Source organism: Nelumbo lutea, chromosome 1 (assembly GCF_056320005.1).
Source record: "Nelumbo lutea isolate HS-2025 chromosome 1, American lotus-T2T, whole genome shotgun sequence".
NCBI classification, from domain to species: domain Eukaryota; kingdom Viridiplantae; phylum Streptophyta; class Magnoliopsida; order Proteales; family Nelumbonaceae; genus Nelumbo; species Nelumbo lutea.
Window position 1 is genome coordinate 183,699,619 of NC_142684.1, and position 71,010 is coordinate 183,770,628.

Below are 71,010 nucleotides of genomic sequence, written 5' to 3' on the forward strand. Positions count from 1 at the left end.
TTTTATATAATGTATAAAATACATACTTTATAAAATATATAATGCTGAGTCGGGCCGGGCTTTTTTGACAAATCCCAAGCCTGACCCGAAACACAGTCGGGCTTACTGTGTTAGGCACGAGGTCAGGCCTGTGGGCCTAATTACATGACCAAGCTCGACCGGGGTGCGGGCCAGGCCGAGCTAGGCCATCGGGCTACCCGGCCCATGAACAGGTAGTCGTGACTGTGATCCCAAGGAAATTGGCCCAAGGGGATACTATAAATGAGATCATTAGGAAGTTTATAACGATCAACCAAAGATAGGAGCCTATCCGCTGTCATTGTAGACGGACCGAAGCTGTCTAGCAGGCGACCTCGGTGTGAGGAGGAGGCCGATTTGCTAGAAGCTTCTTGCTCTCATCGAGGTGAGTCTACCTCAGACGGATTGGGGTCCTCTCCTATGCCAAAGTGCCCACCTCGCCAGGATGAAGCCCCGCAATCCGTGTCGAGGTACCCACCTTGGCCCCAGCGGACTCACCGCTCCCATCTAGAAGGCTATCTAAACTAAGGCCAGACATAATGAATAAAAAGGGAACAAGCGAACTCAAAGTAAAAAGGGGCAGAACAAAGCGAACTCACCGAAAGACGAAAGAGGAAGCAAACTACCCCGGATACAAGATGCGAGCTGGAGAATGGATGCGCGACCTCAACTCTCGAATGCACTTTTAAGGACAAAGGAAATGGGACCTAGGTCCCCCCTATTTATAGCCACCATATCCGGGAACTAACGGTTCATATCGATGCGATCCTATGGCTCTCATGAAAACCGGCCGCACTCCCTTCGAGGAAAGATTTCGGTTGAGCGCGGTTTTTGGCGTCCACGGAGTTTATAAACCGTGTCGAGTCCATGCATCCCCAACACACGATCTGTTTTTTTTTTCACTGAGCCACATGGGTTACATTGGTCCGACCAAAAAACTGGGAGGTGAACCAAGAAGAAATCAGGCCAACTTGCTTGCACTAACCGTGAACTCCCCGCACTGGGGTTGCGACCCCTGGCATGGGGAGTGGGGGGCAATTGACGAGGGGTAAGTTGGCCCGACCTAGCAATCGAGGTACACGTGGACACGATAAGCCATTAGGATGACAACCTAGTAAGGGAGCCTCGCCAGCAGCTCGGGAGCTCGGGGTCTTGAGCAACTTGCCATAAAGGCACCTCGATACCTAATCTAGTTTGAAGCCAAAGAACCGAGGTGCAAATTCGGGGCCAAAGAACCGAAGCGCCACGTAATCGATTCCAGGAGCTTCTCCAATGGACTTTGAATTCCTCGAGATCACGACGTTTATTAACAAGACTCATCCTCACTCCACTCGAATAAGAGGGAATTGTTAAACCTTATCAACTGGCGCATTGCTCTCCTTTGGAAACGGAACGAATCTTATCTATGCAGCCCGGAGATCCCGGAGCCTTTTCGTAAGATTCACGACTACTCAACTATATAAGGGCATCAATCCTCAAAGAGAATGTATGCATGATTATTTGCTCACTAGCACTTTAGCATTCAAGTATTCAGCTTGCATCCATAATATAGTATTGACTTAAGGATCGGAGCAACCTTACCAGGTTAGCCACCCTGGGTTCTCTGATCTATTATCTTGCAGCTTGGTCCAACTCGCCACGCAACTGGTGTTCAAATCATCTTCTAGCTAGGGGTATACAGATCGCACAATATTAGAAACCATAAGGAATATCACCTCAATGGATGCGATAAGGAACACTCTTACCACACTTCACATTGATGGGTCGTATGGCTTACTCTCAAATCTTGCAGGACAAGCTTTCATCATCAAATGCAGTGGCGGAGGAATAGTTCTTGCTGAAGGAGAACCATGTTGGGCCATCAACAGTTATGACGTGGAACTCTGGTCCTTAATCCAAGGGCTCAAAGCAGTCAGCCACTCAAGATATCCATTATCATGATATATAGTGATTCATCGTAGTTGATAGACTTTTTGCAGGATAAAAGTCAACCAAAGAAGTGGATAGACCAGTTAAACTGTACACACTGTACAGTTTGGTTTAACTTAATGAAGTGCTAGCTACTTTCTTTTGCCAAAGAAACTGGCTCCCCATCTTTTTGCTTGAAGGACTCCTAGTCTTAGAGTTCTCCTAAATGCATCTTCCACCGAAGACATCTAACTTTTTGGCCCACTACCTTAAGTAGAACATCATTGATTGAAGGAAGCATCACAATTAATTTTAATGCTGCCATTCTATGGAGGAGTCCATCTATTCTGACTGAGCCACGAGTCGCGCTGGTTATGTGAACCTCTCTTAGATCTTGAGTCTCTCTCCACGACGTTAAACTCTCGAAAAGCACATCTCCTGGCATTCGAGATTTACGATTGAAGATTAAATCATTTCACCCCAACCAGAGTTCCCAATAGATGGCTGCTTTAAGAGTATTCTGCTCTCTTCTTACTTGAATATGTTCAAGCCCCCCCTGAAACCAAGAATTAATCCAACGAGAAATAGAATCAGCATTTAAAAGATCAGTTCAAATACCCAACGGGTTGGCAAACCAAACTGCTTGAGCAAACTGACATTGCACCAAAACATGGAGAATGGATTCTGAGTTGTCATTGCATCTCAAGCATGTTGGGTCTACATTCACACCCTTCTTAATCAAGTTATCATTAACCGCAAAACCGTTCGAGCAGACTCTCCATAAGAAATTCTTAATTTTTAGGGTAGAATCTAAATTCCAAATACCTTTTCCATAAATTTCTATTAACAGATTGATCTTGCATGATTTGTTGATCTTCCTGAGTCAAAACCCTAGCTCTATGATAACCTGATTTTACTGCATACTTGCCTTCCTTGTGAAAAGCCTAGGTTATTTTGTCTTCAACTTCGAACAAGAAAGAGGGATGGATAAGATTGCATTAACTTCTGCTTCAGAGAATAGGGATCTAATTAGTTTGATGTTCCAATTTTTGGGGGATTGAACCAATAGCTCACTTAATGAAAATTGTAGAAGGCTCCTCTATTCCCAAGACACATTGGATCTATTAAATGCCTCCAAAGGAGAGGAATGGGGGAAATAAATAGCCTTCATCAAATGGGCCCATAAAAGTCTCAATTTTGTGATTAATCTCTAGGCACTCTTTGCTAACAGAGCTGTGTTGAAGCTATGAAACTGTCTGAACCCAAGCCCTCCATTCCCTTTCACAACACACATTCTATTCCACCTAACCCATCTAATTCTCTTTTTCTCCCCAGATAAAAGTTGTAGCTTTCGCATCCATCTTTTGACACCGGCTCTTTGGGAGCTGAAAATGTGACATCACATAGGATGGAACTGCTATGACTATAGCCTTCACAAGAACCTCCCTTCCTGATTGATTTAGGCATGTACTCTGCCATCCTTGCAATTTGTTAATGATATTGTCCTTTAAGAAACCAAATGTAGTACATTTACTTTTTGATATTATAGTAGGAGCACCCAGATATTTACCTTCCTCCATCACTTTAGGAATGTGAAGAATTATACAAGATTTTTCAGGAATCGCAGGGTATTCTTGCTGAATGTGATAATTAGATTTCCTTTTATTAATCACCTCCCCTAACATATTACAGAATGTGTCCAAAATTTTCTTCACTCTAATACAGCTGGCCACATCAAAATTATGCTTCGTTGTCTCCTTGTAACAGTGGTTTGATGAAAGAAACTTGTATTTCTCAGCGCTCATGTACATGACTTTAATTTTTGTTTTACCCGATTCATTCTTAGATGAACACCAACATCAGTTCCCTCCCAGCTTTTAAATACCACCTATTTACAATGAGGATGCGGTAGACACATTGGTTGAAACCTAAAAGGATGCTTCCCTCTCCCACATACTGGCTTATAGTCTAAAGTTACAGGACAATGGCCTGACCCTATAAACACCTCATGAATAGCAACTACCTCATTATACCTTGCCCTCCACTCTAATGATCATTTCCTTAATGTTTTCATCATTTTCTATTATTCGACCAAGTGAACTTTGGTCCCTGCCACCCTAGATCAATCAACCAACATTCTTTAATCATTTCATTGAATTCCTCCATCTGCCTCTCAAGCCTAAGCCTACCACCCATCTTCTCCCCCAAATTCCTAATCTCATTAAAATCTACTAAAAGGAGCCAGTGGTTTGTCATTGTATTTGAAATTTGTTCCAAACAATCATACACCTCACACCGCCGCTCTGTTACTGGGTCTCCATATAAAGTAGTGAAATTCCAACCAACCTCCTCGCCTTCCCAATCCAAAACAATATGGATAATCTTGTCATTTTTATGAATTAATGGCACCTATACGCCCATCTTCCATGCCAAGACTAACCCTCCTTTCAAGCCTTTTTGGTTCTACTATGATAAAACCTGAAAGTCCCGTTCTTTGTAGTAATCTGGTGGCCTTCCTTGACTAGATTTTTGTTTCCATTATAAACACCACCATGGGCTGATATAATCTAAGGAAATACCCCAACGCACGAACTGTCCGAGGCAGCTTGAACCCCTAATAGTTCCAACTCATTACCCAAGGTTCAAAATATCGATACGTTCGATATGTCGGTAAGGGCATATCGGGTGAACCGATACCCTTTTTTTTACTTTTTTTTAAACTAGTTCAAGGGGGCGGTTTAGGTCTCCTCCACCCCCTGAACCGGTCAAACCCCCGATACACCCACTATAGGGGCATATCGGAGGGGTCCCAGAACGATATGTATCAGTCGATACATGTCGATACTTTGAACCTTATCATTACCTTCATTTATCCTAGCAACCTAAGCCCCCCTGCCCAAGTTGCCTTACCTCCATTGTTCCGTGAATCACTGCTAATCCCCTTTTTATGCTCCAAGCTGCCCCCTCCTTGTTCCCTTCCCACTGTAAGGTAAATGGTGTTGTTTGTCGCCCTTGTTGAGGTTGAAACTTCCTATGTTTCCTATTACTTAGACCAGCTTCGAATTCCAACCTCTCCACCTAAATCTTCTTATTTTGTCCATGATCCTCTTCATGCTAAACTCTCTTTCTATTAATTTCAAGTTTTGGTGTCCACTGTACACATGGGTTCACCCTTGTTGTGGTCCTATTACATGGGAGTATATATGTATAGTGAGCCCTGCACCATTCTTATTAACCATCATGTTGTGAAAAAAACTTTCCATCTCATCCATCTTCAAAACATTCTTCTCGTAAACACCACTTGAGTCTTGCTTTCTTCCACTATCTTATCAATACTTTTTCCTATTATATCCCCGGTAATAATTGGGATTGGGTTCTCCTTACTTTGCACATTCTCTCTGTCATTTACAATCGTTTCTAACGGGATATCCGATTTGTCAAAACTTGTTACACCGAATCCTCAGTTGGGCCCCACCACCGTCTTTCTCCTACCTTCGACCTCCTCCACCGGGAGTCACCACTTGCTTCCTGACTCCCTCCGGTTCTCCAAGTAGGTGCATCTAGGTAAATGTCTATTAGGTAATTCTTACTCAGTTAAATTCACTTGTTTATATTTTTTAATTCTCATGTAAGTAATATAATATAATATAATGATCTTTTTATTCATAAAAAATTAATGTTAAAAATAGTAAAATTGTCTCATTATGTTTTATAAATTTTTCTCTCAAATGAGAAAGTTGTTTATCCAACTAAGAGATGAGTAAGTTTTATACGGGTAAATGAAGTTCTCTTTACTATGGAGTCCAGTATTCAATGCAAAAAGAACAATGTAAAGTTGATCAATGAGAAAGAGATACCCATTGACTAATTTTCCCCTCTTATTTACTGGTAAACAAATGAGGCTTAATAGTAAGTGATTATTCTAATAGGTGTTCATGAGTGATGGGTGAAGGTAAATACAAGTTAGAAGGTAAATGCCTATATGTATTTTCAAAATGACATGCAACCAATACAAGTTAGAAGGTAAATAAGTAATTATTGTATAAGTACTTAAAAATAAGTCTAAATTTTGGGCTTCTCCAATAAGGGTTTATTCTCAGGGATAAGCATTTATTTGCGCTTATTTTCCAAACACAAGTAAGTACATATTGGTGTTGTCTGACCCAAAATAAACGCTTATTTTTTTAAGCACTCTCAAGCATGTATGGATGGATGTTTTTTCGAAAAATGTATGCAACACCTTAAGAATTGGAGGTGTGGCCTGAGACTATATCCTTTTCTTATTTTTTATGTTTTCTCAATTTTATATCGTTGTTAGCAATGGTTTATTGTAGTATTTAAAAATGCTTATGTGGCAACAACAGTCCCAAACAAAAAAAAAATGCCATTTTTTGAGAAAACAGTGTATCAATGCAACACTATTTTCTCAAAAAAAAAAAAAAAAAAAACATCACTGACCCCAAACTACCTTGGGTCAAAAATGTCAAAATGAATCTTCATGCATTGAAGAAAATGTTTTCTCCTTTTTGGTTATGTGTCACATAGCTAATATCATATAATGATATTAAAAGGAAGCATACATACCCCAAAGTGCTTAATCGTTTTTCAACTTGTTTCTATTTCATGAGAAAACATCGATGGTACCAAACAAACTCTTCATCCAAGCATTTTGATTTGATGGTTCAATTTGTTTGCAATGCTAGCTTCCTTTCCAATAGGTTGTGCTTCACATTTGAATTTGTCATGTTTGTTTTTGAGAAGTGAAATGAAAGTTAACAAGGATGCCCACTTTATACGAGAGTGAATAAATTTAGTTGGGAGTGTGAAAAATAAATAAAGATTATGTGATCCCCATTTTATACTAGATAGAATAGATGTAGGAGGAAGGTGGTGATGCAAATTGTCAATAAACGTAAATGACACAAAATACAAACTTTAAACCAAATAAGATGCAAAACATGGTTAAACAAACAAATAAATGCAAAACTGAACTGGTGTAAATCAAGGATACAAAGCTACAGTTAGAACTTATGGTACAAATTTTGGGTCTGTATAGTTTCAATGACGTTTATCTGCAACAATTTTTCTCTTGAAAATCAGGACAAAAGGTTTAGTGTTGTTTTGATGGCAGTTAGGTGCCATATAAGCTAAACAGTAAAAAAAAGCCTTATCCTTGGGAGAAATGTCAAAACGATGTTCCCCCAAATGATGGGACTCACACAATCTGAGAAAGGTATTTTTTGACAAACAACATTTCAAACTGTATTGAGGAAATACCTATGTGGTACTGATCTAGTGCCAATTTTTTGGTAAATGAAAATGGAACTAAACACCATTTCTATATCTGGTGGTTAAATTTATGTTTTAACATTTGTACCAATTGTTGCATGGGGATATGTGCTTGGGGTGTTGGGGGAAACATTCTCTCCAATAGAGCATGTTTCTACTTTGGTTGTCCTACCTAGCATCTAATGTCACTTACATGTCTAAAAATGTTATACATTATATAAATACACTTTAAGTTTGTTTTTGATACCATTGTTGTTTCAACCTAAAATGTCAAATTTGATCAACACAATACCAAATGTTTTAGGAAAAAAAGCAACAATCTATGAAACAAAAATTAAATATTTTGCCTATGGATTATCCTATGCAAAGAGAAAATGATCCTTTTTTAGGGGGGGGGGGGGAGGGGTAAAATAAGAATGGACCGAACATAATTTGGTGTGCAAGTCAGGGCTTTCAGATGATTTAACTGCTGACCTAGAAACCAGTGGCCAAAGTGATCTTGGTTCTGAGTCGGTTTTTAAAACATTGCATTTATTGGAGTGGTTCTTTCAAATGATTTCATTTCTTATCCTATCGATTTAAAATTTTTTGTTCATCAATCTCAATATATGCCTTTTTATAACACTCATATCACCTCCTCTTAAACATGCTTATTCAATTCACCCATAATCAATAAAAACAAATAAAGACTAAGTGTTCAACCTTGGTAAAGACCCATTGTAATTGCAAAACCTAAGGCTCAATTTGGAAGGAGTACAAATACATGTGTTTGCACTCTACATATTTGTATTTGTACGCTTACCAAAGAGAACATAAAGTATCCTCCATTGATATTCTAATGTTTATTTGTTACATCCTCATGCATATATTTAATTATTGTATATTCATTTGGAATTCATTTCTTTTCCAAGACCCACCATATTATATTTCTATTAATGGACTTTTGGAATCCATCGTCAACTCTATATTCATTATGGATGGCCTTCCAAGCATCGGTTTGTGAGGGTTGAAGAGTAGCGGCTTACCAAAAAGCTTATGGACAACAGGTGAATTATCAAAAATCTAAAGTTTTTTAGTAAAAATATGCATCCTAGGTTGAAGAAACTGATTGCTAATTGCATGCATATTAAAAAAGTAGAAAACCCCCCTTTAATCTATTTGGGTGCTCATCCTCTCTTAGGGAGAAAAAAATCCCATGCTTTTGACTATCTCATTGAAAGAATATTCAATAAGGCAAGAAGTTGGAGGGGCTCCCTTTTATCTCAAGCAAATAAAGAAGCGTCGCGTAAATCTATGCTTACAACAATCCTTGCTTATTGCATGTCTTGCTTCCTTCTCCCTAAGTCAGTGTGTAATTCAATGGTGAAGAGTCAAAAAGTCTTTTGGTGGGGAGATAGTGAAGGAAAAAAAAATAAAATAAGGTGGGTTAGATGGGACCAAATTAGCCAAAACAAATCAAATGGGGGTCTAGGTTTCAGAGATCCAAGCCTCTTCAATCTAGCCTTCTTGGCAAAGTTGGCTTGGATGCTCTGCTCAGATTCCTCAAGCTTGTGGGGCAGAATCCTGAAGGCTAAATATTTTCAAAAGTTTCATTTCCTTCATGCCTGTATGACCAATAGACCATCCTGGGGGTGGAGAAGTATTATGGCAGGTAGGGAAATTTTAAAAGAAGGGATTTGCTAGAAAATTGGAAGGGGCAATGAAATTAGTATATGAGATGATCATTGGATCACTGGTTTAGAATGTCTTAAAGTAATGGGGCCTAGACCAAATGGTCCTTCAGTCCAAAAGGTAGTTGACCTAATAAATCAACACAATGGAATCTAGAATGAAGATAAAATAAATTCCATTTTCATTCAGCCTATTGCTAAAAAAATCAAGGACTTGGACCTTCCTACTAATCCATAGCCAGATAAACTTGTGTGGACTGGAAGTAAAATTGGTTGTTTCATTGTTAGATCAGCCTATTTTATAGCAAAAAGATTCAAGAATTCTGCCCCCTTAAATTCCAGCTTCCCTAATGAAGAAAAATCCTTTTGGAACTTATTATGGAAGACCCCATTTGAACCCAAAGTCAAGATGTTCTTGTGGAGGGCTTGTGTAGGAGGTTTATCTATAAAAAGTTCCTTGTTAAACAGAGGTATAGGAGACTCAAACATCTATGAGAGATGTGGCAAGGAACCTAAAGCAACTCTTCATGCTCTCTTGTTGTGTGATAAATCATGGTGCATATGGTTAGGCTTAGGAGTGGGCCTCAATCCATATCATGGAAGAGCCTTCAATACATTCAAAAATTGGCTTATACGTATTGTTTTTTTTTTTACTAGGAAAAAGGAACTTGGACCTTTTTGGAAAATATAGTACAAACAATGTGGGAATTTTGGAAAGATGTGAACCTCTTCCTCTTTGAAAATAAAAAATTTAAGTCCCTACATTGTGCTATCTAACATTCACAGGTCAATAGCGGAGAGATCTCTTCTCTAGCAGCAGAGATTGGAAGACTCTTCCAATCCTAAAAAGAATGATGGTGATGCCCATTGGAAGCCTCCTAAGAAAGGTTTCCTCAAGACGAACTATGATGCTGGATTTGTCTAACCAAATAAAGCGTCTTTTGGATTCATACTGACAGATCACCGTGGATGCTGCTGGGGTGCAGGTTTTGACACTATGAAAGCTTCATCACCTTTTCATCACCTTTGGAAGATGAAGCAAAAGCTATAAGGGAATCAATGTTTTTTGTAGATTTCCTATAACTAACAAATATAATCTTTGAATTAGATTGTGCTACTTTTGGTTAATGTTTTTTGTAACAATAATTCCGAGATTCATTCTGAAGTTCTCTTTTGTTGTCATGATATCCAAGAGGTGGCTACAAAAAGGAATTACAAATTCTAGCGGTATTCGAGGTTGTTGAATAGTGCTGCCCATGTGGCAGCAAGTCAGGGCTTTTATTGCTCCTTTAAATCTAGTTTATCTATTCCTTTTAGTCTCTCTGAAATCTTACTCAGAGACTTTTAGCTCTTGTTTGTAGTTTCCCTTTGTTTTCTGTTGTGTTGTTATTTCTACTTTTGTGTTATTTTTGTTTGTCTTTAATAAAAAATTTCTCTCTACCAAAAAAAAAACATAGCGGCTTCTAGCATTCTTAGGAGGGCCCCACATGAATAACTTATAAGTTATGTTTGGTATATGTAATTTGCCAATTTTTCTATATTGATTAATTGAAACCAAACCAAAATTTTGGTTCGATTTTATCAATTCAATTCCATTTTTGATAAGCACTCCTACTTCAAAGTACCTAATTCCTTTGCACAACCATCCCAAATGGATCCAAAATTTGAGATCGAAGTCTAGAGTCTTTTCCCCAATGGGGTTGATAGTGTGCATAATTTCCATATTATTTGTATTTTTTCTTATTTAATTAGTAAGTTAATTAATGGATTTTATTGTATTTTATTTAGAAAATCACAATTTGGGAAGAAAACTGAAAGGAGCTTGCAGCATAGCCCCAGCACGATGGGAGAAGACCAGCACGATTTCAGCATGTAAGAAGTGGGCCCCATCAATCCTAATAGGATTCGGCTGAGTTGGAGGCGTGAGTCACCAAGAGTTTTAATATAGTCTATTTCTTGCCGTACTTCTAAAAAGAAAGAAAGTCAAAGTCCATCTTAGTTAAGAATTTCTATTTAGAGATAATGATAAGATTAGATCTAAATTAAGCATTATCCCATTAGGAAAATTAGACTTTCTATTTTTGAGAAAGAACTCTTAAGAAGTGTTGGAAATAGCCCCTCCCCTTAAGGCTATATAAGGGGGGGGGGGTAGATTAGCAGTCGAAATCACTCAATCAAGGAGAGAAGAAGTGAAGGAAGGAAGCAGAATTCGTCCTCTCCATCTGGAAGCTATGATATCTCCGTGAAGTTCAATTAGCTTTTTATTTCCTGGTTGAAGGTTAAGGAAGCTTTGGTTCTACAAAATTGTGAGATCTAATTGATTTTATTTCAGTTCATTGTTTATGGGTATTTATATATTTTTTGTGATTTATTGTTTTAGATTATTTTATTGATTGAGCAACAGGATCCATTGTTCAATCGAGAAAATAATCTATTGCCGATTAGATCATCAAATTCGTATATGTTTGTTAGATTTGATCTTTGTGGAAAATAACATAAACCGATTATGGACAAGTTTTCGGTTCACGAACCGAGCTTGTGTGTTTGTTGACCAGAATTGAGTCACTCCAATTTTTAATGTTGTTAATAGATTAAACCCTAAGAGCTTGTTTAGGGCCGTCTATTAATAAGAGAAGCAATCAAAGAGCTTATTTCGATTGCCGAAAATACAAGTAGAGATTGGCTATTAGAGCTTGTTAGTAGCTATAACCAATTTACTCATAAGCACTTGAATTCATCCTTGCAACGATGATCAATTGTAAGAATCAAGGTTGAATTTATCCCTTCAACCGGATGTTGCCTTCTATCGAATTTACCTTTATTTTATTTTCCTTATCTTTATAACAACCCTCTACTTCGTTCTCTTGGATATAAATCAACCAAATCCCTGAAGAGACGACCTTGCTCATCACTATATACAAAAATATTTAATTCAAGCATAATTTTTATTTTTGGTTGGATTCGACACCCACCAGGGGTAAACAATGGGGCTAAGTTGGTTGGTGTGGTGAGCATATCGAGACTTGATTGATTTATATCTATGGCTTCATCAAAATGTCAAATTCATTTAATTCAAGGTGGGGTCACATTAATAAATCAACGGCTTTGATTTTCTTGTTTTAGTGCAACACTATTGCTTAACCATGAATTAGACTCTATTCCTCATAGATTGCTTCTCACATCATCCTCACACCATGTTCTGGTCTCACATCAAGTATTTATTATTCATAGGTCCCAATACAAGGTGGGATGTGGTTGTGAGGAGCGTTCTATAAAGAGCAAGAGCATATCCCAATTCGTTGACCATACCCCAGGAAAAACTTTGGCTATTTTGAAAAAATAGACTGGGCTGTTTTGGTAGCTGCTTAAAATGACAACTAATCATGAGTGTGGATAAAACAATATTTACACTCAACATTCTTTTAAGGGTAAAATACAAAAACCTCCCCTGTAGTTTCACTTTAGCAAAAACCTCCCCTAAATTTTTAAATAAATTAACAAAAACCTCCCTTCCATAAATCACCAAGATGGAAAATGTTGAACCAAATAATCAAATTTTTTCAAATGCATATTTTACCCTTTTGCAAAATAGTTTGCATCTATTTTTATTAAAATACCCTTGTCGACTCCTTTACCGTTTTTTCCTATTTCCTATCCCACTTTATCCAGTCTGAAGATGAGAAACACAGGAGGAACGCCACATGCACCTCTTTATCCTCCTTTCCATTTCCATTTTTTCTTTGTTGAAACTCCATTGACTAAAGAAAGCAAACTGCCATGCTAATAATTACAGTTCTAATGTGCTTGTGGAGCATGGAATGCTTCTTGTTGAACATCTTTCCACCCTAGCCGCCATGTGTGTGAAGCTTTTTTGTTGATTTCGTATGAGTATGAGGCTCCTTTTTTATCCTTAATTCAGCTAGCTGTTGAATTCTTGTGAGACTGTAACTTTATGACCATAACTCCTAATAGAAGTTGTTGCTCTAAGCATCATTTTTAATAATATATGCATGATGTGGATCAAAGCAAAAGAGTGAATAGTCTTCCTTAGTCGAACAGATATTTCCTTTCTTTAGGGTGAAAGAATCGCATAGATTGGAAGTGTGATTATCAACGTTGATTAAAAAAAATGTGGGGTTAGAAGCATTATTTTCATTAAATGGAATTGAAGTGTGTTAGTAGGCAAAAGACACTTTGGGGGAAGGGGATTTAGAAACTTTTGAGTTATGCCCCTATAGAAAGAACTGGCCTCTCTAAATAAGATGTGTATACAAGAGCATACTGAGGCCATCAAATTTACAAAGTGGTGATGATTGATGCCTGAGGCCAATTATGTTGATTGTACCTTTTGATTAATTGACTCTTATAGTTTCTCTTACTGTGTTTTCGTTTTAATTATTTACAAGCAAAGCAAATACGAGTTGTTTAAAGGACCAAGCTCTCTAGTTTGAATGACCAAATAAAGCAACTCATAACACAAATCCGGAGATAATTCAAGTTTGAATGACTAAATAATTCATGTGTTTATGTTTACAATTGTGATAGGTGCAGGGAGTATTTCAATCCTAAACCACCTTCTTGAAGCACATTGTTGGAACTTGTGAAGTTTAAGTATAACCAAGAATAGCTAGCTTTCCTTCTTCAAGTAGAATAGAGATAAACTACCACCTTGGAAATCCAAATTACATTCGACTGGCAAATGATACAAACATATCCCAACAAAAACATATGAATAGTATATAAAAGAAATTAAGAATTCCAGCTACAATTTATCACTGACTACTTGGGGGATCCGGTCTTATAGTAAGTATTTCCAATGGTTTACTATAAATATAATTGAATGAGAGATTGAATTTTGTGCCTAAATCATGGTCATCCATCTGTCAGTGGGATTTTTGTGATGATCCCATCATGGTTTTTAAAATAGACTCGGAGACCAAACTGGTTAGGGGTCCGGTTATCGAGTTGAACGGTCTGACCGTTTGAACCAAACGCTTGGCTTGTTTTGACAAAAAAATAAAAAGAAAATTTAAAAAATAAAGAAAAGGTCAAAACCATTCGAACAGTTAACCGCCCGGTTCAGCAGTTCGCTGGCCAAAATCAACAATTTTTTGGGGAAAACGGAACTGGTCACCTGACCGATTCTTGATTTTTTCGGTCCTGTTTGGTTTTGAAAACCATGGACCCCATCACTATGTTGAATCACACTTTCCCGAAGGAGAAATCGACAAAGAAAAAAATGGGAATGTAAAGGAGGATAAAGAGGCTTGTGCTGCGTTCCTCCAAAACCCTTGTTGTTGCATTCCTCCTCTTAAGAAAGGATAAAGTGGGATAGGAAAAGAGGGTAAAGTGGTCGATAGGGGTATTTTAGTAAAAATAAATGTAATTAATTTGCAAAAGGGTAAAATAGCCATTTGAAAAAAAATGAATTATTCTTGGGATTAGTAGGCTGTACTCCCCCTCATAAATCAGAAATTATAGCCACCTCCTAGTCTACTAGTAGTCCCCCCTATAAACTGCATCCTACAAGTGGATTTGGCATCAATCCACGGTCAAGATTCATTCTACCCCTAGGGTGGAGCTAAGGTTTTTAGGGGTGGACTGATCAGTTAAAACCCCTTGATTCTTTGGTTAATGTTTGTGATTGACGAAAGAGAGGTTTTTGTTAATTTATTTTAAAATCCCGAAGAGGTTTTTGTTAATTCAAGAGGTTTTTGTATTTTATCCTTTAATTGAAAAGACAAAAGAGAACCTCAATGAACTAAATGATGCGTAGAGGCTCCCTTAGCTATTTTTTCCAAATAGCCAAATTGATATTCGCCCATCCCTAGCCCCAACTCTCGAAGGGAGGAGTTCAAATTTGTGCCCCACGAGGGGGCGCCCCACAACATCCCACAACGCATATCTGCCTTGTATTTGGAACATCTTTTGATGATGACATCATTAGGTCTGGTATTATCATTGGGAGGTGTTCCCAATACATGACAGGGATGCACTATGGGACTTTGTGGGGCACAGATGTGAACTCTCGGGGGAGTGGGGACAACGAATATTTGATGTAGGTCTCTGCATTTCACTCATTAGGGGCTTTTAGGTCAACCCAGGCGATATAGGTCGAGTCTAGATTTATGGTTTGACCACGTTTACCCAGCCACACATATGGAACATCGGTTGAGTTGTGGTCATCGATATTTTCAATAAAAAGTTGGATGAGTGTAGCTAGCAATGTGGTGTGGTCAACAAATCCGAACTTAACTCATATAGTATAGGTTAGGTGTCAAAAGAAACAACAGAACCCATGGTGATAGGATCTGCTCCTCACAAATGGGCGCCTCACAGGCACATCCACCGTGCATTGGGAATATCTCCCGTGAATTATAATTAATAAGTATGGGAGATGTTTCCAATGCATGATAGGATGTGCGTGTGAGGCGCCAATTGTGAGGAGCAGATCTGATCTATGCGACAAACCCTCTTTAGTCTTTATCCGAATTGGGATCTGCTCCTCACACCGATCTTACCCTATCCCTGCATTCGCTTCTATTTCGTAATTTACTTCCCGCCATTTCTTCCTTTCCAGTTCCCGCTATCAATTAATTAATTATTATCTTTATTATTTTTTTTTGCCTGCAAACAAGGTTCGGAGTTGAAGTTGGAAATCTCTCGAGCATCGTCTAGGCAAGTATGGTAGCAGATCACAGGCACCTGTACGGCAACTGACGATCTAAACGCACCAGACGGCGAGAAGTCGCCACCGTTGGTTAATCGCTGAGCCCGGAGCTCCATCCCGTGATATTAGCAAGTGATATCTGTCTCCCTGCACCAATCTTTCACTACCTTCAATTTTCTATAACCAACATTACTCCCCCCCTTCTCTCTTCCTCTCTATCATGGGAGGAGCTCTTGATTTCTCACAAACTCAAAGGATCGTTTTCCTTATTGACCTCCATCCCCTCCTCCACTTGCAAAACCCTAAGCATTACATCACTTCTGTCATCGACTCTGCTCGAACCTTCCTCACTTTCCCTCCACTCTCCTCCTCCCTCTTCGCATTCAAGCTCTTCTTCTCCTCTCTTTCTCCACTCCTCTCCTCTTCCAAACTCCACCGCCTCTTTGGCAAGTCTGCTGTTTCTTCTTTCTCCTTTAACCGCCCCTCGCAAACTCTGCTTTCGCTTTCTGAAACCCTAAATTCCCTCCCCGCTCTCTCCGGAACCTTAACTTCACCACCTCGAGCGTCTCTTACCTCCAGTTCGTTGCTTCAGCTCATTCACGATTATGCCTGGGAGCCTCGGATTCAAGATTTGATAGGTAAGTCAACAGAGTTACCCACTGTTCGTTCCAACTTGATTCTCCTCTTTTCACCGGCATCTAGATCTCTAAAATGTTTATCCGAGTTCGTGGATGTGAAAATAGGCGATGAATCTCTGGTAACCGTAGATGTTTTCTCCGAGAAATTCTTTCAATTGTTTGGCAGTGTTAGCGAAGGATTTGTCGATAGGGATATACACTTCAGTTGGATTGATGTCATTTATGAACAAGATTACGGTGGGGAAAGCGTTGAAAGAGAGGAGCTTGTCTTGGGGAAAATGTTTCTTGGGAAAGGGATTAAGAGGTTGGGTTGGGGCTTCTGTTCAACGGATGCGATTATCGTGGGTTCTGCTCTAATTTCCTTTGGGTTGATTTATCCGAACATCGTTTGCCCTTCGATAGGTTATAATCTTACCAATTGCCCCAAGATTGCTCATGCAGAATTAAATCTTGAGATCTTGGATGTGAATGAGAAGCCCTTAGAATGTAAGGGCTGTGATCTAGAATTGTTTGATTTTAAACTACCATGTCTGCAGAGATCTGATGATGTTTTGCATGCGTTGGAACCTGCGAATTCAGTTGCTGGACGTTGTCATCGAGGGAAAACGTTTTGGGGAGACGTTGGTGATGGAATCTTGAATATCCGTGTAAAAGAAGTCCAAAGGAGGAATGACGAAAGCATTAAGATTGATCACCAGTTCAATGATTCTATTCTGGTACGTGCGCTCTCAGAGGAACATGGGAAAGGTCAAAAGAAAGAAAGTTCAGATGACTTGTTTGCAGACAAGGTTCTAGAAATGTTATGGATGGAAACGGATGGGTTCATGTCAGTAAAATCCATACCTATCTGGCAGCTGCTTCTTAATTTCCTCTCTAGGGGAGGCTACTGGGCTCTGGTGTCTGTTGCAAAGGATGGGGGGGATTCCTTTATGGGAATCTTAAAGCCATTAACAATTCACACAGCTATCCTTTCCATTGTGAATAGTGGATATTCCTTTTGTGATTCAGTTCATTACTCCAATCAATCTTCTTTTAGTTTGCTTGGGTCTGCCGCAAGGACAGAAAGTGATGTATCTAATGATATTGCCAATTTAAACCATTCAAAGGGGCCAAGTGCTTCTCAACCTGGGGCTTTGCCTTACAAGATGTCATCAGCAACGGATGATGCTAAAAGGAAAAGGAACAGAAAACATCTAAAATCACTTCAAGATTTCACATGGAGTTCCTTTTATCAGGCGGTCCTTAATCACTTTGAGGTGGATCTGGAAGAAGTGTATTTTGCCCGGAAACTTGATACCTCAAAGAAGTTAAGATTCTTGAGGTGCTGGATGAAACAAGTAAAGAAATCTAGTTGCTGTCAAATTGAACGTAATGTGCTGAAGACAGACAGTCACATTCAAAAAGAAATGGAAGGAAAATTTGTTGGGACACGGCAAGAAGAATGTGACCAGCCCGTTTTGTCCTCCCACTCAAATGGAGAGACTTTATTACCCAGAGATTCTGGAGTGAGGGAAGATGTTGATCCTATTTATTCCTTAGAAAATTTGGAATCTTTCTTTGGAAGTATTCCTCAGAAGATTCAGCATGGTCTTGAATCTGCTGATGTAGATTTGGGTGCTTTAGCAGAGCGGCTCGTTGAGTCATGCATCCGTTGGCTGTATTGGAAGCATGAATTAGAGAACAAGAATCTGACCCACGAGGAGCATATGGATGGTACATGTGCTGGAACAGTTGCTGCTGAACTAATTAAGCTTCTCCTTAAGGAGCCTAAGGATTTGACAGCTAAGTATAAATGCCATAACCCATCATCGGATCCAAGTTCTGCATTGTACACTTCGGAGAATATAATTAGAGAGTATCCTTTTCACTTTCTTTCCCTCTCTATGCATACGTGCATGTGTATGTTTTCCTGCATGCTTACATCTATAAATTTGGACATCTTTGTATTTTCATCAGCCGAACTGAAGTACTAAAGGTAAAGAGTTACTTCTCAATTATAATTCGCATAACATTTTCCTTAATGTTTAAAAGGTATGAGTTGCAAATTCTGTTTCGGATGGAGATACTCCGCTCAAAGGTGAAAGTAGGTGTTGAAGAGACAAAGCAAAAGATGGTAAAGCAGATTTGCTCACTTTTAGATATCATCCAATACCATTTAGCAGGGGGCTTTTTTGGTGATGTTAGCCTTGGTATGTACGCTGGAAGGACCATTAAGAACAGGTATATATCTATGGTTTATACACCCAAATTGATAATGGCTAATTACATATACCATTTCTTCCCTGCTCCCCCACAAAAAAATTAAAGAAGAAAGAGAGAAAAACTATTATCTACCATTGTTTGAGACCTTGGCGTCGTTTAGGTATGGGGTGACTTTCACACAGTTTGTTCTTAATGCTTGAATTTGGTTGTCTTCTGTCTGAACAGAGATTTTCTTATGTTTTCCTACATTTTATTTTCCTCATTACTTATAAGCCAAATAACCAGTCACTTTAGAGTAACATGCTATGAAAGCTATTCCTTTTGTGAACTCAGATTGGTGGTAGACTGGTAGGTCTCCAATATGCTTTGCTGACTTTCCAAGATAAAACATTTAAAAAACTGGAAAACAAAGAATTTATTTTGTAATCAGCTAATAAACCATCATGAAACCCGTATCTCTGCCCATTTAGAAATATTTCATTTCATTATTATCAAGAATGGTTCTTTTCAACCTTCAGACCTTGAACCTATAAAATGTATTGCTGCCTGATGCTTCTTATCTCATTATTTATGGGGAAACCAGTGCTAGGCTATAACTGTTGTCTATATGTTGATGCGATTGAAATGCTTCTTTTTGAGTACTTATTGCAACATCTTAAACTTCAAGAATATTTGGGGGTAAAGCTGCTTCCTTTATGGTATAAGAGGTAAGAAGCATGAATTCATCCCCTCTATCCACCCTCACCCCTCAAAAAGGAGAAAAGGAAATAAAAGCAAAGGAAGAAAATGGAATCAAAGTAGATTTGTTTTGGGAATTCAAGGGTATAGGATAGTAATCAATAATGAGGATTGGGTGGTGAATGATTTCTTGATTCTAAGAAAATGTTATTGTTTTCATTGTACTTTTTTGATCTTATATCATGCCTTTTTAGATATTAAGGGATTAATGCTCACTCAAAGCAAGGATTAAAGTATCGGTATCGGGTATCGTATTGGACCACTTGGATACAGATACGTTTTGGAAACGCATGGATACGGACGAAAAAACATGGAGACGCTTGGATACACTGGGAAATGCATATAAATTCCATAAATATATTAATAACATTACATTTAAGGTTTATATAATCAAATTAATGTATAAATACATAGGAAATGTATATTTTAATGGTATCTGTGAATAAATATATTACAATTAATATAGCGGGATGCATAGAAACCATACAATTTTTATTGCTAATGTATCAATCTAGAGTCTTAAAACATATTATATAAATTTTCACAAATTAATACATGTACAAAGCTATTATTTATTTTCTATTGAAGTTCATGTCACAAAACACATGCAACTATTATATGTAATTATTATATCAATTTTTTATTTTATTTTTCTATTTTTACGTTTTAACATTAACAAAGTAATCAACTAAAAATTAATTCTCAAATGTTTGGTAAACAAAGTTTTTATTTTTGTAAACAATAAAAATGTTATTATAAAACGAAATTAAAATATCAATTAATAATTTATAAAAAATATAATCTTAACTTAAACTATCTCCAAGATACTAAAATTTCTAAGATACATATCATATGAAAATTCATAATGTTTAATTACTAAAATTGTTATTTAATTATTAATATTTATATTTTATAATTTTATGAAATAAATAATCATTTTTGTAAATAATAAATATGTTTTTATTTAATGCAAATTAAAATATTAATTAATAATTTATAAAAATTTTAAGATACATATCACATTCAAATTTATAAATTTTAAGTACTAAAATTATTATTCTATTATTAATATTTTTATTTGTATAATTTTTTGAGATTAAAAACCACTTTTTGATATAAATGTGGATTTGAGAAATTATTTACTCCATTAGTTTACAAAATATTAAATTTGAATAATATTATTTAATCTTTACTTAAAATTGGTGAACATAAATATATGTTATTTGTTAAGACTACATGTAGACATTAAATAAAAAAGAATTTTATTTCATTTACTAACAAAAGTTAACGGTTGTCTTAGTGGCAAACATACATTTTCAAGTCTTATGCGCTGGGTGATTTGGGTTCAAATCACTTCAGCCACATTTTTTTTAAATTAGACACATGGAATTGTGAAACGCAAATCACGTGTGTATCGGTCCATGTTGGTGCGTATCGTCTGATAGAATACGATATGGTCCGGTATGGATGTGTGTTGCTTCGATACGGACGATTCAGGGGATACGTACCTATTTGTAGCATTTCCTGTATCTCCCATGAATGATACTGATACGATACGCCCCGTATCGGGCATATCGTGTCGATATTTGAATCCTTGATTCAAAGTAGGTTTGTTTTGTGAACTCAAGGGTACAGGCCAGTAATTGATATTGAGGACCAGGTGTTTAATGATTTCTTGAGTTCTCAGAAATTGATATTGTTTTCACTGTAATTCCTTGATCTTATATCATGCCCTTTTAGATAACTAGTGTAAGAGCACATGCTATGCACATAAGCAAGATTAAAGGGTAAAAACAAACAACTTATAAGAATGCAAATACTGTGATTTAACTTTTATGTTTTGCACAGACATCAAGGTAAAGCATCTGCTTTATATAGTATAGATAGATGAAGGATCAATACTAAGAGAACTGAAACAGCTTAGGTTTAAGGACACACTTGTTTGCAGTGCCTACCTGCTACTTTCCCTCTATGAAGTTTACAATGCATGGATGGATTCATCTTTGTTGGTTGTCATGTACTTGTGGGAATACATTTTGTTCTATAATGATCTTACTGAGATAAAATATGTTCTCTTTGGGTTCAATTCCTAGGCATGGCACATTGTTTTCTATTACTACTTAAAGTGGATACCCCACTTCAGCTTTAAAGCATGCAGAAAAAAAAAAAGTAAAGCACACCTGTAATCTTTTCTGTTCGCCATTAATATCACGTGCAATGCATGTCTTACTTGTATATTAAGTAGCTATGCACCTTATCCGATGCCTCTTTATTGGGTAAAAGGTATCAGTTATAAATTTCCCCTTTAATGATTGCTGCCTGCAGGCCTCCTATCACTATTCTAGTTCGCCATTGCTTCATAATTCATATTCATTGATGTGGCAATCATTTTGCCCATCTTCTAGCTAAATGATTAAGTGTGCTTTATCATTGTCTACTACTTGACCACTGCTCAAGAGAAATACTAGATGATACCTACTCAAAGGAGTTGGTCTAAATCTTGTTTAATTACTTACAATTACAGGTATTCTGATTCTTTAGGAGATGTGGTTCAAAGAATCTACACCCGGATGGACTTATTGCTGTTTGATGATGAGGATGATGAAGCCCCCGGGTCTCTATTCAACAGTGAGGACAGTGATCAATCCAGGAGAATCACACTGGAAAAGAATGAGGTTAATGCGAACTCCAGAGTATGCAGTGAATCTACCTCATCAAGGGATGAACATCTCCACCCACCGGAAAATCAAAATAAAAGATTAGTAGCAGTTAGAGAGGAGGAGCATGTGCACCAACGGCTAATGGAAGCTCAAGAGAGGAGAGAGAGGGCTCGGAGGTTTTCCTCTTTCACCAGCTGGGTGCCAGATTTGCAAAGAGTATGGGCGCCAAGGCAGCCAAAGGCTATGGTGAAGGCAGAGTATCTAAGGAAACTTTCAAAGAGAAAAAAAGAACAGCGAGGGGACAGCTACGATGTGGTGTGTGAGACTCCAATGACAGGGAAGAAACTATCATGCACACGAGGGAGCACTGGGGATGTGGTTAACTCCAGTGGGTCAGTGTCTAAGGCTTTGTTTCAGGATGAAGGCAGTTAAATGTAGAGCATCATTGCTTGATGGTCCTGTGGAACAACAATATTGCATGCCTGTCAGGTGGGGATAATGGCTGCTTAGGAAGAGAAAATGTGGTTTTAAAAGAGTACTAATTGTAGTTGGAGATTCCAAGTGCCCTGCTACGTGATTCATGTTCTTGGAAACAGCTAATGTTAACCAATAACCAACTAGTTTTTGAGTTTCCACTGTATTTCTAATAAATAATTTTAGTTTGATACACAATCTGGGAAAAACTTTTACTGGTGCAGTATATCTGTCAAGGAATCACTAGGATTTTTTTTTTTTTTTTGGATAGTGGAGGAATCACTAGGTTGAGTAAGCTTTAAACATGGGATGCACCTGATTTTCTTAATTTCCTTATTGGATAGACCCAAAGAGTTTTTTCATGTTAATTTTTGACGATATGTTTCTTATAGCAATGAACTTGTACACTGAAAGTTGTAATCTTCTTTCTTTCTTTCTTTCATTTTTTTTTGTACACTTCAGGTAGTATTTTTAGTTTGGGTTTGTTTAGATACTAATTTTCCATTGAAGAATTCTAAAGAAATTTCTATCATTTCATGTCTTTGTACCAACCTTCAGATGATGCCCTTAAACTTGCACTTCCCCAAAAGAAATAAAGGTGCAGAGATCCCCTTTTGATACAAGTCCTTTATGTTTTCCCTGCTGAGTTCTTATTGTGGATTTTCTGAGCTTTCATTTTAATTTTATAGCCCCTGGATGCCTATGTATTATCCTGATGTGTTTTTTTGGTGCAATTGGCAGGGAAGTCTCTACCCACTACCCTGACTGATTCTCTTGTGGCATCAGTTGTTATCATTGCTCAAGAAGTTGCAGGAGACATTTGAATGACAGATACTCACCAGGAGGAATCTGAACATGGCATTAGCATTACTATTAAATCTACTGGAATTTCTTTGTACTATGAGATGTCTGATGATCTGAAGAACTTGAAGGGAGAAAGGCAGGGGAATGAGTATCTCATCAGCCTCATTGATTCTCCTGGGGATGTTGACATATCATCTGAGGTCACTGCTGCTCTCCGCATTACTGATGCTGCATAGGTGGTATTTGATTGCACTGAGGGTGTATGTGTTCAAACCGAAACTTTCCATCAACCAAACCCTTGGTGAGAGGATTAGGCATGTCTTGACTGTAAACAAGATGGACAGGTGCTTCCTTGAACTTTAGGTCGATGGAGAAGAGGCTTATTAAACTTTCCAAAGAGTTACTGGGAATGCCAATGTGGTCATGGCTACATATGAAGACCCTCTCCTTGGTGACGTCTAGGTTTACCCAGAGAAAGGGACAGTTACCTTCTCTGCTGGGTCTGCATGGCTGGGCTTTCACCGTTACCAACTTTGCTAAGATGTATGCTTTCAAGTTTGGCGTAAATGAGGTAAAGATGATGGAGAGACTCTGGGGTAAGAACTACTTTGACCCTGCTACCAGGAAGTGGACCAACAAGAATACTGGTTCTACCTGCAAGCGTGGTTGTGTTCAGTTTATTATGAGCCTATCAAGAAAACCATCGGTATCTGCGTGAATGATCAGAAAAAGACAAACTGTGGCCCATGTTGCAAAAGTTGTGTCACCATGAAGTCTGAGGAGAAGGAATTGGTCGGAAAAGCCTTGATGAAACGTGAACGCAGACATGACTCCCTGCTAGTAATGCCCTATTGGAAATGATCTTTCACCTCCCTTCACCTGCAATTTTGCGAAGGCTTAGAAATACCATGTACGAGGGGCCTCTTGATGATATTCATGCTAGGAACTGTGATCTTCAAGGGCCTCTAATGCTTTATGTATCAAAATATCTGATCATGATACTAACCCTAACATATGTACTTTATTATTTATATTCTGTTACAAAAGATTGCTCCAAACCGTTTTCCTAATTAATTAATGTTTTTAAGTTTGTTTACGGCTTTTTATTTGGCACACTATTTCGGTTAAGACGTTAGTCGTTAGACGTGTCAAAAGTAATTTAAGTACCTTTTCTTACATTCTCGTTTCATGTTTGAAGAAGTATCTTCTTTTATGTACATCGTTGAGGTATGGAGCTGCAGACGGCAAGCCTGAAATTGGGTCTAAGAGATTCGTTTGCTCATCCAGGCATCCACCATGCAAATACAGAGAAAGAAAACCTGTACTGCTAGCGTTGCTTTTTATTTAAATTGGCGGTCATTTTCAAGCTCGAAGATCGGGTTTTAGCCTTTAGCTTCAACAACGAAGTTGAAGCACTGCTCTTGTTTGATGGAAACAATGTGGCTACAACTACGAACAAGTTCGTTACAGTCGCTATACGGTTCGAGGGCACACCCATGTCGGAGATATTGACCTATTTTACCCTTTGAAGTTTGAATTGTCCATCGTCATTCATGAGAGCGATATCTAGCTCCATTTTTATTTCTCGCCGGCTATCGACCACAAAGCAGAATTTACTGTCCTCTTTCAGAAAATCTGAACCATTTCAAGTGAACGCAACTATCGCTGAGGATATTTTTGGTAGGATTTTAGACAAATACCTAGATATCTCAGAATTGAAGAAGCTCCATTCCAAGATCATTGTCCACCAAGATATCCGCTTGAACCCATCTCTCGGCATCAAATTGATGAGAGCCTATGCTGCCCGTGGAGAACCCACATTTACACGGCACGTATTCGAAGAAATTCCACATAAAAATATCATCTTCTTCAATGTCATGATTAGAAGCTATGTCAACAATCACATGTACCGAGATGCTCTCCTTATTTACATAAACATGTCAAGCCGTGGAGTTCAACCTGACAACTACACTATCCCCTGTGTCCTTAAAGCCTGTTCATGCTCAGAGGATTTGCGGCTCGGAGGGCAAATCCACGGCACAAGTGTAAAACTTGCGCTTGACTTGAATCTCTTCGTCGGGAACGGTTTGATTTTCATGTATGGGAAGGGTAATTGTTTAATTGAGGCTCGTCGGATTCTTGATGGAATGCGTCATAGAGACGTGGTCTCTTGGAATTCAATGGTTGCTGGATATGCACAGAATGGGCGGTTCGATGAAGCATTGGAGGTTTGCAAGGAGATAGAGTTGCACCGGCTGAAACCTGATGCAGGTACCATGGCAAGCCTTCTGCCAGCTGTGACACATACCTCTTCTGCCAACGTTCTATTTGTAGAGGGAATGTTCAAAAAGATGCCTATAAAGGGTTTGGTTGCTTGGAATGTGATGATAGCTGTTTATGTAAACAATTCTATGCCTGCAGAGGCTGTGGAGCTCTTTTCACAGATGGAAAGAAGTGGAATGGAACCTGATGCAGTTACTATTGCTAGTGTTCTTCCCGCATGTGGGGACCTCTCTGCTCTGGGGCAGGGGAGAAGGATACATGATTATGTTGTTAGGAAGAGACTCACTCCAAATCTTTTCTTGGAGAACGCATTAGTTGACATGTATGCTAAATGTGGGTGTTTACAGGATGCAAGGGAAGTGTTTGATGGGATGCAGGGACGTGATGTTGTGTCCTGGACTAGCATGATTTCAGCTTATGGCATGCATGGACAAGGCCGGGATGCGGTAGCTCTGTTCACAAAAATGCAACACTCCGGTCTTACCCCGGATCATATTGCATTTGTGTCCGTTCTCTCAGCTTGCAGCCACACTGGTCTACTGGATGAGGGACGGTATTACTTTAGATTAATGACGGAGGAATATATGTTGGTTCCTAGGATAGAGCATTTTTCTTGCATGGTTGATCTGTTAGGACGTGCAGGACATGTGGACGAGGCGTATGACTTCATCAAACAGATGCCCATGGAACCAAATGAAAGAGTATGGGGGGCATTACTCAGTGCTTGCAGAGTTTACTCAAATATGACTCTTGGGTTGATTGCCGCTGATAAGCTTTTCGAGTTGGTTCCTGAGCAAGCTGGGTATTATGTCTTGTTATCAAACATATATGCCAAGGCCGGTAGATGGAATGATGTCACAACTGTTAGATCTATGATGAAAAGCAGAGGAATCAAGAAGCTGCCTGGATGCAGTAATGTTGAACTCAGTGATCGGGTGCACACATTCCTTGCAGGTGACAACTCTCATCCCCAGTCCAAGGAGATTTATGCGGAGCTTGATGTATTACTGGGGAAGATGAAGGAGGCAGGTTATGTCCCTGAGACTGATTCTGCCCTTCATGATGTGGAGGAGGAGGATAAGGAAGGACACCTGGTTGTGCACAGTGAGAAGTTGGCCATTGCTTTTGCTATTATAAATACTGGGCCTGGGACGCCAATCAGGATTACAAAGAACCTCCGTGTGTGTGGAGATTGCCATGTTGCTGCCAAGCTCATCTCCAAGATTGCTGAACGTGATATCATAGTCAGGGACACGAATCGGTTTCACCATTTCAGGAATGGGGTTTGCTCATGTGGTGATTACTGGTGAAGTGAGTCCATGGCTCTAGCGCATGGGTAGTAGAATCAATTCCACAGCAAATGGTTATTTATCTGCGGCAACCTGTGCCAAGAAGATGACTTTTTTCATCATTCATTTTTATTTATGCAATTGATCAAGCATTGCATTGGTTGATAATTGTTTTCCTCGATTTCTCAATCCTCAATGGTTTTCGTCTGCATGAAGATAAGGAGTGGGTTAGATTCCATTCAGACGCGAATCATCCCTGATTCCCTGTATAAAAGGGTTTGTCTGAATGGTCTTAACCTAAGATTATTTCTTCTTTAGTTTGATCAGATAATCATGACCATCTGATGGGGCAGGTAATACGGTTGGTCCACATATCTAGCAGGGAATGCATATATCTATCAAAAAGAAATTGATATAACAAATAAACATAAGCCGTGGTGCTATAATACAACAGGGCCCTTTTCTTAGGAGGGGTAAGACTGAGATTCAGAGAGAGAGAGAGAGAGAGAGATCTACAGTGGGTGCTGCCGAGTAGAAACCAAAGGCTCCGAAAGGACGCGTAGATTTTAGATAGGAAGGCAGCCAATCAGGAGGGTCTTGTATTCCACGTGTCGATAGGTGGAAATAGCGTCAGGAGTAGGAGTTGTGGATAGGGAAAAAAATGGATGGACCAAAGAAAGATAGTTTTGCAAGAAACTAAGCATTTTGTTCCGTAAGCAGCACAGCAGTACAGAAGGTAGGAAGAACTGAAGAAGGAATAGAGAAAGGAGAGAAAGGTCAACGAGGCAGCCAGCGCGCGAGAAAGAGGGTGTTTGTTTGGGAGGTCATGGCGACGGCGTACGCAGGCGCATCCTCGATGACGGCAGCGGTACTGGGGCCTCGTCTCCCCCGTACCAAGTGTTCAACTTCAAGCAGCTCCTCCTTACCTTACCTCCCACCTCGCCCGGCTACTCACTCCTTCTCGACCTCTTTCTTGCACGTCTCAGGTTATTCTAATCTCTCTCTCTCTCTCTCTCTCTCTCTCTCTCTCTCTCTTTCTTTCTTCTCTGTTGTCATTAATCAAGCGAGACAAGTAGTATATCTTGCATTAAATCTAAACCACAACTTCTGTGAATTGATGTAATTCTGACTAGTAATTCAGTTTGTTTCTCGCTGGTGATTACCGTAGTTTTTGCTGTAATCTGTTCTGCAAGTTCATTCGCTTTTCCTTGGAGCCAAAACACAAAACATGGTATTAATACACTAATTAAGGCTATAGCTACACAATCCAAGTTTATAGATTAGTGTGATTCCAGTTTCCTCAGAATGCGCTCTTTATTCTATTAAAATTCCACTCCACAATATGTGTTTCATACATTTTACTTGAAGTGCGAGGCAATATTCAGAAATGGGTGTGTCGTGATATCTTAAATATTTGCCCGGTCAACCCAGATTGATACATCAGTCTATTACTAGAATGAAGCAGGAAACTAATCACATTGAAGCTTCAGCAGAAAGTTCCATGGTAGTTGTTCATTGTGTTGAGAAAAGGAATGTGTCAGTATGTGATTTTGCATTGCCTCCATATTGGTTGTAGATTTGGAAAATCATCTGGCTTTCCTGAGAATATTTTCTTTCATGTTTACGTCATCTTTGGACACTGGTGGTGTTAAATTTTCCAAGCCTGAAGCTATGAAATGTGGGCTTATAATTTTTTTCACTTCAGCCTTACCATTTGGAACTGGAGCAAAAGGGAGTTCCAGCTTTGTACAAAAGCTTCAATCCAATCATTAATGAGATCTGACTTTTTTTTTACCTATGTTTTATCTGTAGTCAGCATTTGGCTTCTTGGTTCAATTTTTTTTCCACTGTTCTGTTCTTTTTGTTTCCTTATCTCAATACAAATATTTAGGTTGTCTGGTTGATAGAAAATGAGAAAGAAATAGAAAGTTGGGGCAAAGTTCTTAACAAATTTTACAAATTTTGCTAAGAATTTTCACCCAACTTTCTGTTTCTCTCTTATTTTCTATTAAACCAAACATAACCTTCAGAAAAGTTCAGGAATAATCATTGTTTTACAATATTTCGATCAATCTATGTAGCTAAATTGACACGTTATGAATACTGTATCTCTTTCCATGACTAAAGGGGCATCAATGTGTGTTTTGTCCTTTTTTCTGTGGATTTGTGCTAAGTACGTCTTAGAATCTGAGCTTTATTTCATAACCAACAGAATGTCATAATATTTCAAATCCTTTGCTGTAGTTTTAGAAACTGAGCTTCTCTAAGATCCTAATACTAATACTAAAGGTGTGTTACATTTTTGGGTTCTTTTCTGAAACAGAGAATCGCAGGTTTCCTTCACTTCAAACCAGAGCTTCTTCAGACGAAACATCTGGTTCAGTTGAAGTTGGAGAGGTATTCACAGATTTGAAGGAGAAGGTGGGTGATCCAACTATCTTGCATCTGTATCATTGAGTTAAACATCGGAGTCATTATGTTCGGATTGTCACATCCCATCAGTTTTACTATGTAGACAGGATGTGGTCCCTGAATCACATTTGATCATGTGAGGTTGGAACTACTATTGGTTGGCTTTGACAGTCCTAGTATATTAATCCATCTTTTTCCTACTAATATATTCTGTACTCGATGCTGAAATTATGCTTCCTTTTTGTTGCCATTTAAAGTGGGATGCTCTTGAAAACAAGTCGACAGTACTACTTTATGGAGGTGGGGCTATAGTTGCAGTTTGGCTATCTTCCACTGTGGTTGGTGCCATCAATTCAGTTCCTTTGGTATGTTTTTTTTTTTTTTGCCTTTTCAATTGAAATGAGGTGTTATGTTACTTCTTGTTTCTGGATGTTGCATGAATTACAGACTCGTTTTTTTTTTTTTTTTTTTCTGTTAACAGCTTCCAAAGATCATGGAATTGGTAGGCCTAGGATACACTGGTTGGTTTGTATATCGATACCTTCTCTTTAAGGTAAGAATGTTAAACTGAAACACCGGTCCGCCGACTGTGAGACATCTGGTAGAAAATGCTTCTAATTTACGAGCATGGATTATAAAACTTGGATCATTTATCACTCAATATGATCAACATACCTACAGGCATTGCTTGCTGACTCAAGTTGATTCCACTCCTAAATTTGTGGAGCAGTCTCATTGTGATGATTCCAAGTGTCCATGACTCCACCAGTCAAGCAACAGACTCTTCTATTTAGTGTTTTAATGAATCTAGAGTCCTGGTCTGATAGCAGAATAACCAGGCCTGCCATATTAATATGGAGTCAAAATACTGTGGATGCTGTGAATGCTGTTTGGGCAACAAAATTTTGTTTTCTCATGGGAATATATTCCAAGAACCCAGGGTTTCTGACATAACATCTCACCTTGACAGTTGATAAATATTATTTTCTTAATTGACAATATAAGTTAATGTCTATAATGCTATTTTTGCAAATATATTTTAACAAATGTACATGTATTTTCAGTCAAGCAGAAAGGAACTAGCTTCAGATATTGAGGCCTTGAAGAAAAAGATTGCCGGGAGTGAATAGAAGGACAGATAAGTTGAATGACAAAGCTTATCCTACATAGTTTGGCTCGTTGTTTCAAAATGGTTCTCTCTAGATCTCTTATGTAAGAGGCCTTTGAATCTTGTACTGTAAGCGCAGTTCTCTTTGTTTTCTTTTAGCTTTGTACCAACCAGCTAGTTTCTTCTTGGAGTGACAGTTGGTGGTTTTCTTCAGAACTAATTCCAAAGCTTGTTTGTTGGTTGAGGCCTAGAAAGTTTACCATCAACCCGGATTAACATTCTAATTTCACTACCATGTTAAAAACTGACGTGCTAGAGAAATGGGACTGTCACAGAGCACAAATTAAACATACTACAAAAAGTGGCAATCCATGGGGATACTGCATTTGCATTTTCTTGGATTGACGATTTGAATTTTTGGGTGATTATTAATCTTATGGTCTAATCTAGGTTTTAGGTCCCGTTTGGTTCACGGGAATAGGATCTGGAATCGGAATCGGAATGGGCTATTCCAATTCCAACTACTGGAATGGTATTTCCCCATTTGAGGAAATGGTCATTCCCTGCTCCTTGGGAATGAAATCCCATTACTGCTGGTTTTAATTTTCATTCACATTCCTGTCTGAACCAAACAAATTATGGGAATGGACCATTTCGATTCTAATTCCAACTTTGAACCAAACGGACCCTTAGTTTTGGATGATCTTTCAAGAAAAGAAATAAAAAAAAGGAAATATATGGATTAAAGGGTTTAAGATATGAGGATTAATTTATTTTTATTTATTTTAAAAATAGTATATAGTGGGGTGGTGGCGCAGTTGGCTAGCGCGCAGGTCTCATAGCTTTAGAGTCATCCTGAGGTCGAGAGTTCGAGCCTCTCTCACCCCAAGTTTTTTGTGTTTTCATGAAATGTATTTTTTTTTACCATTTTTTTGTGCTTTTATGCTATTTGAAAAATTGAACCTTGTATAGTTTTTTGGTTGAAAACTTGAAATATATAGTTTCGTGTTTTTTTATACTTTTAGAATAGATAAAACGTAAAAAAAAAGTCTAATCTGAATTAGCAGGTCAAATGGGTGGGTTAGGGTGATCGGGGTTAGAGTGATTCACATAATCCACTTGGACCCACGAAACATGGTGGCAAAAGGGTTAGTATAGGTCAAATGGGTGTGATTTGGTACTCAACCCACACCCTATCCACCCATTTACCACCACATGCTGGGCGAGGCAATAAAGGGTCGGGCTAGGGTCATATTAGGATTTTGATTCTTTAATCGGAATTGGGGTCGGGTCGGGTTTGCTTTATGGTTATTCACCCCGCTGGATCATGATATCCCTTCATGTATATAGTGTTCTTGTAACTTTATTTCTAACTCCGTTAGCCTTTAGCACTGAAGTTTGGGATTTTTCTTTTGGATTTCACTTGAGGATTACAGAACGGGGGTAGACCATCCCCAACCCAAGTGGCTTACCAACTAGCTAGTTGGTACCTTGCAAAGTTTGGGATTTTTTTACAAGTTGGTTTTGATTTTCCTTTTTTTTTTTATTTTTCCATTAGAAAAAGTGACACGTTGGAAGCAGCACTAAAACAGCAAACCTTGCAGCATCTGAATCTCAGTATAAGATCTTTGACGATAGTTCCTTGGCTTCTCAATCTTGATGGATGTCTTTTCCTTGAAAAATAGAGGAAGTAGGGAAGAAAGAACTGGTGTCTTCTGATTTGGAGGTTTTCCTACTAAAGTGGAAGATTTCAGTGCTCAGGGGATGAGATTGCAGAAACAGAGTTCTCTTTCTGATTTCTGAACAAAGCAAGAGATTGCAGGAAAAGACGAGTGAGAGCATCCCTAATAATACGATTGGTGAGCCAGTTATTCCCACAAGAAAGGTCATGGAAAGCCTGGAGATGTTTAGTTCATTTGCAATATCTCCGATTGAGCAAGTTCAGAAGGTTAGGCAGTCAAAAGGTAATCAGGAATTCTTGTACAATTACTTGAGAAAAATCCTGTGAAGGAACCTTTTGGGAATTCCAGCAAGGCAGATTTTGATGTTGGTTCATTGATGAAGATGGTAGACAACCATGGCTTTGGTAGTTCTCTAAAGCACAATGTTACCGAGTTGGGTTTGTCAGATGAAGGAAAAATCCTATGAAGGAACCTTAATGGTGTATGTGTCTGGGTTTCTAAGGGTTCCTGGGAATCGAGAAGGTCATTTGGTTCTACACCAGTCTCTTCCCCTGCTGCAAAGTCTAGAGATCTAATTGTTGAGGTAGGGGGTAGATTTCCTGGAATCGATGAACTATTGGCTTTTGGTGTAGTAGTGCTTTTGAGAGGTTCAGAAACAAAGGAGGTAGCATGAGGTTGCAATCAGAGTCTGCAATGACTGGTTCATGTAGTGTCTCTTATTTGCTTTTGCATTCTAAACATAACTGACTAACTGAGAATGAAAAATTGCGTCCAACTTTGTACCAGTCTCTTCCGTAGATTCTGATAGATCTATGCAAGTAAGAGGGGATTTTCCATCAGAGAACAAAGTGAAAGTTCTAACAGCCTCATTTCTCTCAGTCAACACTTCTTTCTTGGCGATGGGTTCACCTTAAACGATGCAGAAATGGTCGGAGCCATGGAATTCTTTGATCCCTCTTAAACCGATAGCGACCTTGCCCTCACCGGCTTAAAGTTATGATCTTCTTCATTCTCTTTTTGCTCGTAGGAAACTCAGGGAGACGTTAGTCCTTCCCTGCAACTCGAATTCCTTCTCGTGAAGTCAGAGTTACATTTATCAAAGATGAATTAGGAAAAAAAAAATCAATATCCATGATGAGAGAGGCAATAATCCACCATTCTTCTTCTTAGACGATGAGAGAAGTAGCGGCCTGTACTCCGACTGCTCTTCTTCTCAGACGATGGGAACAGTCTTCATGAGCATCCGATTGTTCTTCTTGTCAGACGAAGGGGAAGCAGCGGCCAATGGAGAAAGAAAGTAGCGGCTAATGCTTGGGTTTTGGGTTGAAGATTGACGGGGTAATTTTGATATATAGCAAAATGGACCGAATATAATGAAGGGTAAATGGTAAAGTAACGCTGTCTGTTGGTCAAATTACCGTTATCTCAATGACATGGTGAGTTTTGAACGTTTCGAAAAGTTGTGATGAATTTAAGAGAATTCAGAAAAAGTGATGGTGGATTTTAGACAATTTCCCTAGATTTTAAGATTTCAAAATGTGTTAAAAATATAATTAAAAGATTGCGGGCCAGTATCAAATTGAATCCGATTTGATTGGGGTGGATCGAAGCAAACATTGGAGGATTGGGTTAGAATGAGTTGAGGCAAACCCGTATCGTATCCAACTGACCCATTGATCAGTATTTCAAAAGTTCAGACCTTAAAGTTTCAACTTTCAACCCTAATACAAGGTTGTGATACCAGTGTTATTTTTTAATAATTAGGCAAGATAATACATTATATCAAAATGGTTTAACAACTATTAAACTTTCAACCCTTTGTAAGCACAACCTTGGGCTTCGAAAGTTTATTTTTTTTGAACCCAAAAGTTTTGGCTTTCGACATTATGCGTTATAGAATTGTCCTGTTAGTGTTTACAATGGATAATTCCAAAAAATTTTTGGCTGTCTAGCTTTGAGGGCTTTCGATGCCATCACGGCTCGTCACTGCATATTTGCATAACACATTGGTTCAGTCACTGATATAAACCAACTTTGCTTTCTTTTCTTCATCTGATTCGAGCAGAAACCTTTCATCCTCATCGCAGCTTCAATCAATGTCGTTTCTGTCGAAGTTTCGCCTCTTGTCTTTAACCACCAGTTTAATTCGTTGATTTGTTGGTTTTTTATTATTTACAATTTATATTATAAAAATATATAATAAAACACTATATATATATATATATATTATATTTTAAATAATGAATAATACATTATATATTATAAATATATATTTATATATAATACATATTTATTAATTTATAATATATAGAAAAATTTTAAAAATGATTTTTTATTTCAAATTATTTATAGAAATAAAATACTAACCATAATAATTAGTTTAGTAATTAAAATCTATGAATTTGTATAGGATATGTATCTTATAAATTTTAACAAATTTGATATACTTTAAGTTAATATTATATTTTTGTGAATTATTAATTGGTATTTTAATTTTCATTTGAGAATTTAATATTTAGTTGTTTTTTGTTAATGTTAAAAAATTAAAATAATAAAAAAATAACTGATATAATAATTAAAATATAATATGCACATGTGTTTAGTGTCTTGGACTCTTGATTAATGCATTATAAATAAAATTATATGATATTTAGGCATTCCGATATGTTAATTGTAATATATTTTTTCATGTACATTATTAAAATATACATTTTTATATATTTATATACTATTTATGACTATTTTGGTCTTAAATTTAGTATTATTATTATATTTGTAAAATTTGCATGTATTTTTCTAATCATCTATTTTTATTTTTTTTATTTATATTCATTCATTTCCAAAATGTATTCGAATCCAAACTCTTGGATACAATGTCCGTGGCTCTTTCTCGTATTAAGTCTGCTTTAATGAATTAATCCCATTTTAGTAGAAAAAATTGAATCTTTGAATTATATGGGATTTTGATATGTTTGAATCTGATGTCCGAATCCAATCCGATCCGTTGGCTTCCGTAACTGGGCGCCAGGCCCACGACGAGATATTTCGACGATGAATAGCCTATTGCTGTCTACGAGGCTCTCTTATGCGACACGTTAATTCATACACTCAAGATTTGTCTTCCATACTCTCATTGTTGCTTGAGTAACGTGGTATGTGGACAGCTCAGGCTACAGACATAGACAGACAAATATCCCTCTCGCGCCGAGGGGTACAAATGTACAATACAAATATTCCGATTCTGGAGGCTGGATACTTACTCTCAAGCAATAAGGGTATATCTGTCCTTTCAAGCTTCATTCCAAATCCGCGACCCTCGTAGCTACGACGCTAACTCGGAAAAGCATCCGCTATATAAGATGGAGAATAGAATAGTCATCCCTGCCAACGTATTAGAATTTAGGGTTGAGTCGAGACGGAGAGAGAAAATAAATCTATCCATCTTTCCATCTGAGCCTCTTGGATTTGGATTGGGGTTTCTGTCTGATTGCTGAAGGAGGAAAAGGGCGACTTAGGGTTTGGGTTTGGCTTGCCAATAGTCCATAGAGAACAACAGCAGTTGGGAAGATGCCGAAGAACAAGGGAAAGGGAGGTAAGAACCGCAAGAGAGGGAAGAACGAGGCGGACGACGAGAAGAGAGAGCTTGTCTTCAAAGAGGATGGCCAGGAGTACGCTCAGGTTCTTCGGATGCTCGGGAACGGCCGTTGCGAGGCCATGTGCATCGACGGCACCAAGCGACTCTGTCACATACGAGGAAAGATGCACAAGAAGGTCTGGATCGCTGCCGGCGATATTATATTGGTCGGTTTGAGGGATTACCAGGACGACAAAGCCGATGTCATCCTCAAGTACATGCCCGACGAGGCCAGGCTCTTGAAGGCCTACGGCGAGTTGCCTGAGAATACCAGGCTTAATGAAGGCATCGCTGCCGGTCTCGATGAGGAAGATGAGGGAGCCGCCGATGATTACATCGAGTTTGAGGACGAGGATATCGATAAGATCTAGTCCCTCCCACCGGAAGTCGCACGAGGGTTTGAGATTTTTTTCTGGGTTTCTCTGCATCTATAATCTATTGCCCTTTTTCAATTTCTTCTGTTTTATTTTCTTTTAATCTTCCTTTTGCTACGAAATATGTAGTTGTAATTTGAGCAAAAAATCTATATACTGTGGATTTTATATGGTTTGTGGATTAGGGCTCCTTGGTTTTTTGCATGCTTAATGTATGAATACGACACTCTTAATTTTATTTTATTTTTTATTGCCATCTTTTGGCTTCCAATTGAATGAATTTTTTTAATTAAATCTTCCCTGTTCCCCTCTCAATTCCCCCTCCATCGTGTACTTGCTCGATCGGTGCATAAACAAGTATATTCTCTGCTTCATAGATAAACCAATTTTCTGTGGTTCTGTATGATGAACCCTAAGGTCAGTTTTGGAAGAGTGCAAATAGAAATATATTCAGTGCTAAACCTTGCATGCACTCTTCCCAAACTGAGCCCAGGTTGCAAATTTTAAAATTGTAGCTTGGGTTAGGCTCTGGTTGCAACGATGATAATGAGATGGTAATAATCTTCAGTCATGCTTTTCCGGCTTTGAGTGATTTTGGACTGTCTGCAGACTAGAACACAGAACGATGTCTCTAACATGACTCAACTCCTAGATTAGTAGGAGCTGTTACTCTGTTCAGATACATCCGGCACCAGTGATTGTTGTTTTAGAACATGTATGGAAGAGCAAGTTGATTGGATAAAGTACAAGAATGGATTGAGATTTGATGACCAACTATAGAAGTTGCCTTTGAATGATAGATTGTTAATTGGATACTCTAATCTCAAAAGCCATACATTGCGTCTAGCTTTTACCATAACAGTTGAAGCTTTGCAGTTTAATGTAGAAGTTTCTGTATTAGGAATTTGATGTAATAGTGACTTACCAATCAAAAAAGGAAAAGAAAAATCATCTTGTAGCAATCAGTTGATAAGTTTTTCCTTTTATGATCTTAGCTCTAGAAATTTGACTCATCTTCTGCACTTGGAGGAAGGCCATAGAGAGGGGTGGGGGAAGCTGTTTGTCTTGTACTTGTACCCTTGACCCTTGTTTTTGGGTGGGGTGGGATTGGGTTGGGGGTAGGAGGAATTCTTTGGTGGTTATCTGTGACCATGATTGTTCATCAATTCTGGCCTCCCTTTCTGCTATCATGTCCAAGGCATGCATAGGGCATGGTTTTCAATTTCTTCTAGCACTGCTTTAATATTTCTCTTGGTCTAGATCACCCTGGATTGTATTTGTAATGACATTTCAGTGGTTCTATGACTTCTATCTGATTAAAAATGCAGCTTGAGATGGCAGTTGTTTTGGGAACTTAGGTGGTATAGGGAATGCAGCTTGAGATGGCAGTTGTTTTGGGAACTTAGGTGGTATAGGGAATGCAGCTTGAGATGGCTGTTGTTTTGGGAACGCAGGTGGTATATGGGGAGCTTTCAGGAATGAGGAAGGGCTTATTCTTGCCTTATTCTCAGGCCCTATTGCGGATGGTGACTCTCTTAGTTCTGCAAGGATTGCAGCCCTCAAAGGTGTTCAAAGAGCAAGGGAATTGAATAGAGTTACAACATCAGAAGGTGACTCGGAGGTGGTGGTGAGATGGCCAAAGACAACTCTAGTATGTGGACCAATAAGTGGCTGACAAGGGACATTGAGGTGAAATATAATTGGGTTAAGACAGTTTACTTCCCCTTTTATTGTAATTAACAATTTTTTTTATTAAGGCTCAGTTTGGAAGGAGTATAAATACAAATACATACAAAATACAAAGTTTTGCATTTTACATATTTGTAAAGGAAAGTTCCCGATTAATACCCCGTACTTTGGGTCTAATGTCATTTTGGTCCCTGAATTTTAAAACACGACAATTCAGTATTCGAACTTTTAAAATATGCCAATTTAGTACCTGTTGTTATTCCTTAACCAGTTTGAATGTCATCTAACTAAAACTTTTTTGATAAAAAAAAATTAGATGATATTTGAAGGGCATTTCTATCTTTTTCAAATGTCATTTAACGGTTGGTTAAGAGACTAGTTAACAATAGATATTGGATTACACATTTTACAAAAGGGGCACTAGGCACAAAATACCATGAATTATGTATTGAAACTTGGCTACTTGTTAACATCAGCTTCTTTGTGAATTGTGAACCAGAACTGATAAACCACCGGTCAATCCGAGTATGCACGAATTAAAAAAAAAAATACTGATATGAATCATATGATAATGTCATGATTGATACCTTTCTTTATAAAACAGGTAATCAAGTTTGGGGATCAACCATTCTGGATTGACTCATGATCTTCCTGGTTGGATAAATCTGCATTTAACAAGGTGTAGATCCTGTTCGAAATAAATTTGACTGGTTTTCTGGATTGCTGGACAGACAATTAGAAGGATGGATTTTTGTGATCCTGATTGCTTGAATTAAAACAATGAAAATGAAATAATAATAATAAACAAAAAATAAAGACTTAAACTTTATTTCTCACGATAGGGGTTCGATTTCCAATCACAATGGATTTACTACCATCAAATACGAGTAGGGGGTCAGCAAGAAAAACTGGAAAACTGAATCGATCAAAAAAATCGACTGATACAATTTAATATTTTGTAAATAATATTTTTATTTTTTATAAATAATAAACATATTATTATTACTTATTAATGTAAATTAAATTATTAATTAATAATTTATAAAAGTATTTAAGATGCGCATCATTTGCAAGTTAAATATTAAAGTAATTATTTTGTTATTAATATTTTATCTGTATAATTTTATTGATATTAAGGAATCATCTTTTTATATAAATATGGACTTAATAAATTATTAATTATTTGTTATATTAATTTATAAAATACAATTCTGAATATTATTATTTGAAATAGTTAAAATTATTAAATATAAACATGTGTTTTTATTTGAAACTGTTATTAATATGTCGAGGAACGAATTTACAATCTGCATCTCCACTGTCTCAACATCCATCGCCAGTTCGCCACTACTGATTTGGAATTTGCTTCCATCGAATATCGAATGCCACCTTTCGACGAGTTCGGTTTCAGTCGAGACACGCTATATACGCGCACCGTTCGCGCACAACGAAGACGCGCCACGCGTTTTTGATTCGTGCGTTGGCTTAATACGTGCGAAATGAATTAACGGAATTTATCCTTTATGCCGTTAGCTTCTCTGCCTTCTCATTTTATTCCATCCTACTCGCTCGAGACTCATCGGACTCTGCCCTCACTAGTCACTCTCACTCTCTCCTTCTTCAACCGACGGCGTCCAACAGTCATCGCCGGCGACTGTTAACACCGGCAACCGAAGGAAAACCTCAAGTGTTATTGGACTCTGCCCTGATAGAAACTGGACTGTTATCACCGATGACTGATAAAAGACGGACTCTTCTTAACGGTAATCAGAGTTCAGATTCGCCTACCCATTCTGAACAAGCAAGAATGGAGGATTCTATTTACAAAGAAATGCAGATTGTAGAGTAGAAAACCTTGTATTTTGTATACTCTACATATTTATTTCTGTTTGTACTCTTTCCGCCAAAACCCCTTTCCTTGCCTTCGTGGCGTATATAGCATGCCTGGACTGAAGCCGAACTCCTTTCCTTCCTCCTCTTCTTCTCCCAAGAATCCCAACCATCTCTCCTCTTGTATATTTCTCTCTCTCTCTCATCTCTATTTCTCAACCAAAAATGTTGAACTCAGACGCCAGGCCCTACAAGCTGAAAAGCCCATCTCTTCCTCTGTTCTATCCACCAGCTCCACCAGCACCAAAGATGGCAACGGTGGTTCCAACTCTTCCACCGCAGCTACCACCGTTTGGGGCCTTTGGGCCTCTATTTTATCATCCATTTTACCCAGTTTCAGGCCATCAGTACCGACGACCGTGCAACTTTTACTACTGTCCTCCACCTCCACTGTTGCCACGACCGGCATTGCATTTTCCCACTTACGCAAGCTCCATCATTGCTGCAGAGAACCAGATTAAGAGCATAGAGGTGAAAAGTGGCGGTATTTCAAGAAGGTTTTTTCCAGTGAGATTTAAGGGGTCGTACAGACGGCCCTTCTGGTGGGGGTTTCCGAGAGAAGAGTAGCTGTAGGTGGATTTGGAGACCAAAGGCTGATAAGGCGGAAGAAAGCGGCCGTTCATGTTCAAAGCTGGAGACTGCAGATAATCTCCGTTCAACTCCTCCCACTCCCACGGCGGGATGCATGGATGCATTTTTTCTCTTGTAAAATATTTACGTTATCAAAGTCCCAGTTTTGGAATTTAAATGATCCTTGCTTGCAACAGACCTCGAATCCTGTTTGTATTTCTTCATTAATCTACACACACTTTGTCTCTGTTGCATTTGTTTTGTTTTTTCTTCTGAACTTGTTATCTGTACTTCATGTCAGTAGGGAGATGTTGCTGGGCACCTGGGCTTACTTGACAAGCGCAGTGCTGAGGAGAACGAGAAAGCCCAGTTGGGGTTGGACTCGTGTCTCTAAATACGACTTTGTGTACCTGCCCATGGATTTCTGGTAATCTTCTCATCTTCTTTTCTGTTTCTTCTGCTGTGTTTTTTCTGTAACAAGAAAAGAAAGAAAAACACCGTAACCCTTTGTTTCGGAGGTTGATATTTGTGGATTTTTCTTCTCTCTCCACTCCTCGGGCTTGGGAACAATCTGGGTTACGCTTTTGTGAAATTCACCAGTAGCATTGCAGCAGAAAGGTTCTACAAATCGTTCAATAATTACAAATGGAACAGGTTTGAATCGAAGAAGGTGTATGAAATTCGCCAAGCTAAGATATAGGTGAGCATCTTCTTTCTATCTTTTTCTTTACACATTAAGCACTTTCTTCATTTTTTTTTTTTATTTGGGTTTTCATTAGTTCTATATCACTTTCTTTCTTTCATGCATCCAGTTTTTGTTAATCTGGGTTTGTTTCAATTTCCTTCTGTTCCATCTGGTTCAGGGAAATGAAGCTCTTCTTGCGCGTTTCCGAGCATCCAACTTCGCTTGTGATACAGTCCATGGCTGCAGACGACATTCTCCAGATTGAAGGTTGAAACCGACTCCCCGAGCGACAGAGTGAGAAAACACAAGACAACGACGGCACCTCCACTTCTTCTTGTTTCCGGTGGCCATCTATTCTCTCATCGGACTCCTTTGTCCATAGAATCCTCCATTCTTGTTGGTTCAGGAAGGGTAGGCGAATCTGAATGATTACCGTTGACAGGAATCCGGCTTCTATCGGTCGCCGGTGATAGCAGTCCGGATTCTATCAGGGCAGAGTCCAAAATACCTGAGGGGGTGGCCGGTGATGGCTGTTAATCACCACCGGATGGAAAGGGAGAGAGTGAGAGTGACTGGCGACGGCAGAGTCCGGTGAATCTCGAGCAGCAGGTGGAATGGAACTAAATGAGAAGTTAACGAAATGAAGGATAGACTCCATTTAATTCATTTCGCATGTATTAAACCAACGCACGAATTAAAAGAGGTGTGGCGCGTCCTCATGATGCACGAACGGTTTGTGTATATAGCGAGCCTGGACTGAAGCCGAACTCCCCACCCCACCCCACCAACAATTCCTCTCCCAGTCCCCACCTTTCGACAGCACCCTAACTTCAATTCAATGAACCTCTCTCACCTTATAAACTCCTTTTCCACACCCAAGAGGCATTACTCCCAACTGAAGCATCCAGGGAATTTTGGGCATGCCAAGATATTTGTTTTTGTTCTTACAAACCACTCAGTCGAGACTTAACCCTTTCAAGTTTCAACCACATCCTTGTACACTATTTGTTCTTCCCAACAAAGAGAGGCATGCCGAGATATTTGTCATGCCCTCCCAATCGACCCACTCCTCAGGCTTCGAGCAATAACCTCGGGGGCCCAGAGCATCGTCCAAACTCTTGTAGGAGGATATCAACCACCACTCCCACTTCCTTTAATGAAGTAAATCAAATCATCTATCTGGACAACCCCATGCTTTTTATCCGACACCATGTAAATCACCATTCTCCACTGCTTTTTCTAACATTTGGTATAACAGAATCATACCCAAAGTAAACAGGTATGGGGATGGATAATCACTATCTGGACAACCCCTTGGCACAATCCACGACTTGGTGTAAATCTAAATCTTTTGGATTGTTCCCCATTCACACTAACAGTGAAAATGAAGTCGACATCATAATACACATTTTAGCGTCAAATCCCAAGCATTCCATAATATCTAAAAGGTAGCTCCATTCCATCTTGTTACACGACTTTGCCATATCCATTTCCAAGGCAAAAACACCATGCTTCCCCTTCTTCTGCTTCATATAGTGTACCACTTCTTGTCCAACAATAACATTGTCTATGATTTGTCTCCCCGGTATAAAGGCTGCTTGCCAGGGTGAGATTAACTTGTCAATCACTGTTCTGAGCATTTCAATAACATTTTATATAAATTCTGGGTGCTTCACTTTAGGTAGGAAAACGATATTAGTGAAATTAGTTTCTGATTCTAACTGGAGTGTCCCCAAAAAATAATGATTGAATAATTTGAACTACATCAGGACTAATTAAAGACTTGGATTTTTGAAAGAATAAAGCGGACATACTGATACTGTATGGGCCAGGTGCCTTCATGGGGCCTAATTGGAAGACAACTTCTCGCATTTCCCTTGGTGTAGGAGTTTGGGTTAAGAGATCATTGTCTGTTTCAGTGATTAGTGGTTGCACTAGATTCTGAATTGTGGGAGACAACACAGGATGTAAAGATGAGAAAATGGCTAAAAAGTAATCCCACAAACAGTCTTTATGTGCTCTACATCCTCCTCCTAACCTCCATCCTCCTTGAATCCATCTATAGTAAAACGTCGTCGATTCGCTAAAGTGGATGGATGAAAAAACTTCGTGTTACGATCACCTTCCCTCAACCGAGTCTCTAGACCGCTGCTTCCAAAACAACTTTTCATGAGCCAATATTTCATCAATTTGTGCCCCTAATTCTTCCTCTCTGCAGGTTAGCTTCATATGGAGTTGGTTGATGTAAGGCAGCTATCTCATTGCGGAGAAGGTTCTTCTATTCCAATTACTCAAGGTTGACCTCACCTTTTTAATTTTCCATCACACCGCTTCCCTGCTGACTCACCCGCCACGGCAATGGAGCCTCCCAACTACTATTGACCACATCCATTAATTCATCATAACTAGTCCACATTGCTTAGAATTTAAAACTTTTTTTTTCCGTGGTGCATGCTCATCCCACATTTAAAAGTAACAGGCAGTGATCGGGTGAAGTAACAATGAGATGCTTAAACCAAGCTAACACTTTTTGGTTTAAAGCTGATCAACAGATGCTTAAATCAAGCCAACTCAGAGGTTGACGGGTCATCGACCAGTTCAAGTGTTTTTTGATAAATAATGATTTAAAGCTGAAAAGAAACCCGCATCTTAACTGATGTTTAAAGCTGGTGTTTGGCATCGATGTCATTTCCTCAAGAGTTATTTTCTGAGAAAAGGGTACTGTATGGATGAAGTCTGTTGAACTGTTTTCCTGAAAAACTGTTTTTTTTTTTTTTTTATTTGGAATTGATGCTACCACATAGGCAAATAGAGGGCACAATGGATGAAAAAACGGGAAAACGTTCAATTTGACATTTTTCTCGGACACGCACGCATTATCAAATTACGAGGCGTTTTCCAGAAAAATGGAAGGGACCAAATAAGTTTGTGTTTCTTGGCACACCGTTTTTTTTCCGGCCGTGCCGTGGCACTGGCACCCAACGTGATGATAAAGTATAACAAACAATAAAGCTATGTTTGGTTTGAAGGAAAAAGTACGAAAAGGAAACGAAAGTTAGGGAAACCTTCACAACTCTTGAATAGGTTTCCCCATCTTTCCTTTCTTTTTCCTACATTTTCCTTCAAACCAAACATAGCCTAATGATTTAATATTTACCAAAAACAAAGACAAAAAAATTGTTGAGATTTGGGAAATTCAACATTCATGGCTAACGACTCAATAATGCCTCGCTCGCTCCATAAAACAAATGTACATTTTTCTTTAGAACTCCCATGGACCATGGTGTTTTACTATACCTGCCTGCCGGAAATATGGAGGAAGGGGGTTGTTAGTGTTTGATGGTAAGCTCCGCCCTAAGGTGAAGAATGCCGTTAATGAAGTAAAGGCTGTCCTCAGCCACAAAAGCTGTCCATGGTATGGCAAACAAGTTCCGGTAGCCCACTGCTTTGCCCCCGGTGAATGTGTAGTTGCCTTTGTATTTGCTCACATACTCCTCTGTTGGCTTTGACCTTGCTGCAAACTCATAGTCCACTGCAAAGCTCACTGACCCCTTCTCTTGCATCCCCAAAAACAATCCAAAGCAGTGGAATGAACTTTGTTGGTCCATATTGCAGTGGGCAGATAAGAAGAACCCTTGTCCACCCAAGTGAAAGGCTTGTGAATAAACCCTCCCTGATGGAAACAGATTTAAACACTCCTCCCGCTTCAGGTCCAAGTATACCACGCACTGTTGTCTCGGCAGTTCAAACTCCACAACCTTGACAGGACGATACTTATAAGCCCTCTCAATGAAGCGACGACTTACGGCTGATGATTCCTCTGCAGCAAGACTTCGTTGCCTGTGTGGAGCTTCAGCCTTGAAGAACAGTGCTTCAAGCACAACCTTGGATGCAATCTCATGATCAAAATCATTACAGCTAAGAACCTTCTTCAACTTACGGCATGTCATGTGAGGAAATCGGATCAGTCGCAGTAGGCGTGATCCAAGAATCTCCCGCCGCTCCTCCAGCTTTGGGTATTGCGCCCGTGCCCATTTGAGAACAAAGTCATAGACCGCATCTTCTGATGCCACCTGTAGATCATCACTGGACAACACTGCCTCAATTCCTGCTAGGGGCAAATTCAACACCTCATCTTGGAACCTGTGGACAAAACACGCTTGTAGTAGTGGGACTCACATGACAGATACAAGATCTAAAATTCGGGGGAGGGGGGGGGGGGGTTCCAATTCGAGTTCATAAACAAAACAAAACCAGCTGGTTTCAAAATAATAAAACAAGAACACAGAAAACATGTACCTGGTTACGAATGTTTTTTGTTTCAAAAACTAAAACAAAAAATGAGTTCGGATTTCTGGTTTAAAGAATATGTTTTCACGTGGTTATTTAATATCATGTTCTATAAGTCATATAATTTCTGCACGAAAATTGTATTTTTATTTTAAAAACTGTTATTTTGATGGTTTCAAAGACATGCATTGTTTTCTTAAACATAACCATTTTTTTCTCTTTAAAACAAAAGAGTTCAAGAATGTGTTTTTGTTTTTTGCTGGTGTGGCGATTTCAAAATCAAATGAAAACAAAAGCAATCATGTTGTAGAAAACCCTCTTAATTTGTATCTAAATGGACGAAAGCATATGGATCGTGCCTTATCAAAATAAGTAATACAACGGGGAATTAATTTGTTTGTAAGCAAACAAGCTAAGTAAAACGTCATCGAAAATCTCAGACCACATGTAGCAAGACTTGGGTATGTTTGCTGTGGTGTGTAACTTTATATTTTTGTAAAAAGGAACTCACTTGGTTATATCTTTGTAACGTGCAGCAAGGTATTGCTTGGCTGCATCGGTCAGTGGCTGAACTGCTTCAGCCATCAAAACACTTGAAGGAAGCTCCAGATAAAGCAAGGCTGATTCCGGTGTCATGGGCAAGTTCCGTAGCAACCGGCTGCAGTACCTCATGCAAGAAGCAACTTCAAATTTGTCAGCAGCCATCAGCACATCCAACAAGGCAGGAGCTGTGGTTGTTGTCAGAGTATTGCTATACATGAAATTCAGGAGCTCCATGAGTGCAGCTTCCTCTGTCCGGGAAAGGAAAAGGTACTTTGGTGAGGTTACTTTATCTACCTTTGTTTCTATATTTCCATACTGATACAGCAAAAAATTTATTTGTCTTCTCACCAGAGACATTGATTCTCAATGTTACATGTCGCTGCTCTGATTCTCTCATCCCATTTGAAAAAAGCTACACAAAACATCAGCAAAACAAGTCAAATAGCAATTTAGGCAAGAAAAAAGAAGAAAATAAACATAGGCTGTTTTTATAATAAAAACGATGGAAACAAAAATAAGTGTAGAATATGCAAATTTCTGGTTCATAAATGGCCTTACAAAACAAATAACTGGAATCCAGAGAATAGCAGACTTATGCCATATTCTTCACTGTTTCAGCAGATTTGGATGCTGTAGTGGTGGCTAGTCATTCTAAAACCTCCCCTGATTTTACACAGTTAAATTCTTTACCTTGTAAAAAAATGGACTTTTTGCTGCCAAAATTGGAGAGCTGATATGGATGGTCCTAACTCTCAGAACTGTACAACAATCCATGCTCCAAGATGATTCATTACCTTGGGCAGCCTCATCACCTATAGTAATGAAGAGTATCATTAGTAGTCTGCCACATTAGCACTGATTCAAAATGGACAAAAAAACACCACTGTTCACCAGTAAAGGGCTAAGGAAAAACGAGAGATTCTTTGCACCAAGTGTTTGAGTTGATTGCAATCAAAGCAAACCATTGAATATAGACTTCAGGAATTCCTATAGGCTTAGTAAAAATTGTTTGCAGTGGATCTCTCATTCACTGCAGAGATAGCTTAGTGGTGGAAATTATATAATCCTGACCTATCTTGGATAATAATTCAGGGATACCAACAGAACAATTTTCTCATGTATGTATATGTTCATTTTTAAGTCTTCGATAAAAACCAAAGAGAAATATCATTAAACCAGCTGATGGAAGGTACTAAATTACCAACATGCCCTTTTTGTAATTCATGGGGCATGAAATGAGATTTTCAAAATGCCCCCATGAGATATGAGAAATACAATGCTAGTTGGGTATGGTAGAATCATGTGGGGGCCAAAATGTGATGATTGGTTGATCCTAAAATACTTGAAGGACGGCTTTGATTGGCCACATCTTTTCTCCACATGGCAAAAGCAGCTACTAGAAGGATAGGTGCCAAGTAAGCCTCAAAATCAGAGGCCAAAAGCCCAGCCCAACCCTGTACTCACACAAGTGGGCTCATGTTGGCACCAGAAAACCAATTCAAACATGAACTCTTTTTTTTTCTGTCCTTCCATCCAAACAAACACCGAATTCGCTCTGGAAAAATGATTGAAAGGCCACCACCTTAATAATAAACCAGTCAAAACCATGGTGTGAACATACACCACCGTCACATCTTCGCATTTTTTCCCTCTTATAAAAAAGACCGAAATGAGGAATCAAAAACACTTGCAAAGAACTCAGTTTTTTTGTAATTAATTAATATTTTTTCCAAAGCTCTCAGAAGACTTGTGATATGACGGCAGCATAACAGAGTTTGAATTTTGATCAACTATAGTTTATATAGCCATTGATTGCAAACAAACTTGAAACCGCCGTTTGAAGCTAGCCGAAATATGAGTCAAACTGGGTTGGGTGTTGGTGATCGAGTCAGATGTTGGTTACATGTGCGAGATGAAGGTGGCAAATCCAAGAGACACAGATGAGTTTGTAAGATTTCCGGCTGGGTTTGTAAGATACTCTGAAAATGCCCTTCCCAATTTTCTGATTTTCTCCTAAACCCTAAGCTATGCAAACATGCCACTGGAGAAACAACCATATGACAAGAACTCTACATCGCTCTTTGCTGGAAGTTGTTGCAACTATCTCACCGATGAAGAACTATTTGGTATGCCATATCCAGTTATAGAAGAATCTCTGGCAATACCAAAAAGACCATCATTCGCAACTTTTATGCTATTGCCAGAGAAGAAAGTAATTTGATCGTCGTCACTGGAGAAGAACCTATGTACATGTATGCCACGCCAAGCCATTTTAACCATATGAGAACCAATATATTTAGGAATTGTTGGGTTATCAGAGTGCAAGTGAAAGGGTAAAATTGTTTGAGAAAATAAAATGGGTAGTTTTGGGATTTAAAAAGCTTTAAACAACCAAATGAGAATCTTTTTCGAAGTTAACTGATGGAACGCTAATGTTGCAGCGTAAAAGTTCAAGGTGTCGTTGTCACTGACCCCATAGTACAAGGGGACCTTTGTAATTTACCCAAATAAAAAGGAAGTATATACCAAGAAGCTCAAATGTCTTCTTCCCTATGGTTTTAAGAAGATAACTGATGCAGTTGTACAGCCCATGTCAATGGGAGATTGCCACATGTCCCACCTTGAGGGGCAGACTGGTTAATTCACATCTCCTTAGAGGGCAATTTGATAACTCCACCAGGCAACCTGGATGCAACATGCAAAACTGTAACAGTTGGCTGCCACAAGTGGGCCGACTTGATCAAGTCACTAATGCTTGCACACTAAATGTGGGCTAACAGCAGACCATGAGGGCATTACTCAAGCATTATGGGCAGAGGAAGTGGACCAACCTAGGACTTGTTACAGGATCCATTACTCCCACATTCTCTCTCTACGCTCTTCACTACTCAGTCCTCACTCACCTCAGCGCACCTTGCACCTTTGATGACTGTTTATGACCATAAGTGCAATACCACAACAGAGATCCTAAGATCAACTCTACGGTTTTTTTATTAATAACAGAATCCTTTATTAATGAAATTAAGAGAAAGGTACAGAGGAAGCAAAGGGGAGAGGTAAGTTCTCTTAACCCTCTACGAGTGAAAAAAGTTACAACACTGCCTAGAACATTTGATCCCTTCCCACACCTTGTTTAGCAAGAGCATCTACAAAAGAGTTAGCACTTCTCTTAAGTCTTTACCCATTGCAGCTGAATCTTTACATCCTGAGTAAGCCATTTCAACTTTATTTGAACTTCCATAATCAAACATTTCAACCAACCTACAACCAATTTTGAGTCTCCTTCAACAATTACCTTCCTAATATTCAAATATTTACCCTTCTTTACCCCTTCCATTACTGTCATAACCTTAACTCTTAAGAGAACCACCTACACCAATAGGACCAGAAAATACAGCAATAACCTTCCTTTCCTCATCTTTGAAAGTTCCTCCAATGTCTGAAGGCCCTGAATTACCTTCATTGCTTCCATCAAAGTTCAACTTAATAAAACCAGAAGCTGATGGAGACCAAAGGGAAGTAGTCTTTATTTGAAGAATGGGGTTGAATTAGACACTTCCTTCTAACTCCTCAATAACATATCTATAGTAATAACCCTCAAATACCTCCAGAGACACACCGGAAGAATTCAAGGTCCAAATCCTATTGTCCCACATAAAAGTTTCTACACCCACCCCACTAAAAATCTGAATCAAGGCCAAAGCATTCTCAGCTTCCAAATCCCCGAGACCCCTTCTTAAGTCCAAGTTTCAACTATAACCAAAATTGGAGTCAGATGGGGCCAAAAAAGTGGAAACCAACCCCTTTTTGAACATAGAGAGAGAAAACAAAGAAGGAAATTGTTCCTTCAAAGGTACACCTCCCAGCCAACGATGTTCCCAAAATTTCACAGAATTTCTAGAACAAAGATCATGCTTGATAAAAGGTATGAAGGTAGGATGGCATGAATGGATCTCCATGGAGGAGCTCTTTTGTAGCCCTTGCTAAGACTCATGCATCCCACCCATCAGCCGCTTGCCCATGAATACTCAAGATCACCTTAACGCACAATTTGTCCCTATCCTCTGTTAATCTCCATACCATTTCCCAAATAGAGCCACATTTCTCTTTTGAATGTTTCCAATGCCTAATTCATCCTCAGATTTGCATCTAGTGACCACCTCCTAGCTAACCCTGTGGTCTCTTCTCTCATCCCCTAGTTCCCATAGAATATCATTCATCAACTTTTCCACAATTTTGCTTATTGCCTCTGGTATCCTAAAAACTGATAAAAAAACACATAGGCAAGTTAGTGAATGTAGAATTGTAGACTTTAACAATGTGACTCTGCCACACAATCACAGTTAATTATTCTTTCATGGGACTAATCTCTTGGTGAATCTATCAATCATCGGTTCCAAAAACTATTATTTCTCGGATTATCCCCTACAGATAGTCCCAAATAAATTAAAGGCCAGGGAGAAGCCATTCATCCCAGAATTTCAGCCCTTTATGCCATCTCCCTCTCATACATATTAATCCCCACTACACAACGTTTGTCAAAATTAACCTTCAAATTTGACATTTTCTCAACTCTACAGTTTTAACCCTCATTAGTGAGACCATGCATTTTTTTTATCAATATCGTGAGACCATGCATCAACAATAACATTGAGGGAAATTGACAGATGATGATGAGTTGAATGAGAGATTATCCCTTGGCACCATGAAGGTTTTGTACTCATGTCATGTCAGAGAATCAAGGTCTTAAGATCCAGGCAGAATGTCTTATTCTAAGCCATTATCCTAGAAGTTGACAATCTTTTTGTGTGAATGTAATATAAAAAAAAAATGTCTAGGATTTTCCTATTGTAGAATAGAAATTAAATTTGAACGTTCTCAACATGACACTAGGTCCTTTTTGTATGAACTAGGTCTGTTAAAGTTCCTTGTTTTTATCTATATCTCATGCCATGGTTATGTAGTTGTTCCTTTTTAAATTAATAAGCACAACCAAAAGATTTTATTGAGGATGTAAGAAAAAAAATAAAGATGCTAGGCAACCCCTTCCTCTAAGTTAACAAAAGGAGACTACATACAACAGCATAAATATAGACTCTTATCATGAATAAAAGGAAAAAGTAAAAAAAAAAGCATTTAGCCCCCAACTGGAACCCTTCAAACAAGTGTTTATGTTGCAAACCATTTGAAGGATCATGATCATAAAACGACATCTAAAATTAGAGATTAACAGGAAGAAGTTTTTGATAACGAAAATAAAATTTTGAGAATTCTACAGCACTTAAATATTGATAAAAGATTCATCATATCTAGATTCTACTGTTTCAGCCAACTTTGATAAAAATCCAAAATTTCTAGTACTTAATTTTTGAACAACATAGAATTGATTTATATGGAAGTTTAAAACCTCATAATTTGAGGGAAAAAGGTAAGGTAACCTTTTTTTAATCAATAAAAGGTAAGGTAATTGATGGATTTGGAAGTTTACTACCTACATTATGAATTCATCAGGAAGGTAATTGAAGCAATACTGTTTTTCTGAGGTTGCCCTTGTTTAGTTTTTATGCGGTAAAAAGAAGAACAGAAAAAGAAGACAAAATGCCCCAAGTAGACTCAAAAGAATAGAACTCATTAAAAAAGACTCAAAAGCATATAAGCACCTGAAGGTGACTCCTCAATCATAGCTACAGGTTCCTCATCTTGGTTTTCATAAGCAACGCCATCCTCTGAATCAGGCTGCCCACAGTTTAAAATCTGCTCTTCACAGCACAAAGTAACATCTGCAGCTAAGGAAACAAGGCAATGAGCACAGTAATAAGTAAAGGTTCAACATCAGTGTTTTAAAAACCGACCTGGAGGCCGAACTGTTTTTGCCTCTGGGTCACAGGTCACCGGTTCGACCGGCCAGGAGACCGTGCCACATCAACATCTATCTATATATATATGTGTATGTGTGTGTGTATAATTACATATTTTATCAATAAATCATGTATAATTATATTTTAGATATGATATATGTATTATTTTATATTTAATTTATGTTTTTTAATTCAGTTTTTAATTTTTCATTTATAAAAATATTAAAAATTGTGTTTTGAGGCCACAAAAGAGGTTATTTTGTGAAAATAGTGGGGCAAGGCGCTTACAGCCCCTTGGGATGCATAGATCTCAAAAAATTACCTCAATCAGACATCGGAGTGCAAAGTTATGGCCTCCCGAAGTTTGCATACACAGCATGCAACCTGCAACCCGATCACCGGGTCGACTGGATCAACGGCCCAACCGTCCGGGTCGGATGGTTTTGACCAAGTCAACGGTTTTCGACATTTCTCCAGATTTTACTCGAACTGGACCCGAAATCTTGACCTGTGATGGTTCAAGCAGTTCTACCTTCCGGGTCAACAGCGAGTTGAAAACACTGTTCAACATTGACACTGGAAAGAAGTCCAAGACAGCGAACTAAAATGGAGGGAAAGAGATGCACATATAGAAGTCAATAGAAACATCATCAAAGAATCTCAATTCTAAGCTACTGCAAGGTCAAAAGAAATAAACAGCATAAATAACGTCTTAATTTGAGGTAATCTAGTTGAACCTATTGAAAATAGGCAGGAAATGTAAACTTATTTCTGCATAAAGTTAGAAAAAATCATATAACGGTCAAACTATGTGAGCACATCAAAAGTTTGTTATGGAGGATTGCTTAAAGTAAATACCGACCAAACAAATTAAAATAAAAAGATTTAAAAGAACTGCAGAATAAAACATAAAGCATAACCCCATATAGTTATTTAGATTTTTGCTCCAAATCATATCGACACAGGGGATTGCCTCTTAGCCCTATCACTTTATGTAGACTGTTTGTACTATGCTGGAAGCATAAACAATACCCAGTTACTGCAGATCCAAAACTCAAATTACCTTCTCTAGAAAAACAGTCCTAACTTTGTGTAGGAACCTCTAAATTGAGCTCTGTCTGTTGCGTTCAAAAGTAGAGTCAGAGCTTTTAGAGACTATCTGAAAGTCTTTTGAAATGGAGGTATATGATTGGTTAAACCAACCAGCCTTAATCAGACTGGGATTAAACCCAAGAGATGGGGTAAATTGGGTTTTCTACATTTTAAGGGGTGATTCTTTCTAAGTGATGTTGTTGATCCAAGTCCCTATCGAACCATGATGGGATATGAATGAACAATATAAATAATGGGATGCAATATTTCCTCAAGAATGCAATAAATGAATCAACAAGTAGCCGGTTTCGCAAAAGTTCAAGTGAAACTCCGGAAAAACACAAAAAAAAAAAAAAAGAAAGAAAGAAAAACGAAAGGCAACCCAAAGCTAAATTTCATTTCAAAATCCAGAAAATATCCACATATTTTTGAAATTTATGATAAACATGAAAAAATGAACCAACATGTTGAATCCAAATTCGTCAAACTTCGAAGACTACAGCTGGAAACGTAAGGGAATAAAAGGCCTAACCATTTTCCTTCTTAATGTCCTCCCTCCTCCGTTTTCGATTGCGAGCCCAGTCAGCAATGCTATTACAACCATCGCCGTCCGATTTGTTCTTTGATAATCCAGCCATGACTTCGATCCGAAGAACACGATCGGAAAAATTGCTGTCGTTGAAAGCAAAGGCAAAATCCCCATCAGAAGAACTCCTGTTGCCGCTCGAAGAGAAACTGGAATCCATGATTGTTCGAGGATCGGAAAGATCCACGTTCGACTCTTTCGTTATCCTATCAACCGCATCTCTTCAAAAATACGCTAACCCTAAACCTAGTCGGGAGTTACAGATACCAAAACCAATGACGACACACACCAGGAAAAAGAAAACTTCAAATGCAAAGGCACTGATGCATTAAACGACGAAAGAAAACAGAGATTCGGAGGAGGAAAAGAAGTGGCAGATATTTATTTCGTTCTTTGATTTCTGGTGAGATGCCGATTAGAGAAGCAAATGCAAATGCAAGAAATATAGACCAGCCAGCGGCTAGCCCTCTTCTCCAAACTCGACCCACCGATAAGCTCACCTCCTTTTCCTCCTCTTTCGTTATTCTTCCTTAATTCTATCTTAACAACGTCGAGAGACAAATTACCCGCCTATTGACCTTTTATTACCAAATTATCCTTCTCTTTTCTTTTATTTTTCTTATAAGTTATACTGGCTATAAATAATAATAGAAAATTAGAAACGACCTTTTCTCCTTTCTGGGCGAGCCCGGATCTCCTGCAATCAAAAACTCTGCAAATACTGAATCCAACCGTATATCTGAAATGTTTAAATTCAGAGAAAGATATCCTCAATGTACGGATGGATGCCGTGCTTGCAGGAGATCCCATTACTTTCTGGTTCTGGGCGGGATAGAGCCGTAAAGACCGAATTGGGAAGCCGGTCGAGATCGAGCCAGTCTGATGGAAAAGTCGAACCAAGAGCGGACCATCCAAATCCAGATCCATACCTAAATGAAGTAACAGTTTCAGATCCTAATGTCAGGTAGTGAGGTATTGGATTTGGGTTTGGATCCTTGATGTCATGACTCATGAGATCCTTCTTGTCTTGATTCGGATTAGTTTTTATTTTAGAATATTAAACTGGATCGACCCTTTTCATGCATTACGCCATGGGCGGTAGTGGATCCTGGATCCAAGTCTCCAAGTCCAAGTCTTTCGGCTTGAGAATACGTCCCAATTTTCAAAGGTTGTCCGGCAAGCGAGTTCGGATCTGTTACACATAGAGTATATCTCACACCAATCTCACAGCAAGTTTCCACCGTGCATCTGAAATATTTACTCACAAATTAAAAATTACAAATACAAGATGTTTTAGGTGCACGGCCTAAACATGATGTGAGGTCGATGTTATATTGAGAACATCTCCCGATGTTATCATTTAGAGATATTCTCAATACACGTTGAAGATGGGGCAATCTTGTGGAGGGCTGATATGGTCTCGCAAGGGATTTTAGTGACTGACAATGGTTTTTTCCGGCCAACTTGATAAAAAGATGAAGGATTTGGAATTGGAATGAGATTTTTCCACGTGGAGGAATGACGTGATCAATTAAACTACGTGAGGTATGAAAGAATAACATGGTAATAATATTTTAGAAATACTCAATTAAGTTAGTATGATATAAACAAACTTAGGAACGTTCTTGACATGTTGCCATGCCGTGGGATACAAGAGTAATTGCACTCAATATTTTTTTTGAAAAAAAAAAAATATAACGTGTGACGTCTAACTGTCTAAGAGGTAAGAGTCTGGTCGGATCTATTCACAACAACAACAAATTGTTTCAACACGTTCCAACATGATTTGTATCTGCAAATTGCAAGTATAATGGGTCTCATTCTCACAGTGAGATGTATGGACACATGATCATGGCCCACCTCAAAATTGTATCTGCAAATATAATCCAACAAATGTCCCTTTGTTGGGTTACCCAACCCGCAAGTGACCCGAGACTAAATGAATAAAACCCAATTCCCTAATTAATGAGTGGATTGAGTGGGTTGGGTTGAAAAGTTGCCACCGCCCCCAGTCCTGATGGCAACTAACCAAATCTCCACTACAACTAACCAACCAGAAAGTTGATTGACAAGCCATGAACTTAGGTATATCTAACTAGTCCCCTCCCATCCTATTTCTTTCCCCTCCCATCAAACATATGAGAATAGTATGGTATCTGTCTATCTGATGAATTAATGGCAAATCAACCCACGTCAAAACAAAAACAAAACCAATCAACCGGTGTTTACTATTTCACTTCGGATTCTGATTGATTAAATAAATTGCCAATGTATCATGTATGCATAGCCGTGTAACTTGGGCAAGTTCAAGTTGTTATTTTGTCAAACTTTGAATGGGCTCAACCCAAAATCTCGAGCCCAAATGAGTGTATTATACTAATTAACTCGCGTGGATACTCATATGTTTGATGGATTAGTAGCGGGGTGCACGTGCGTTGTACGTATATGTTTCTCATATTATTTTTAAAAGAATATTTTTGAATTATTATAAAGTAATTTTCAAAATTTAAGTATGAAAAATAATACACAAAAATAATAATGGAATGTGGGATCTGTTTTGTTTACGTTGCTGATGGACTATTATGACCTGTCAGTTGTTGTCCTCCTTCCAGTGGAGCTTGTAGCGAGTTTTTTTTTTCATGGTTTAGGGGGTGCTTTGGGCCTCTGTAGGTAGAATAATCGATCTCTTTGTGTTTGGGTGTTGTTTTTGTTAGGTCTTTTTTTTGTGATCTCACGCGTGCTCAAAGTTTGTTTTGTTGGAGTGGCTAGTGGGATCTGCTTTGTTTATGTTTTTTACTTTTTATATATGTTTTGTATACTTTGTTTTCTTTTCTAATAAATTTACCTTGCCTTATTAATAATAATAATAATAATAATAACAACAACAACAACAACAACAACAACAACAACAACAACAACAATAATAATAATAATAATAATAATAATAATAATAATAATTGATGTAGCACGATCTGGTCACTCCTATCTGGATGGGGCCTCGCTCCTAACTGGCAACGGACAACACCTAAGAAGGAGAAGATGAAGGATTCCTGGGGAGCTCGCCCAATGGGAACTAAGAGTGGAGATGTGCACTACTCGATTACCAAAAATACAAATTACCTTTTTCTTGGGGGTCGGAGCCCTTATATATTATTGCGCTACAAATCGGGTGTAACCACCTCTAGCTCTCTGCTACAACCATTATTCGTCAGACTGATTTGATTGGCACAGGTATCCGTCGCAGGGTATGGTCCTGTCACCTGAGAGACGTTATGCAGAGCTGGCATGTGCGCCGCCTGACGTGAGACGTGGGTGCAGTCCTTTGGATTGACAAGTGCTATGCCGCCTGATAAGAGACGTGGGAGCAGACTGAAAAGCATGGTCTTGTCGGATAAGATGTTACCTGAAGACTCCGGGCTACTCAATAGCGAGCTCCCTTGTAACGAACTCCTTCGTAGCGAGCTCCAACAGCGAGATGTCTTGCAGCAAGTCGTTCTGTAACGGGTTATAGCGAGCTATTTTGTCGGGGTTTCAGGGAGCTTATTACGCCGAGTTGCGGTCAGGCTGTCATGCTGAGTTATCACTTATGTCGAGTCATATCCACGTGTCCCTTAGATAGGAGGTCGAGTCAAATCACCCTCAATTAATTGCCCCCACTCCCTGGGCTAAGAGTCTCACTCTAGCGCGAGGAGTTCATGAAGTGATGGGTGGATTTGACCCATATTCAAAACTAGGTTGACTGACTGCATGATGTGTACGCATGGATGTCAGGTGACTTCTAGATTTTTGGGTGCCAAAAAACGTGCCAAATTGCATTCAATTTGGGAAGACGTGTAGCCGTCTTTACTTCAGTTTCGGAGGACGTGCGACCGACGTTATTGTATGCCATCGGATCTGCTTTGATCGAGACCGTTGATTTTTCTGGCACAGTGGCTATAAATAGGAGGGCCCTAGGCCTCATTTTCTTTACGCCAACTTGCCTGTTTTGAGGTCGCACCTTCACCTTGTTTGCTCGAGCTCTCCCCATTTCCGTCGCTTTCTCAGTCCACTTTCCTAGTGAGTCTTCTATTATGTCCAAGCAATGTCTGGATATCCGTACCACGGTGTCTTTTCCCGAGACAGTAACCAGAGCGAGGTCCCCTCGAGCTTGGGAGGAGCTTGGGTTTTCCCTGAAGGGTAGGCTCCGGAAGCCCGTGAGGCCTTCGGTAACGCGACTTCAACTTCCCGGGGCCAGGAGCCTGATAGTTTGGGCCCTTCCTCCATGTCCATGGAGAGGCTTTGGGCCCTAGTCTCTTATTATAACCTCCCTAGGGATCTCATCTATAGCTTCCCATCGGGTAACTATCCCTGGGAACACGGTCATGATGAAATCGTGGTCTTTGAGGAGCAGCTTGTGGCTGGTCTCCGACTCCCTCTACATCCTTTGATAATGGAGGTTCTTACCCATTAATGTCACTATAGACCAACTCCATCCGAACTCAATCTGGAATGTGGTTGGGACGATTTCTTTTTTTTTTGAGTATTGTCTTCCTCATTCCCTTGACATCTTTGCCACTATCTTGTCCATTAAGAATGCCTCCCCCGGAGCCCCTCCAGAGAGGCGCTAGTATTACTTTTCCCCTCGTCCTACCTTCAAGCTCCTCCACAATCTACCGAACAGGATCCCAGCCTGGAAGCGGGGTTACTTTGTAGTTCGCAACCCTGAAGGGTGGTCTTTTCGACCCACTAGAGGGCCGCCATTCAGGATTTGGGCATTGAGCTAAACCCAAAAGTTCGGGAAACGTTGCAGTCTTGGGTGGGGGTAGGCTTCCTCTGTTGGGACTACTTGGCTGAGGACAAGCTCGTGCAAGCCAGCTTGAGCCCCGACAGGCCACCCTTAGGTGGTTTTTTTTTTCTTTTTAGCTGGACTAGTGCCTTGTGATTCTTGCAGCCGACATGTCTGGTGTGGATGCGAGTTGCCTTTTGTCGAGCAACCAGAAGCGCAAGGCAAAGAGGTCGCGCCCCTACCAAGCGTCCACTTCTAGGGCCATTGAGTTCGAGGCTGCGGACTCAGCCTTTGTTCCACCGCCAAAGGTCCCGCCTGTGTCCTTTGAGGGAGTAGCCGCGGGAGGCGGTGAAGAAGAAGAAGAAGAAGAAGAAGAAGAAGAAGAAGAAGAAGAAGAAGAAGAGGTCCCACCTCAGGAGCAGTACCCTTCAGTCGCGTGGTCCGGCCCCACCGTGTTCCTACGGTTTCCTACCAAGGGAAGAGATGAAAGTGTCACCAAGTACCTCGTGGCCTCGCGGAGGAGCCATTGGGCTATCACTCATGATGAGGTTGCGAGCTGGGCCGGGATGCACCATAGGGAGCTCGCCAAGTTGGCCTCGGCTCACTGCATGGTGGTAAGTGCTTGCTTCTTCCCTTTTTCTTCCTCCCTTCTCTTTTCTTTCTCCCCCCTTACTTATTTCGGCTTTCTATTGGAAGCTGAACTCCGTCATCCACGCCATGGTGTGTCAGACTGCTATCCACTCCCAGGGTGTCGTCAATCAGAGGTCGAACGTGCAGGGCCTCCAATGCGAGCTCGACCGGGCTTGGGAGGAATTCCTCCAGGCTCAAAAGGGGAGCGAGGCCCAGGAGCTGCTTGTTAGGGACCAGGAAGCACGGATCTCCCATCCGTCTAAGGAGAGTGTCTGTTACAGGGAGGAGTTTTCGAGGGTGGCGGCGAAGAGGGAGCTTCTTCGCTAGCAGGTCCAGAGCTTGGAGTCCACTCTCCATGAGAGGACCCGCAACTTCGACGTCACGGTGGAGGTAGAGCGTGCTAAGGCAGTGGAGGACTTCAAGGAGTACCAGCAGTTCCACGACCTCCAGGTCGAATACGGCTCTAAGTCCTACCGCTCGGGGTTCAAGCTTTGTCGGTGGCTGATCCGAAAGAAATTCTCTGGCCTCAACCTGGAGGGCGTAACGATGAGAGACCTAGTCCTAGAGACAGCGGACGCGGCGAAGGAGGAGGAGCCCGACTCCCTGGAGGAGAGTGATGAGGAGGTGGAGCCTTGAGGCTGGTTGCTCTCTTTTTTTTTTCTCTTCTAAAAAATGAATCTTTTGAAGTGGTTGCTCCCGGGCGGCTGAGCCCAGTTCTCTTTCTGTTTTGATGTACACTCCCAGGCTGTTAAGCCTGGTTTTTTCTAGTATTGAAATGTTTCTCTCTCTCTCTCTCTCTCTCTCTCTCTCTCTCTCTCTCTTTTGCTAAGTGTTGTGTGATTTGCTCCTTCACTGAAGTGACTATTTCACTCAAACTGTTAGAGCTAAGTGCCCGAAGTGGGGTTTCTCGATTATTGTTACCCCGAGCTGTTTCCCAGTACTTGGTAGGGGTGATTTTATAATGTACACCGAGGTGACCAGCATAGCGAGCATATGCCCGACCTGTATGCACCTAGGTTACTTAAGTTGAAGTCGGGGCAGGCTATGCATCATAGGATTCACACCCGAGCTGCTTGTGCCTTTGGTATAAAAACTTAGCCTATGCCGACAAAGCGGTTAGGTCTCATATGGTGTCGAGGTCTTTGTTAGTTCGACGTTTTAGCCCTTAGGCTGGGGGAGTGACTTATAGTCCACTCTCCTAGAATTCGCCCATGCCATAGAGGCGACTGGGTCTTGTAGTGCCGAGGTCTTTGTTAGCTCGACGTTTTGGCAATTAGGATTTGAGAGCGACTACAATCCACTCAACTCGGCGATTACAGGTAATACTGCCTTAAATTGACAATATTCCATGCCCGAGGTACTTGTTTCCCTTCTAGGGTTTCAAGCTCATACGTTCATTCCCCGAGCACCCGTCTTACTCGATAGGGTCCTTCCCAATTTGGCCCGAGCTTACCAACACTAGGCTCAGGCACTATAACCTTACGAAGGACCAGGTCACTGACGCGGAGGTTCCGCTTCTTGACCCCAGCGTTATAGTACCGAGCTACTCTCTACTGGTAGGCCACGGTCATAATATATGCGAGGTCCTGTACTTCGTCGAGTAGGTCGAGGTTGGTACGTAGCTTGTCTTTGCTTGCCTTGTCATCAAACACTTCCAAACGTAGCGTGGGGACTTTGATCTCGGTTGGGATAACTGCTTCAGTGCCATAAGTGAAGTTGAAGGGAGTCTCGCCTGTTGCGGTCTTCACCGTGGTCTGATAAGCCCACAATACACTGGGTAGCTCGTCTACCAAGAGTCCCTTAGCTCGGTCGAGGCGTGCCTTTAGTCTGCGGAGAATGACTCTATTCGTAACCTCCGCCTAACCGTTTGCTTAAGGGTGTGCTACCGAGGTGAAATTTTGTTGAATTCCCATATCTTTACACCACTTCTAGAATTTGATATCCTCGAACTGCTTACCGTTGTTAGAGATTAGCACCCGGGGTAGTCCGAGACGACACACTATACTCTTCCAAAAGAAGTTCTGCACATTCCGTGCTGTGATCGTCGTGAGTGGTTCAGCTTTTACTCACTTGGTGAAATAATCAACTGCCACCACTAAGAACCTCCTCTGTCCTGTCGCTAGCGGAAATTGTCCAAGTATATCGATCCCCCATTGTGTGAAAAGCCACGAGCTGGTGAGATACTTGAGGTCGGCGGTAGGTTGGTGGTGGATGATGGCGTGCTTCTGGCATTTGTCACATCTTCTAACGAGCTTGATCACATTTGCCTTCATTGTTGGCTAGTAGTATCCCTGTCGTAGCGCTTTCTAGGCAAGAGCCCTACCCCCCAAGTGTCCACCACACAGGCCCTCATGAGTGTTGTGGAGCACAAGCTCGGCTTCAGAAGGTCACAAGCAGCGCAGATAGGGGAGTGTGTAAGATCTTCGGTACAGCTGTTCGTCTATTATAATGTATTTGGCCGCCTGACGCTCTACCCTTCTGGTAGCATTACATTATGTAGGGAGGGTCCCGTGTAGCAGGAAGCTCGCGAGCTGATCGATCCAGCTTGGCTCTACTTGAATGACCACGAGTTGAGAATCACTACAGACGACGATGTGTTTGGCTTTCACTTCATTTGATAGGGTCAGTTCGGCTAGTAACGCCTTGTACTCTGCTTCATTGTTGGACGCCGCGAACTCAAAGCGTAGCACATACTCTAGTTTCACCCCGCTCGGCCCATACAGAACGATTCCATCTCCGCTACCTTATTGGTTGGACGAGCCATCTACGTGAAGGATTCAACGCTCCTCATCCCAGCTCGGGTTTGATCTAACTTGGAGAGAAGCCGCACTAGTTTCTACTTCATGGTGCTTGAACTCAACCGGCCTGGGAACGTCGGGCTTGACCAGCCTGGGGACTTCGGTGCTAAAAGTACATTCCGTGACAAAGTTGGCTAAGGCTTGGGCCTTGATAGCAGTTCACGACTTGTACTGGAGGTCATACTTGCTGAGTTCGATGGCCCACTTCATTAACCTACCAGAGACCTCGGGCTTGAGTAGGACTTGCCTTAGAGGCTTGTTGGTGAGGATGGCGATAGTATGAGCTTGAAAATGGGTGAAGCTTCTGAGCTGCGATAACTAGAGCATACGCCAATTTTTTGATCTCTGGATACCTCGTCTCTGCTCCCTACAACACCTTGCTAACATAGTAGATAGGTCGTTGGACTCTATCTACCTCTCTTATTAGTACCGAATTGACCACCTCGTCACTTGCAGAGAGGTACAGCTCCAAAACATCACCCTCCTCGAGTCGGGTTAAGATCGGGATACTAGCGAGGTGCTTTTTGAGCTCATCGAATACAAGTTGGCATTCTTCAGTCCATTCAAAGCCTTTGCTTTTAATTGCCTTAAAGAAAGGTAGGCAGCGATCTGCTGATTTGGACATGAAGCAGCTCAGAGCGGCTGTGCAGCCATTCAGCCTCTGAACCTCCTTCAATTTCTGGGGTGGTCTCATATCTAGGATGGCCTTAATTTTTTCTGAGTTGGCCTCAATGCCACACTAGTTGACAATGTACCCTAGGAATTTACCCGAGGAGACACCAAAGACGCACTTGTTTGGATTTAGTTTCATGTTAAACTTATGTAGAATTTCGAAAATAGAATGCAAGTCTTGTATTAAATCATTTAAAAACTGAGTCTTGACGACCATGTCGCCTACATAGCATTATATTTTCTTGCTGATCAACGGCTCAAACAATTTTTTTACAAGTCTTTGGAACATTGCCCCAACATTTTTCAGTCCGAAGGGCATGACCTTGTAGCAGTACAAGCCGAGCTCAGTTATGAAAGCTATCTTTTCTTCGCCAGCAAGGTCAATCCTGATCTGGTTGTAGCCTGAATAAGCGTCTAAGAAACTTAGCAACTCATGCCCTAAGGTCGCATCCACCAGATGGTCGATCCTGGGGAGTGGGAAGCAGTCCTTTGGGCAAGTTCGGTTCAAGTCGGTATAATCGATGCGCATGCGCCACTTACCGTTAGCTTTTTTTACCAGGATGGGGTTGGCCACCCAGCTCGGGTAATGGACTTCCCTGATAAAGTCGGTTGTGAGGAGCTTCCCGACCTCCTCGTCAACTGCTCTCCAACGCTTTTGGGCTAAGTTGCATTTCTTCTGTCTAACGAGCCTAACTACAGGATCAGTATTCAGCTTGTGAATAATGATGTTAGGGTCTATGTCGGGCATCTCTGCTGTGAACCATGCAAAAACATATAAACTTTCAAGTAAAAAACATACTAGTTGGGATCGCAGAGGCTCCTCGATTGAAACACCAGTCTGGAGTGTCCGAGCTGGGTCCTCTGCCGAAGTTGGGACAGAGATGGTCTATTCTGTGGGTGCAGCTCACTCGTCACACTACTCTGCAGGTCGCTCTAGCTCAAGGATGTCTACCACCTTGGTTTACCCTTTGAGGGTCGCGATGTAGCACTTTCGAGACTCAAGCTGATCGCCTCGCACCACCCCAACTCCGAAGTCCATAGGGAACTTCATCACCAGATAGTAGCTGGAGACCACCGCACGTAGGGCGTGGGTGATGGACCGACCTATTATGGCATTGTATGGGGAGGGAGTCGTGACCACCAAGAAGTCATGGTTGTGCCTCACTATGCTAGGCCAGGTGCTGACCTCCACAGGTATAGTGATTCTCCCCAGGGGCCTGACTTCCTCTCCAATGAAGCCCACCAAGGGAGTATTTGCAGGCTTAACATCGCCTTCTTGGAGCTGAAGCTTGTCGAATGCCGCATTGAAGAGAATGTCCGCCGATCTACCGGAATCGACGAGGACACGCTTGACTTCAAAGTCATTGATCCTTATCTTCACTACGAGTGCATCATCGCGGGGGTAGTGGATCCCATGCGCTCATCCTCTATGAAGAAGATCGGGTCTTCTGTCCTTGGCCACTTCGGGGGGTTCTGGTCTTCCCTTTCGACCTTGCGAGCTGATGTCCGAGCTGCAGCCGAGGTGCAGCCCGCGACAATCGATCCTCCGACGATCACATGGATAGTCTCCCTAATTGGTCTCTCTTCCGGGGGCTGCCTTTGCGGCTGTTCTGCTTGCCTGCTGGATTCGGGAGCATCTTTGCTTTGCTCCCCCTGTCGACCTGCTTTATTACTATTATTCTGTACAAAGTTTCTTAAGTATCCGCAACGGATGAGCTCCTCTATCTCGTCGCGGAGGTTTTTACAACTCTTAGTACTATGACTGTGATCTTTATGGAGGCTACAATACAAATTTTTATTCCTTACATTAGGGTCCCCTTTCAACTGGGGTGGCCACTTCACGTACGGGGCATCTTTGATCGCCATAAGGATCTCGGCCCGCTTCGTGTTCAAGGGCGTGTAGTCAGTCCTCTCTGCTGGTGAGCTCGGAAGGGTTGACCTGGCCTTGCCCCCCGAGCTAGGTCTTTCTTCTTCTTATTGTCCCCCTGGGTCGGGGGCTCGACTTCTCTTTTTCTTTTTTTAGGGATCTACTCACCCTTCTAGTTGATTTCCTTCTCTGTCCCTATAAACTAGTCCACGAGCTTGAGGAACTCGGTTACCGTCTTGGGCCAATTAACAACCACGTGCCACTTGAAGTCTTTGTGCGAGATGCCTCTCTTGGCCGCGGTGAGTCGAACTGCGGGGTCCAGGTCGGGTATTTGTAAACAAGCATCGTTGAACCGCTTGATGTAACTTCGGATAGATTCTCCTTCCCTCTGGACTATGGCAAGGAGGCTCTCCTGAGTCCTTGGGCACCACTTGCTGGTGATGAAGTGAGAAGTGAAGACTTGCACGAACTGTGCCCAACTTCTTATTGACCCAGGCACGATGCTCCTGTACCATGTACGGGCCACTCCTTTGAAAGTGGTAGAGAAAGCCACACACATGCATGGCTCACTGGGCCTTACCAAGTGCATCTGTGATTGGAAGGCGTCAACATGGTCATTCAGGTTGAACGACCCATCATATTTGTCCAAGGGTGGCAGTTTGAAGTCCTTAGGCATTGAGACGACCAAGAGTTTTGGCGACAGAGGAGATGGTGCATAGAGGAGTGGAGTAGCTTTTATTTCACTCGAGCTTACCTCTTCCTTACCCTTAAGCTCGGGCAGGTTGTGTGTTGCAACTCGGCGAGCTCGGCGACGTCTCCGCTGCTTTTTTGTGGGCTCCGCATTAGTGTTGTTGGCCTCGGTATTGTCAGGCACAGTTTTTGCAAGGAGGGGGATGGACTGTTGGTGATGGCTGCGAGGGGTCTTGCTTGGAGTCTGTGACCAAGAGCTCAAACCGGTTCTCCACAAGTGGGGCCACGAACTCAGAAAGCTGAGGTGATGCAGCATGGTAGACTGGGACCCTCCTAACCTGACTACGTGCAGCGAGGTAGGGGTAACTGGTCTTTCCTTCCTCCCGTGGGATGAGACTTGGCTCTTGAGAGGATTCTAGGTCTGAGAGGTCTCTCCCCGGTGAGAAGGACGCTCGTTCTAACGACGAGGCCGGACTTGTTGTGCGGCCGGATGCTGAGGTGGAAGGGGCTGATGGGTCTGAGGCAACGAAGAGAACTGCTGTTGATAGTGATGCTGAGAAACTTGGTGCAGCACTTGCCGCTAATATAGTTAGAATTGCTGGACCTACAACATCTAAGCTTGCATGGCACGCATGCATTGCTCCAGGTCTTCAAATTGGTTTTGGGCTGTCACGGCAGGAACAAGGGAGGGTTCGGTGAAGGTTGTTCTAACCGTGAAAGGGAGTGGACCATTCACAGGTGCCATTGCATGAGGCACGTTCAGAATGGGAACTCCATTTGCGAAGAGTGAGACGGTGAACTGTCCAATACACACTACTGGGACCTGGAGTTTCTCTCCGGCGGTGTTCATTTCTGCAATGCATGCTGCGTTGCTGGAAGAAGCCATGAGAACTGAAGTCTACAATGTTTTGGTGCAAGGCTTTTTGAAGCGTTCCTATAGGTGGTGCCAAATGATGTAGCGCGATCTGGTCACTCTTAGCTGGATGGGGCCTCGCTCCTAGTTGGCAACAGACAACACCTAAGAAGGAAAAGATGAAGGATTCCCTGGGAGCTCGCCTGGTGGGAACACTCCGATGCTTAAATTAGAACAACTGACAGAGAAGCTTAGAGAGTAATGGCAAACTAAGAGTGGAGATGCACACTACTCGATTACCAAAAATTCAAATTACCTTTTTCTTGGGGGTCGGAGCCCTTATATACTAATGCACTGCAAATCGGGTGTAACCGCCTCTGGTTCTTTGCTACAGCCGTTATTCGTCAGACTGATTTGATTGGCACAGGTATCCATCGCAGGGTACGGTCCTGTCACCTGAGAGACGTTATGCAGAGCTAGAGTGTGTGCCGTCTGACGTGAGACGTGGGCACAATCCTCTAGACTGGTAGGTGCTGCGCAGCCGGACAAGGGACGTGGGAGCAGATTGAAAAGCACGGTCTTGTCGGATAAGACGTTACCTGAAGACTCCTAGTTACTCAATAGCAAGCTCCTTTGTAGCGAGCTCCCTTGTAACGAACTCCTTCGTAGCGAGCTCCAACAGCGAGCTGTCTTGTAGCAAGATGTTCTGTAACGGGTTGTAGCGAGCTACCTTGTGGCGAGCTGTTCTGCCGAGGTTTCAGCGAGCTTATTGTGCCGAGTTGCGGTTAGGCTGTCATGCTGAGCTGTCACTTACGCCGAATCATATCCACGTGTCCCTTAGTTAGGAGGTCGGGTCAAATCACCCTCCATCAATAATAATAATAATAATAATAATAATAATAACTCAATTCTTCATCAATTTATAAACCAACTCTAGCTTATAATCAAACAATTAAAATTGAAGTTGTGGAAGTTTACTCAATTTGATGAATTACTCATAATCCAACATGCTTTACATGATTTGACGAAAAAAAAATATGATTGAAGATATAAATAACCTAATGAATGTTCATAGCAAAAAATTACCCAATGCAATCAACTTTAAAGCTCATTAACTACTAAGGCCAAGTTTGGGAGTGCTTATTTGAATAAGAACTTATTTTGGATCGGGACCATACCATTAAGCACTTATTGACATTTGGGAAATAAGCTCGAAATAAGTGCTTATTGAAGAATCCTAAAATTTCAACTTTTTAAAGTGCTTATATAATAAGCACTTATTCAAAATTTTGATTCCAAAATTGTCCCCATTTAGATTTCAAAATGCCACTTATGCCCTTCAATCGTCTAGAAACATAGGGTTAGGTTCTTTGACACTTTCTTCTCCATCATCTTCTCCAACCAATGGCAGATATGCAATTTAACCAATTAAGCGGGTATGGTATCCCCTCTTTTCTTTTCTTTTTTCTTCATTTTTTCATTATTGAACGATCAACTTGACTGGTTTCAGTAGTTCCATTATGACCCAAATCACTAAGCACTTATTCTTAGGACCTTTGAACTAAATTAGCCTGAAATTGAAGAATTGCTAGAGCATCTTTTTGTTCTGCCATGCCTAAGTTGACTACTTGAAATCTATCACTAAATCAACATATCATAGTCCTAAGTTGTGATATCTAACTCATGTTCTGAACAAATTAACACCATCCTACTATCCTCGTAAAACAGAACAAAAATTCACATAAATTGTTAAGAAATTAAAAATCCTTACTAACACCCTAAAAAATGCCATAAGAAAACCATTATTTTGTTATCCAATAATTTGATAATTTATAATTATGCCAATGCCAATAATTAACATTATTTAAAATAATTTTAAATGTTTTTTTATTAAAAATTACAGAAAATTATTAAATTTTGTTATTTAAAACAATTATTGATAACTATTTTTATTCAATAATTTCGTAATTTCATAATAATAATAAAGAGAATTGTTGAATAATAATAATTGTTATCAAATAATAATATTGATTACAATAATTTTGAAAATGATAGTTACATAATAATAACAATTATAATTATCCCATAGAAGTTGTTGATAATTTCAACTTCATTGGAAATAATTGATAATTAAAAAATAATAACAGTGATTTTTAAAATAACTTTTGTTATTCAATAATTTTGTTAAAATTGTTATTTTTATTCGATGAAATGTTATTTCAGAAATTTGAGTAATTACCATAATTTTGTTATTCAATAATTTGATAATTTCAAAATTATTGAGGTTATTAATAGTCAAAATTATAGATAATTATTTTAATAATGACTAATAAATTGATAATAACAACTACTAGAGTTACCATCATTATGAAGTTATCATATTATTGAATAACAAAATATTTATCAATAGTTATTACTGAATTATCAATATTTTTGTAATAACTGTAAATAATTATAAAAATTACTACCATTATTTTTTTTGACTATTAATATCCTCAATAATTTTGACATTAAAAATAATTTCAAAATTTTCAAATTATCAAATTATATCCTAGCATTTCTTTTACATCATAATTTCCATAGTAGTGCACCACGTATACATTGCCATGAAATTTTTTACCTTCATGTAGAGCCTCCAAATACAATTTTAAATAAATACTTAAAATAAAAGTAGGTCATCTCTTCTTTGCACGTGATTTCTGTTCACCATAAAAGTAAATTGATAGAAATCGTGTAGACTTTTGCTATCCACATTTTTGTGGTTTTTGAGATACCTGTTTTCTGTTATATATAGGGTAAAATAGAAGGCTTTGAATTTGTTCGCCAGTCCATTCAGAGATATATTAAAAGAGGTAAAATTGAAAACAAAAATCAAGATATTTGGCCAAAAAAAAATTGATCATTCTCATTTTTATAAATGGTAATAAATAATAGAAGGTTAGGCAGGCTTCCGCTGGGCTCAAGTTGGGCTCCAGCTACTTGAGGACTGAATCCAAGCCCAGCAGTGCAGCTTGAATCAAAATCAAGTTCGGTTTTCAAGCATTGGTCCAACCTAAAGCCTGAAAATCAATTCCCATGGGTCCTGCAATGTTTATGTTAAGAAAAGACGGTAGTATGAATGGTGTTCCCACATAACGATTATCGGATTATGTATTAATAATTGCAGTGCTAGTCTTACCCATCATTTATAAAACAGCGAAATGGATGAGCGTTCATTGTCCAACACTCTGATTTATGTTTTCAATCCTATCTCCTCTTAAAATACATGAATTTTATATTTATATTTATATTTATATAATATATCTGTATTTGTATCATTTATAAAAATGGTATTTTCTATTTTTACCCTTTTTCATTTTTTTTATTTTAAATCTTAAATTTCAAATTTGTTTTTACCCTTTATTATATTTTTTATTTTTCTAAATTTATTTAATTAACAATTAACACTTGTAATTGGATAACCTTTGTATCCCATCATTTTCTTACCCATTAATAAAAATAAGAATGGTTCAATGTTATCGTAAAAGGACCCTGATTTCATTCTTCCATTTATAACCCTATCATTAAAATATATTTCCATCTTATATCTTATATATATCTATTAATGGGATAGGGTCTCTCCTTTTGCCACTGGTTTCAGGTTGATGGTTCGACCGTTCAATTCGAATGAATGGCCTGTTCTGACAACAAAAATTACAAGCAAAAATTATAAAACCATTATGACCACCGATTTTTGGGTCAACGGTTAGAACGGACGGCCTGTTCTGACAACAAAAATTACAAGGAAAAAATTGAGTGTGTGAGGTCCATTAAGCAGTATCATACGTGTTCTATCATTCGAGTACGCGACTCATACGACCAAAAAATGGAACCATTCTGGCCACTAGTTTTTGGGTTGATGGTTCAACTATCCAGTTCAAATAGACGACCCGTTTTGACAACACAAATTAAAAAAATAAGAAAATGACCAAAACCATTGAACGGGTCAATGGTTTGACCGCTTGGGTCAATGGGTCATTGACCGATTCAATGGTTTTTGGCCAGGGACGGGGATTGAGGTAAAACGAAGTTGGTTGCTTGGACGATTCCCAATTAAAAAAATAAAAATATGGCAATTCAACCGTCTGGTCTGAACGAACGGCCCGTTCTGGCAACAAAAATTACAAGAAAAAAATTGAGTGTGTGAGGTCCATTAAGAAATACCATACGTGTTATGTCATTCGAGCATGTGACTCATACGACCCGAAAATGGAACCGTTCTGGCCACCGGTTTTTGGGTCGATGGTTCGACTGTCCAATTCGAACGGACGACCCGTTCTAACAACAAAAATTAAAAAATAAAAGAAAAACAACCAAAAACCATTGAAAGGGTCAACATGTCGATGGTTCGACCGCCCAGGACAACGGATCGTTGATCGATTCAACAGTTTTTGGCGAGGGACCGGGATTGGGATAAAAAGGAACCAGTTGCCTAGACGGTTCCCAATTAAAAAATAAAAAATGGTCAAAACCATTGAATGGGTCAACGGGTTGACAGTTCAACTGCCCGAGTCAATGGGTCATTAATTGATTCAATGGTTTTTGGCCAGGGACCGGGATTGGGGTAAAACGGAACCGATTACCACGACGGTTCCTGTGCCGAAATGTTTAACTCCATCTCAAATCGGAAATTTGGACTCGATTTTCTATTTTTTTTCCTTGGCTTTTCCAGTTTGGTAGATTTACCACCATTTTTTTTTGTGTTTAAGATCACTTTGGATTTATCTCTCAAGCTTTTGGAATCCCTTGCAATGTCAAACCTTCCCATGGCTATGACTACAAAGTTATTTCGTCTAATTATTGACATCCAAAAAAAAAACCCAGAAATAGAACTGTTTTGGCCACTGGTTTCTAAGTTGATGGTAACGGATGGCCTGTTCTAACATCAAAAATAAAAAAAAATAAAAAAATTAAAAAGTAAAAAAAGGCCAAAACCATTGAACGGGTTGACGATTTGATCACCTGGGTCAACGGGTCGTTGATTGATTCAACGATTTTTGGCCAAGGACTGGGTGTGGGGTAAAATGGAACAAATTGCCTAGATGGTTCTTGGGCCAAACAGTCCTATTGTCAGGGTCAACTAGGAGTTCTCGATGTGAAACAAAGGACAACTATGAAGTAGAACTTAGAACTATCATTGTATGATTGTATTCTTTTATATGAGATGCTTTGCTGAAGCAATATTTAAAAAATGAGCATATGCTGATCTCTTTTAAGTCTTTATATGAGTTTCAAGACTTGAGTACTTATAATTATAAGTTTCTTGTTAAGAAACCACTATCTTTTATAATGTAGCAAATAGAAATGTTGCAATTTCATTACAACCCTTGCGAAGCAGGGCCCCTTCGCTAATCATTTATAAAAATGAGGATGGTGACAATGTTTCATCAAAAAGCCTAATTTTCATGTTCCATTTTTACCCTTTGTCATGTTTTTTATTTTAAAGCTTGATTTTCACTTTCCATTTTTACCCTTTGTTATGTTTTTTTTTTATTTTTTCAATTTTATTTAGTTAGCGGTTAACACTTGTAATTGGATAAAACAAATAAAATAACAATAAGACTACTATGGAACCTATTCCTAGCCTTATCTGATCTTCTCCCGAAGCACCTACTTAATGAACCTCTTCATTGATTAGAG

At 39.7% G+C, this 71,010-nt stretch overlaps 5 protein-coding genes, 1 non-coding gene and 1 pseudogene across 14 annotated transcripts; 6 read left to right on the forward strand and 1 right to left on the reverse strand.

The window, feature by feature from the left end:
* Window positions 1-11,047: 11,047 nt before the first annotated feature.
* Window positions 11,048-24,167, forward strand: LOC148879709 (LIM domain protein). Of its 4 annotated transcripts, none has more exons than XM_088961351.1 (5): window positions 11,048-11,191; window positions 15,524-18,048; window positions 18,225-18,413; window positions 21,658-22,865; window positions 23,009-24,167. In XM_088961351.1, the coding sequence occupies exons 2-4, from the start codon at window positions 15,776-15,778 to the stop codon at window positions 22,223-22,225; spliced, it is 3,030 nt and encodes a 1,009-aa protein (XP_088817477.1). In that variant the 5' UTR covers window positions 11,048-11,191; window positions 15,524-15,775; the 3' UTR covers window positions 22,226-22,865; window positions 23,009-24,167. The 4 variants fall into 4 exon arrangements, with proteins under 4 accessions (XP_088817477.1, XP_088817476.1, XP_088817478.1 ...); XM_088961350.1 differs by having other exon boundaries at window positions 21,658-22,282; XM_088961352.1 differs by having other exon boundaries at window positions 11,054-11,191; window positions 21,675-22,282.
* Window positions 22,662-24,167, forward strand: LOC148879710 (elongation factor 2 pseudogene; annotated as a pseudogene).
* On the forward strand, window positions 24,159-27,391 carry LOC148879711 (Tetratricopeptide repeat (TPR)-like superfamily protein). The gene has a single exon (XM_088961354.1). The coding sequence runs from the start codon at window positions 24,625-24,627 to the stop codon at window positions 26,662-26,664; it is 2,040 nt and encodes a 679-aa protein (XP_088817480.1). The 5' UTR covers window positions 24,159-24,624; the 3' UTR covers window positions 26,665-27,391.
* LOC148879712 (protein CURVATURE THYLAKOID 1A, chloroplastic-like) lies at window positions 27,385-30,417 on the forward strand. Its single transcript, XM_088961355.1, has 5 exons — window positions 27,385-27,629; window positions 28,967-29,064; window positions 29,313-29,420; window positions 29,537-29,608; window positions 30,120-30,417. Exons 1-5 carry the CDS (start codon window positions 27,470-27,472, stop codon window positions 30,183-30,185), a joined length of 504 nt encoding a protein of 167 aa, XP_088817481.1. The 5' UTR covers window positions 27,385-27,469; the 3' UTR covers window positions 30,186-30,417.
* Window positions 30,418-30,966: 549 nt separating this feature from the next.
* TRNAM-CAU (transfer RNA methionine (anticodon CAU)) lies at window positions 30,967-31,051 on the forward strand. The gene is given in 2 exon segments: window positions 30,967-31,004; window positions 31,016-31,051. It is a non-coding gene; the product is annotated as a tRNA-Met (tRNA).
* A 4,136-nt stretch (window positions 31,052-35,187) lies between these two features.
* Window positions 35,188-36,109, forward strand: LOC148879714 (eukaryotic translation initiation factor 1A). Its single transcript, XM_088961362.1, has one exon. The coding sequence runs from the start codon at window positions 35,413-35,415 to the stop codon at window positions 35,848-35,850; it is 438 nt and encodes a 145-aa protein (XP_088817488.1). The 5' UTR covers window positions 35,188-35,412; the 3' UTR covers window positions 35,851-36,109.
* Window positions 36,110-43,854: 7,745 nt separating this feature from the next.
* Window positions 43,855-53,612, reverse strand: LOC148879715 (BTB/POZ domain-containing protein POB1). 6 transcript variants are annotated; one of them, XM_088961358.1, is made up of 7 exons: window positions 53,003-53,608; window positions 51,701-51,979; window positions 51,181-51,300; window positions 46,211-46,332; window positions 45,869-45,932; window positions 45,489-45,768; window positions 43,855-44,830 (listed from the first exon to the last, which is right to left on the reverse strand). In XM_088961358.1, the coding sequence occupies exons 3-7, from the start codon at window positions 51,200-51,202 to the stop codon at window positions 44,017-44,019; spliced, it is 1,302 nt and encodes a 433-aa protein (XP_088817484.1). In that variant the 5' UTR covers window positions 51,203-51,300; window positions 51,701-51,979; window positions 53,003-53,608; the 3' UTR covers window positions 43,855-44,016. The 6 variants fall into 6 exon arrangements, with proteins under 6 accessions (XP_088817484.1, XP_088817485.1, XP_088817486.1 ...); XM_088961359.1 differs by having other exon boundaries at window positions 51,181-51,306; XM_088961360.1 differs by having other exon boundaries at window positions 51,701-51,954; window positions 53,003-53,571.
* Between the last annotated feature and the right edge of the window lie 17,398 nt (window positions 53,613-71,010).

Coding starts and splice junctions, on each gene's coding strand:
- LOC148879709 (XM_088961351.1), top strand. CDS start 15,776: ATGGGAGGAGCTCTTGATTTCTCACAAACTCAAAGGATCGTTTTCCTT. Junction 18,049..18,224: donor TCGGAGAATATAATTAGAGA/GTATCCTTTTCA, acceptor AATGTTTAAAAG/GTATGAGTTGCAAATTCTGT. Junction 18,414..21,657: donor GGAAGGACCATTAAGAACAG/GTATATATCTAT, acceptor TTACAATTACAG/GTATTCTGATTCTTTAGGAG.
- LOC148879711 (XM_088961354.1), top strand. CDS start 24,625: ATGAGAGCGATATCTAGCTCCATTTTTATTTCTCGCCGGCTATCGACC.
- LOC148879712 (XM_088961355.1), top strand. CDS start 27,470: ATGGCGACGGCGTACGCAGGCGCATCCTCGATGACGGCAGCGGTACTG. Junction 27,630..28,966: donor CTCTTTCTTGCACGTCTCAG/GTTATTCTAATC, acceptor TTTCTGAAACAG/AGAATCGCAGGTTTCCTTCA. Junction 29,609..30,119: donor ATCGATACCTTCTCTTTAAG/GTAAGAATGTTA, acceptor ATGTATTTTCAG/TCAAGCAGAAAGGAACTAGC.
- LOC148879714 (XM_088961362.1), top strand. CDS start 35,413: ATGCCGAAGAACAAGGGAAAGGGAGGTAAGAACCGCAAGAGAGGGAAG.
- LOC148879715 (XM_088961356.1), bottom strand. CDS start 53,216: ATGGATTCCAGTTTCTCTTCGAGCGGCAACAGGAGTTCTTCTGATGGG. Junction 51,307..53,002: donor GGACATTAAGAAGGAAAATG/GTTAGGCCTTTT, acceptor TTGTTTCCTTAG/CTGCAGATGTTACTTTGTGC. Junction 45,769..45,868: donor ATTGAGAATCAATGTCTCTG/GTGAGAAGACAA, acceptor TTTCCCGGACAG/AGGAAGCTGCACTCATGGAG.